Raw genomic sequence first — 68,394 nt, forward strand, 5'->3', positions numbered from 1 at the left:
TAATACGTTATCTTGGAGGCTAAAATTAGAATCCATAAAATTTCTTAGCTTTGCGATTATATCCGGAGAGGAATTCGGCGCTCTATAAATCCCTCCAATATACACAGTTTGCTCGCTGAACCCACACCTAATCCACAACATTTCTATGTCACAATTATCATCCAACACTGAAAACCTAATGTTGTCCTTAATAAGAAACGCAACACCACCACCTCTTCCTTGCCGGTCTTTTCTAACAATTATGTAACCTGTAGGTGTTACTTCGAAATCTGCTACATCCGTATGTAACCAAGTCTCTGTTACGACCATTATATCCGGTTCATGCTCCAGGATTGCGGCTTCAACTGCATCAGCTTTATTCAGCAAACTTCTGGCGTTTACATTAATAACCTTAACAGATGCTGTTGGTCTCGATTTGCGTCAGTCAGAGCTGGTGAGACCTGGGCTAGAATACTTTAATCGCTCGTTGGTAGCCTCATTCCAGCCATAGAGAACGTTGTTTACTTTCAGTTTATCGATGATTAGTTTAACCTTTGCTCCCTTTGCTCTTTCATCCGCTGATGAAATCCATAGTTGTTTTCTGATTTCAACTACTCGTTTAGAGTAATCTTCGCCGATATTGAATTGTGTCCCCTTGAGCTTGCGGCAGTTTTTCAGTATTTTGGTTTTGTCCCTGAAGTCTCCTACTTTCAAGATGACCGGATGGCTTCTTTCAGGTATTTTCTTTCCTAGACGGTGAATTCTCTCAATGGATCTACACTTTGAGCCAAGTAACTTGTCAAAGATATCGTCATTCACCTTACTTAAGAGTACTGCCTCATCCTCAGATTCTTCTTCTTCCACTCCGCGTACAATAAGGTTGTTGCGTCTAGAACGATTATCTAAGTCATCGATCTGCCTGGCAAGAGCCGTCAATTCACTGTCATGGCGACCAACACTTGATTCTATCATAGTAAGCCGGTTCTGTGTTTCACCCAACCCTTCAAGTTGTTTTTCAATAGTCTGGAGCCTAACATGCATGTCGGAAATGCTGGCATCCGTAGATGTCTGCTTGGCCTGAATTTCATTAACTTTTGCTAGTAGTTTACTCTGGTTACTTAATATTTCCTCCAGCATTTTTTCAACCTCGGGCCCAGGATTTTCCTCTACGTCACCGGACAACTTCAGTAACAGGCTTACAACTGAAACACAGTCATTTAAGCAACCAAGAACAGTGTGTGGACTCGGCAGCACAATCAGGCAGGTACAGTTACTACGAAAACCATACTTTCGATCACCAACCTGCACAAGTAGAGGCACGTAAGGCGACATCGTCACGGCGGTGCTGCCGTGTCCACTGAAGGTCGAGAGCATGGCCCTTGTTTTTATATGCTCCGGGCAGCTTGCTATCGGGGAGGCGGAGGACGTCATCGTGCTCCACGGGGGTGCGCAGTCGACAAAGTCCACGTGGCACAGCATCGTTGACGCCACTGGCGATGATCTAGTTGCGCAGTAGTTGAGTTCCTTTGAGGGCTGGTGCGCATTCTTTATCGGGGTCCATTGGTAGTGTTGTCCAGCGATAACATGGGCCGCTGCTGCGTCCGCGAAGAACCACGCCAAAACCTGCACAAGTAGAGGCACGTAAGGCTACATCGTCACGGCGGTGCTGCCGTGTCCACTGAAGGTCGAGACCATAGCCCTTGTTTTTATATGCTCCGGGCAGCTTGCTATCGGGGAGGCGGAGGACGTCATCGTGCTCCACCGGGGTGCGCAGTCGACAAAGTCCACGTGGCACAGCATCGTTGACGCCACTGGCGATGATCTAGTTGCGCAGTAGTTGAGTTCCTTCGAGGGCTGGTGCGCATTCTTTATCGGGGTCCATTGGTAGTGTTGTCCAGCGATAACATGGGCCGCTGCTGCGTCCGCGAAGAACCACGCCAAAACCTGCACAAGTAGAGGCACGTAAGGCGACATCGTCACGGCGGTGCTGCCGTGTCCACTGCAGAAGCCTTTCAAAATTCCCTGTTAACCATCACTGAACCATAATTTTTTTTCGTGTGACTTGCCATGCTAATTCTTGTGTAATGGTTTCTAGTGTCATCTTCCTAGTATATCGTGTATGTATATTTTGTGTACTTGGCAATGTTTTGCACCCTATAAGTGGTATATTTTGTCACTGTAAAATGTTTTTATCTAGAGTCCACAAACAAATGTACTTGTTACCCCCCCTTTTTTTCTTGTTTTGTTTGTTTCTGCCACTTCAGATGTGGCCTGAAATTTCTGTTTTATGTTTTGTTGCACATCCAACTTTGCCTTTACCCATGTCTTGTATGCCCACCCCTCATGTAATCTACCTTCTGTTAGGGACCCTTGAGGAAAATAAAATAAATAAATAAATTTGTTTTATCTGCTGTAGCTAAATATTTGCTACGAAAAATGACAGGAAAGAGGAAAAATACACAGACCTGTCCAGAGCAGAGAAGACTACAGGTGGTGCCTTATGCGCACCATGTTGGGCATGGCCTGAAAAAAGTTGCCTCCAGGTACAATGAGTCTGTGGTGTTTTCCGCGCCAAGGAAACTGAATGGCTTATGTGCACACATCGGCAAAAAAAAGAAGCCACAGTACGAAGTGAAGCAAGGGCAAATTTGTGTGAATTGTGTTGTTGGTGTGGTGTATGAAGTTCCACTGGCTTTCCGGATGGTGTACATAAGCCAAACAGGTGTTGTGTGAATTTTAGGGCATGGAAACATTTTATATTATTAGAGAAAGGAACAGGCTCCAAATTAGCCCTTCATTGTAAATAGTGCAAATGTAAGCCAATGCTGAACAAACTCAGGATTTTGGGCAGAAGCCATGAAAAAATGGCACATGAAATACAGTTGAATCTCATTAATTCGAATACGCTTAATTCAAACTTCTGGTCAGTTCGAACTCATGATAAGGTCTCTTCAAAGCTATGTGTATTCCTATGGACAAAAACACCCGATAATTCGAACGTGCCGACACTTGCGACGGTTATTTTGAACATATCATGCTCCGAAAATGCTCTCAGCACCCTGCCCAATCCCATGGCGGCACCTGCGACACCTAAGCGCTGCCCGCAAAGGAAATGAAAAGGCAAGAAAAGGCTATGGTGGAATGTTTGCTCACTCTCTAATGCCGATCTGCGACGTGCCCTTGTCACGGTTCTCCCTTTTCCGTCCCTGCCACATAAAGACCCTTCTCCTTCCAACGCCGCTTGCGAAGAGAGAGAGGAAAAAAAAGGCTGTTGCTGGGTTGAATGAATGTGTGGTTGAAGGAAAGGAAAAAGGCACTATCTTCTGCGGCCTTTGCCCCTTGCGGAAGCACGGCTCTGCGCCTTGAAGGAAGGAGGGGGGGTCTTTCACGCGCCCATGCCACGCGTCCCCCTTCTTTCCTGTCCCTGCCACATAACCCTTCTCCTTTCAACGACGCGCGCGAAAAGAGTGAAAAAAAAAGCTGCCGTGGAGTGATGGTTTTCTCTCAAATGCCGTCTGCTTCTCTCCGCCTGGACGGAGATGCTCCTCCTTTCTCGTCATGTGCTAGCCATGCTACGGCTGCGCAGCGGAGAGACTACGCAGCCGTTGTTGTCGTCGTCTTTAGAAAGTGTCGGTGCTGGACATTTCCGCGTGCAACTTCTCTTGCCAGGAGAATGCTGAAGCCGAAGTAGAAATGCTTTGCAAGCTGCGTGCGGAATTGATTGACTTGCTGCAAGGCAAACGCATGCAGACGCGCATCACCGAATACTTGAAATAATAATGGATGTCCTGTGATTTGTAAATAAATGTAAGTCTTCTGAAACTTCCCCCCCGTGTGTTAGCTCAATGCACATGCACCACTGCATGGAGAGCCCTCGGTTTATTTAGCTTTCATTAGTTTGAACTTCTTTTAATTTGAACAAATTTTCGGGCCCCTTCGAGTTCAAATTATCGAGATTCGACTGTACTTTAATCTTTTCACATTCCAAAGAATTCTTGGCGAAGCATCTTGTAGTGATAGCTGCATGGCGTTGCACAGGAAAGAAAAAACTTTCCTGGAATCTTTTTTGTAATCTTGAGTGATTAGTAGGACGAAGAAGGCATAGAGTGATTGGGCGTCAGTTTATTGTATTATGCGATTTCTGTTAGAAGCTTGTAGCATCACCACGGGACCACATGGGTACATATACTTGAGCCACGCGTACTTGAATAAACAGTTGGTAGTCGAGCTGCTTTCCTGTCTCCTGCTTCGTTTTCTGTGTTCATCATTTTATTGGCTGGAATCTTTTTTAAAGCAAAGCACCAACCAACTCATCAACGAGTGTTGTTAAAATATCCTTGTCAATCTCGTCCGGTCGAGATGTAATGACACTGCAGAAAAAAAGGACGCCAATCAAGAGGGTGTCGAAAATATAACAAAAAAGATGTTTGTACTTCCAGACGGTATCCTTGTTCATTATGCTGGGAGGCCGAAGCGTGAGATTTCGTCCAATTCTTGACTTCGTTTATCTACGCCAGGCGTATATGGCCAACCAAAGATTACCCAAGTCTCCCAGTTTATTTCGAACCTCTTTGTTCAAAGGTCACCTGAACTTCAACCTGTTCTGCAAAGGCCAAGGCTTGATTCTGAAGTCATTGTGCATGCTGAGACTGGTGCACATGGCTTTCGGACACCTGGTAGTATCGAAAGCTAAGTGGCAGTTACTTAAAACTTGAGTCATGAACTGCAGAGCAGTTCTGGACTTCCAGAATCAGCTCGCCTTCGCTCACCGTCACCTTAATTACAGCTCTCCTTTGCTCACCATTACCTTAAATACAAGTGCCCGTTTGTTTTCACCAGTATTGAGCTTTACGCAAACTGCAAGGCTCAGCTACAGTTATTTCTCTGTGAACACACGCATCAGAACAAACTGAATCACCTACAGCCTTGTCGTAAAAATAACACGTTATACCAAGCAAGGTTAGTGGTATGAAATTTGTCCTCGTAAGCTCCTAGTCAGCTCAAGATGAGTGTGCTCGAATTTGGACTGAACTTCAGCATGAGTGGCCCACTTGAACCAAAGAAACTGATATGCACCGTAGAGCATGCCATTGATCAGATGGATGACGCCGAACGAGACAAGGCCTGTACTTGTGCGATCAGAATTCTCACCAAGTTCGCGCATAAAAAGCACACTGCCCTATTGCCCGAACCGCACAACTCAACGAGGAATCTTCCCAAGAATTATGGTATAGTGATACTGGCAGCTGACAAAGGGCATATCACTGTTATTATGAACACAACTGACCACATCAGTAAGACGTCAGACATCGTCTGGGATAGCAGCCCCTATGCCGTCCTCGAACGTGATCCCACACTCAAGGTGAAATAGGAACTGCAGGATCTTCTGGTAGACTTTTTCTGATACGTGAATCCGGAACACAAGGATTTTCAGTTTTCGCTTCTTTGCCACAACGGCTCCGCGCCGGCACTGTACAGCTTTTTCGAAATTCATGTTTGGCACGCCAATACGGCCCATCGTGATTGTCACGCGTTCGCCTCTCTGCAGGCTTTCGAGCCACCTTCACTATGCATGCTCCGCTGCTCAAAAGTGGCCCCACAATCATCCGTGACTCGCAAGACATCATTGACAAAGTGCGTCATCTCACTGTGGACGATAATAAAATCATAATGACATTCGACGTCAATTCCATTTTTACCTGTGTTCCTGTGGCACTTGCTGTAAGTGCCTGTAAAGCTGCCCTGTAGGCTGATGAAAAACTGGGCAAACGCACCATGTTAAGACAATTGGATTTCTGTTTGAACAATACCTACTTTACTTTACGTGATGTGATTTACAGCAGCTGCATGGAGCCTTTCTGGGCGCCTCGATCTCAGTAACGGTGGCAAACCTGGCTATGGAGTCAGTGGAAAGCCAGGCTCTGGCTTCCTTCGACCCTTCTCTGAAAGTATTCTTCCGATATGTTGATGATCGCTTTTGCATCTTAAAAAGCACCCTGGCCGCATTCACGAGCCACTTGAATACCATTGAGAAAGCTATAAGAACCCCTTGAAAGAGAAGAGCTCTGGACGTCTACGTTTTTTAAAGTAGTGGTACAGCGGGACCAACAACGTCTGGTATTCAAAATTCCTAGGAAAGACACAAATAGTGGGCGTTATCTTCATTTCGCGTCAGTCAATCCTCTCAGCCACGAACAGTCTGTGGCCTTTTCTTTATTAATATAATAAAGAGGGCCCGAAGAATTCGCAGCAAGCCAGAAGGCTTCGACTGCGACTTAGCATGTATTCGATGCGAACTGGGCGCGTGCAAGTACTCCAGAAGTTTTCTTGCTTCCTCCGAGAAACGTTCAAGGCAGAGCGACTACCAGGGAAAAGCGTTGGTCTCGGGTTCGAACATCCAGGACGAATTTTTCAACACCTAACAGGCTTTTATTTCTGAGAAATCGTACGAATTTCTGTGTGGCTTCGTGCTGCAAAATGGTGGTTGTCTGTCCCTTTCTTGAACCTTTTGCCACATGTAGATTTCCACAGAACTGATTTACGATAGTTATGTCCTTGTGCTTCAAGTTTTCAATGACTTCGCCCTGGCCCTGTCAATTGCTAGTTTTCTGGTTACCTCAATTGGCAGAGGGACCGCCCCAAAAAAGTGTTGATTCTGGGTGCGAACCCGAAACTAGAACAAACTTTTGCTAAGAGGCTTTTCTTTCTGAGAAATCCGGCTCCATGCGATAAAAGGGCGGTTGTTTCCTTTACCCTTATTAGCATATGCTTTAATGCATAAATGGTGAATAGGAATGAGTGCAGCAACACGATAACATGATCTATGTGGTTCCTAGGAGCTTTTAAAACGTTTATGACACTTGAGGAGTCCTTTTATATAAAGATGTATCTGATAATTTCTATTCTTTGAAGTGTTTAATGGCTGCCAGAATCACACAAGTCTCTTCTATGAAGATGCCTGCATGTTCACAACACTACTACCTAAAAAGAATGGACCGAGAGTAGTGCGCAACATGCTAGTGTGTCACTATAAAGCATCAGTAAAAACAGTGATCATTGAAAATGTCAATGCCCAGCAGCTCTGCCACTGAAAATCTTGAATGCAGCACAGCGTGCACTTAAATCAGAAAAGATTGTTCAACACTTATCATTCAGCATGCTATCATCCCTTATATAATCATTAGTTCTATGAAGTCAAGCGAAATGGTCATAAAAATTGCATAGAAAACACATCTGCATAATTACTTTATAAACAGTAGCTTGTAAACTAAAGATAGCATCAAATAACATTTCTTGTAAATATTTTTGGCTTCTAATCTCTTGAGTAAGCCTAGGCTCCTAATTATAGATGCATGTCCCTCAGACCATACAGCGGTAAACAGATTCATATTTTCCCATGACTTGTTTACAATGTTACATGGCATAGAAACATCAACATGGCCTTATGCCTACTTATAAAATATGTGCTATTTTTCGCTAATGATTGAAAGCTTATCACAGTTGACAAGGTGGCAACTTGGGCCACAGTAGCTGAGGAAAACTCACCGAAAGCAAGTTGTAGTACAGGCCGAAAATCATGCGTGGCAGGAAGGCAAACAGTGCGCCTTGCAGGCACATCTGCACACATTCATATGTAGTGAGAAATTTACGCAAACCGAGACAGGTTTAGCCCACTTCCATGATTACAGCATGAGACGAAAGCAGAAAAAAGAGGGCACACAACACACCTGGAGCACCGAGTGACAACTGATTTGCTGAACATTTCGTGACAGGCGCTATAGCAGGAACATGAGAAAAAGAGGTGAGGAAAGAGACAGACAGGCACCAAACTACCAACTGCTTATTGCCGGTGAAGGCTGAAAAACGGGCAAATTTCCACCCACGTACACTGGAGTGAAATAGTTACCACAAACATCTCGTCACGTGAGCATTCGTATAAACAAGGACAACTCAGATTGATAGAATGAATGAAGACAACTCAGACTGAAGTAATGAGTGGGCACAAGCCCACTCATTACTTTAAGTATAATACTCCTCTAGCAGTTCCCTTACAGTCTGGTCCCTGCTTTTGCCGATAATCCTAGCTTACTCAAAACCTGGCACACACAAGCATGACAACTGATATTTTGACAGCAGCAAGCTTTTTTATACCACTGACGGCCAGAAGAAACATGCAAGAAACATGCTTGGATGTAACATAAGTGCTGGCAATAAACAGATATGCATCATATTTCACCGTGAAGGTATTTGATTTTGTGGGGGAGAGTGGGGGCAGTGATACTGTGGGTGAGCTTATACACATATCCGACAACTTCGATATCCCATGTGCCTCCCGTATATCTCCTGTTACAGCGTCACAATGTTAGGCCACACGGCTACAAGTGGCTGCGTGTGCCACATTGCGCAACAGTGAGCATACGCATGCGTCTGTGAAGCTTGTGAACCAATGTACTAAAATAGCAGTGAGACTGGCAAGCATCGTCAGCATACAGGAGGCTCAGGTGATAGCCAAGTTTCAGGATATGTGTGTAACGCCCCCTTAGTAGCATTGTCACAAAAGAAGTCTGATACCTTGACTGTGAAATTTAATGTGTGTCTGTTTTCTGCCAGTGTTAATGTACCAAGCAAGCACATTTCCTAATAATAATAATAATAATAATAATAATAATAATAATAATAATAATAATAATAATAATAATAATAATAATAATAATAATAATAATAATAATATCAATAATAATAATAATAATAATATAACATTATATTAATAATTGTAATAATAATAACATAGCAAATTTCACTAGGAAGGAATGCCAAGCTCGTGATGCGACAGGGTGCTAGCAAAAAGCGTCTAACAGCATGAAAAGGGCCAGCATGTCACACACAATACTATACAATCAAAACAGCAACGGACAAGAAATAACTGCAAAAAAAGGCCTGTAAACTTGGTGACAATTTTAAATAAGAAACGAAGTCCATTTAGATGACAAGACTGAAAATGGTAAAGGCAGAATCGCACTTACACTCAAACCTAGATCTCATTGCCCTGAATTTTGCTAAATATCGGTTATAACGAAGTAACTGAAGAATAGTCTTGCAATAGAAATCGTGTTAGGAATAGACCTTTACAACAAACTTCTGGATATAATGAAGTTACTTTAGTTTAAGAGGCCACTCTGTTAATTTGAGTGCATACATTATTACTTCAAGGCTATTTAGTTGCTTAGATTAACATATTAGTCTAAGCATGGAGAGCCTGTGGCTGCAAGTACATCAGCACTCGGTGGCCATTGTTTGCACGAGCGTATAGAAAGTTCCACGTGTGACTGCGTTGTGTAGTGTATGTTCTAGCATGTGGGGAGTGGCAAGCTTTTTAAAAACAGTCCGTCAATCAATCTGCGGTAGGCATGATATAATTTTATTAGAAGTATTTTGAACAATATTGGCAATGACGTTATTCCAAGATCTTCAAATATAGGCTTTGTAAGGGTGACGTATGGTTCATCGGAGATGATTATTACTTCTTTTAAATGCAAAGCATTTCTCTGGGAACTTTAGACACTAAGCATGTGTGTCTGTCGATATATTTAGCCGTTTTCATCTGGGTGCTCTCATTGTTCTTCCCCCTTAGCTTGGTGTGGATCCAAATTATGATGTTAGGGTGAGAGGGTTTGACAATTATGAAATATATGGTCAAAACAAAATAATGATAAAATTATGTCATGTACGATGTCAAACCCCTTCCTCCAGACCCATATGCTTACATCACGAGTCATGGTATGAGGGTATGCACCACAGGTGTTTGGCAGTTTATATCTACTGAGGAATGGCAAGAACAGACCTTGGCAATTTAAATGCAAGGGCGCTAAGAAAAAACTGACATTGGCACTACTGATGCGACGAATAAAAATAATATTTTTTACGGTCACAGCAGCAATGGAACCCATGGCGACCAAGAGTTCTACCACAGTATTCTAATAGAGAGGCAAGCAATAGCAGGTCGTGAAAAAAGACCCTATGCTGGCGTATTGTTTGTGAAACATCAATCGTGGTTGCACTGCTGCCCACCTAATTTTCAAAACATATACATATGGTCTCCAATCTTAATGGGGTCACGTCGGGCTTGTGTCAATTGAACTTAGGCACCAAACACCGAAGTTAGTCTACATAGCACTATGAAGGGCTACCATCCTCGCAAGCACAAGCGCTGCATTTTAGCTTACCGCTTCAGGTGTAGGTTATACACATGTCGCCCTTGGCATCAATATGCAACTGCAAACATGTAGTCATATAAAACATGTGCGAATGTTCAACATACATATCTGTGCATATAACAATTGTACGTATGCTTATCATCACTACATAATGTACAGTATAGCTCCGAGAATGACCACTGGCGGTATGGCAGTTGGGGCCTAAAAACGTTGGTTGGGGCAAAATGACGCCCCGGCTAGAACTCGCTTGCTCCACTGTTGAGTATCGTCTTCTTCTGCACCCGCTGTGTTCCCGCTCTTACGTAATACAGTCATAGAGAAATATTCTTTCATAAAGAGTGGCCACTTGAGCCTTTCCGCAACCGAGCAAGAAAGGGTCTGAACAGCCGCTAGATAGCGTACCCCTGCTCGTTCCTACTCTTTAGTCAACATTTGTAATAGTCGTCTCAGGAGGACCACAAAAACCTAAGTTTGACATTAAATTTAAAAATAAAAAAAGACGTCACACTTTTGTCACAAAGGTGAAGCAATGAATGCAATAGCAACAAATTGGAATATCCCACTGTGAATGACAAGCCAGCGCCCTCCCTATTTTTTTCAGGCCTGGGCAAACGCTTTCTTCAGGCCGTCCAGCACGCTTTCCCTCCACTCCCCGTTGCCACATGGAAGCGCTGCTCGAGTAAACTACGTACACGCCTTCCACCCGGTTTTAGGGTGATGTCAGCCGTTCAAAGCGTACATGCCGACGCCCCCAAGTTTTGATGGTCGCCGTTGTTGCCAACTTCTTTTGTTGCCATTTTGTTTTTCAACTCAACCGGTTCAACGTGGTCAACGTCAGTGTAGTCAATGTTCAGGTGGTTACAGGTTGTCTCCACGCACACGGTGTTAGTTATGTAGCACTGTGACGACCTTGGAAACAGTGGTTACACGTGCCCTACCTGTGCGTTTCAACAAGGTTTTATTTGAGTGGAACTTGATGCCGCAAATTCTACGTTCTTTGTGGTGCGCGTCAATGTTCGCTAGCACTGCATCAACGGTTGCTCACAGCGAACAAAGCATAACAGGCTGTTGTGTTCCACAATTTTCAAACAACACTCAGAACAGAGTGAGAATGCTTCGCTTTCTGTCAAGCTCAACGCGAAAGAAAAGTTGGCTGACCCAAATCAAGCGAGACTGGTTGGTGGTGACTCCATCGACACATGTATGCATGGTGAGTACTGTGTTTTGCAATGCTGTCTGTGCCACAGTTACATAGGGATGTGATTTGTACACTATACGATTGACGTACTGCAAGCTGCTGTGCATCAATCAAAGTAGATTACCATTAGACGGATAAAAAAACAAGGGCTGGAGGGGTTGGGGGGGCTGTCGCAAGCATGGGTGAACACGAATGTGGACTTTTGCGTGTGCAATCGTAACGTCGACTAGTTCCAACTCACCGGACCTACAATGCTATTTTGAAAGAAACTTTTACCTCTGTTCAACTCTAGTTTTCATGTTGGAATATGTTGTACCGTGAGGCCGACTCGCCGCACGGAACACACAGGGCACAACAGTCAAGCACCGGCCGACACGAGGTACGCTGCAGCCGGTAGCCAAACAGGAAATGATTTATTCTGTACAATGCCACACATATACACACAGGGTAGCACGCCCTGAGGGCGAAAACACTTCACATGAAACTGAATCTGGCAACTAAGAAATCAGAACTGAAACACCAAACCACCCCCCCAAGAAAGAACAGGAAATATGGCTCTAAGATCTTTATACAATGATTAACAAAACCTGAGTAACTTTTATAACCTTATACAATTTTAGGACAATGTATTGACACATAGAACTGTATTTAAAACCTCAACATCCCCCCTCCTTTTGTCCTAAAGTAACCAATTGAAAAACAGAGAAGCGGCATGAGAAGGAGAAAAAAACATAACTATGTACACAGTCCACCATAGCTGAACGCACTTACACAGTCAACATACAACAAAAAATCACGGCATAACAGCGTATCCCTTATAACTTTATACAATAAATAAATCTACAGCCAACACACAACGATGCACACGTATGGTAGAGATTCCAACATACGAGTAAGAGCGAATTTAGGACACGAAGTCCTTAAACCTGGACGGTTTCTTATGCGAACGCTTCGAACGCCGAAGCTGATTGCGCTCTGAAGTACTCCCTGGCCGAGCAGCAAGTTCGGTATGGGAGGATGAGCCTACTGGCTCGCTTATGCGCTGCTCAGGCACTTCTGAGAGCATTGACGAGTCTGATGATTCGCTTCAGCCTCCCTCAGCTGTAGCTATGGACGAAGAACCCTGATGCAAAACATGAGAACCTGAAGGTTCGGAAGCATGTCCATCAGTCTTAGGGAGGATACTGGCATGGGAACTAGGCTCGTCAGTCAAGTATTGATACGAAGCCTGCGAAGAGTCCGAGGATTCTGAAGCATGCTCGGTGTACGGTAAAACTTAATGGGGACTGGGCACCACAGCCGAATTTGAAATTGGTGCCTGAATACCCGAGGACTCTGAAGCGTGCTCAGTACACAATAAAATATGGTGGCTCGGCACCACAACCGGATTTGAAACCGGTGCCTGAATACCTGAGGGCTCTGAAGCGTGCTCAGTGCACGGTAAAATATGGTGGCTGGGCACCACAGCTGGATTTGAAACCGGTACCTGAATACCGTTTCTTCCAGGGACAGATGGTGATGCTGCAGGAATAGGTATAGAAACCAATGGTGGAATCGAAACAGAGTATTGCGACTGGTTCTGCAAAGGTGTTGAAGAGTGCAAGTGTAAAGATGGTTCCCGTTCGGAACGGACGATTACAAGTTTAGAAGCATTCCGAATCGATCCATCACTGAGCATAAATGACTGGGATCCCACTCCCGACGTAACGGTAAACGAACCTCTATATTGTGTTTTTTACCTGGAACACGTACTTTGACTCTTGGCCAACCTGAATGACTGGAGGTTTGGCTCCTCGCTTCTAATCCACACAGTTGTTTATGTACTCCCGTTTATGAAAATCTCGCATCCTTAAGATATTGTCCAAAACTGACTGCAAAGTAGAAGGCAACGGCAGATCAATCACATCAACCGCTGTGCGAGGTTGACGCTTATGAAGCAAGATTGCGGCAGACGATTCCGTAGTTACCTGAGCAGAAAAATGGTAAGCGTCTAAGTACTCTGTAATTGCCTTCTTTAGAGGATGTTGTTCTAGTTGGGCTAGTTGAATGTACTCTTTCAGGACCCTGTTGAACGGCACAACCTGCCCATTGGCTTAAAGATAGTACTTGGAAGAACAGATGTGTTGAATACCTCCTTCGCAAAGAAAGGTTTCAAACTGACGAGACCTAAACTGGGGACCGTTGTTTATTACTAAGTATGCTGGAAAGCCTTCACGGCAAAAGACTGAAGTCAAGAAGGTGATGACTGCATCAGACGTATCGTCTCGAACAAAACAAACCTCAGGCCATTTGGAATAATCGTCAAACTGACTGCAAAGAGACAATCTGAAGAAATATTTGAAAGAGGACCATTAATGTCCATGCCTAACTGCCTAAGGGTTTGTCAGGAAAAGAAATTGGTTGTAGGGGTGCAAAGACAGGTTTTGCCGATTCGTTGGCAGCCTAACAGATGCAACAGTTCCGAACCGCACTTTTTACTTGTTTGTCAAGGCACAGCCACCAATACCTGTCACGAAGCAGCTGCTTTGTACGAATTATGCCTGGATGATTCTCATAGGCTAACTGAATCAATTGCCCCCTGCAAGACTCTGGAACTGTAACATGTTCCCTGCAGAAAATGAGCCCATTAGCATAAGACAGTTCGCCTTTCACTGCAAAGTAAGGTACAAGTACTGAAGTCAAAGGCTTCTTTCGAGGCCAATCCTCAGCAATGTATTGAATAAGCTGCTGGAAAGTACCATCATTAGCAGTGGCTGCCTGTAACTCGTCCTTATTTAAGCATGCAGCAACTGAAGCAATTATCTCTTCTTCTGGCGCCTGTGCTGGCGAAAGGTGGGCTGGCAGCCGAGATAACGCGTCTGCTACAACATTATCGGCACCTTTGTAATATTGTACAGAAAAGTTTTAATATACCAGCCGGGCGCACCATCAAAAAACTCGCAAGGGGCGTCACCCCAACGCGCCAGCTGACAGCAAAGTAGTTAAAGCCTAGTGGACAGTTTGTAATCTACAATGCCGACCACAAAGATACACATGCCATTTTTTCACCGCAAACAAATAAGCAAGAGCTTCATGCTCTCCTGCTGAATACCGGCATTCCGCCGGGGACAATGTTTTAGATGCAAAAGCAACAGCTAGCAGCTGATCTCCTCTTTGTTGTTGGAGCACTGCTTTAATGCCGACATTGGTTGCATCGGTGGTAACCACCATTGAAAGATTGTTATCAAAAATATTTATGACCGGGCGGTCAGCAAGAGTTTTTTAACCTGGTTGAAACTGGCATTGGCCTCAGCGGACCAGTTAAAACTTAGACCTTGCCGGAGATGCGGCGCAGAGGCTCAATAGCGTCATCATAATGCGGTGGAAACTTTGCATAATATCCAACAAACCCAAGAGGGATTGGAGTGCTTTAACATCAGTGGGAGCAGGGACATCAAGTATGACAGCGACCTTAAACTCAACCGGCAATAACCCGTGAGCACTTATGTTATGACCTAAGAATGTAATTTCAGTAGTAGCAAATACACACTTGTCATTAGGCTTCATGCCACAGGAATCTACTTTAGACAAGACACCTTTCAAGTGCACATCATGCTCTTCCCAATTACGGCCCCAAACTATAATGTCCTTCAAGTAACAGACAACACCTGGGCACCCCTTCAGTACATCGCTCATAATTTTTTTGAAAAACCCTGGCGCAGATGCCAGCCCGAAGCACACTATGCGAAATCTGTAAAGCCCTTGATGTGTTACTAAAGCAGTAAGATAACAACTCTCCTCCGCTAACTCAACTTGGTGGTATGCGGACGCAAGATCAAGTTAGAAAAAAATTTTAGCACCTGTTAACTGTTGTAAATGTTCCTCGATGTGAGGTAGAGGGAACCAGTACACCACAATGGCCTAGTTCGGCTCACGGAGATCAGCTCACAGAGATCGACACAGAGTCGGATGTAATTGTCCTTGTTGCAGACACCGAGCAAGGGAGACACACATTCTGAAGCATTTACCCTCTCAATGATGCCAGTTGACTCTTGTCGTTACAGCTAGTCCAAAACTTGTTGCCTTAGCAAGAAGGAAAGACGACCCAGTTTGGCTGCCACTGGCTGCACACGAGGTCGACGTTACGCACGATGAACGTAATTCCGAACGGTGCCCATGTCCGACGAAAACAGGTGGTGATACTTCGGTGGCGCATTCGCCAGAACCGCCGAGGAGTCGACGAGAGAACAAGTGAGGTTCTCACCTCTGATGATTATTTTTAGAGCTCGGATGGCAACTAATCCCAGGAGCGAGTTTCTTTTGTCGGTGACAGAGAAGGGAATCGTGGCACAGTTGCCTTTGTGCGAGACTGTTGCCTTGAAATAGCCATGATTTTTTATAACTTGCTCCGAGTAATTCTGTAGAACGAGGTGCGAAGGTAGTAACTTGATATGTGAAAAGTTCGTCTTATAATCTTGGAGACTGAGCAATGACACAGCTGCCCCATTTGTTACTCTACGGCGAAAACGTAAAGTAAAAAAGTATCCAATTTTCTTAAGTGTACTCCTTTATTTCTTAATTATATGTGCACCTAACCCAAAAGAACTTCTTTTCGAATTAAATATATATATATATATATATATATATATATATATATATATATATATATATATATATATATATATATATATATTGTGATGAGGTTTATTATTCATTAACGAAACCGGCAACCGTCCAGCGGAGATGAACCGTCCAGCAGAGACCGGCACAGCAGCGAACCAAAGCACGGGCCGAGAGACTGGCGTTGGCGATGCTGCTCGCTGCAGGCACATCTTCTTCACAATCGCCCCCGCTGAAAAAGGAGCCATCCTGGCGACTTAAGAAGTTTCAGGCAGAGGCTCATAGTACGGTTTCAGTCAGGAAACATGAACGATGTCACGTGCATGCCGACGTATGTCGTTTGATCGGGAAACTGGTTCAATTAGAAAATTAACCGGAGAGGTTTTCTCCAAAACGGTGTAAGGCCCCTCGTGCCGGGGGACAAGTTTCGAGGAGAGTCCGGGAGTTTGGTATGGGATGGCAAGCCACACCAGAGACCCTGGGGCATAGTTGGGATGTGGAAGAGAGGTGCTACGCTTTTCTTTCTGGCGTTGTTGCTCTTCCGAGGTGAACGCACGGGCGAGCTGGCGGCACTCTTCGGCTTGTCGAGCAGCATCGGAGATAGGTGGACACTCGGAAGCATCAGGACGGTAGGGAAGTAGGGTATCAACTGTATGGGAAGGCTCGCGTCCGTAAAGAAGAAAGAAAGGTGAGAATCCCGTGATGGTTTGTATTGCGGTGTTATATGCAAATGTGACGTATGGCAGAAGATGGTCCCAATTGCTATGATCAAATGCCACGTACATTGAGAGCATATCACCCAGCGTGCTGTTGGACCGTTCCGTTAGCCCGTTAGTCTGCGGTGGTATGCTGTCGTTTTCCGATGAATGATGTGGCATTCCGAAATCAGAGTTTCGACGACCTCGGAGAGGAAAGCGTGGCCTCTGTCACTAAGGAGTTTTCGAAGTGCACCCTGTCGAAGGATAAAGTGTTGTAAAATGAAAGAGGCGACATTCTGAGCTGTAGCGCTCGGCAAAGCGGCTGTTTCGGCGTAGCGTGTCAGATGGTCAAGCGCCACTATAATCCACCGATTACCATCTTATGTCGATGAAAGGGGGCCGTAGAGGTCAACGCCGAAGCGATCAAATGGCTTGACAGGGCATGGAAGTGGCTGCAATGCGCCAGTCACACGTGGCGGTGTTGATTTGCGTCGCTGGCAGTCAGGACAGCACTGCAGGTATTTGCGAACAAAATTGTACATGCCGCGCCAGTAATAGCGATGGCGAAAGCGTTCATATGTTTTGAACACCCCGGCGTGACCACGTTGCGGATCCTCGTGAAGAGAGGCACATACTTGTGATCGTAAAGTGCATGGAATGACCAGTAGCCACCGGCGGCCATCGGGAGCGTAGTTGCGTCGATGAAGAAGTTGATCGCAGATGGCGAAATGGAAAACTGTCAAAGGGATCGAGATATTGGAAGGTTGGGCGTGCCATATAAATATTCGATAAGAGAGGCGATCCATGGGTCATGATGTTGTTTGGTGGCATTCGAGTCGAGATTTAGCGATGACAAGATCTGGAGGCAAGTGTTTCCGCACGTCGGATATGGTGGTAAAGGTGAGCGGGACAGGGCATTAGCATCAGAGTGTTTGCGTCCACAGCGGTATACACGACGCGAAAGTCGCACTCCTGGATGTGGATGCCCATCGCGCAAGGCGGTCAGAATGGTCTTTCAACGTAGAGAGCCAGCAAAGTGCGTGGTGGTCAGTTACTAGATCGAACGGGCGGCTGATAAGTACGGCTGGAACTTTCCAAGCGCCCACGCCAGAGCCAAACACTCTTTCTGTCACGCTGTAATTAGTTTCGGCATTCGTCAGAGTGCGGCTAGCGTAGGCTACAACGTATTCTGAATAGCCGGGCTTTCGTTTAGCGAGGACAGCGCCTAGCCTGACGCCACTGGCGTCGGTGTGCACTTCGGTAGGAGCTGTCGGGTCGAAGTGGCGAAGAATAGGTGGGGAGGTGAGCAGACGGCGCAGAGTTGTGAAGGCAGCCTCACATGCACGGGACCAGGAGGAGAGGTTCACGTCACCGCGAAGAAGCTCGGTTAACGGTGACATGATAGATGCAAAATTGCGAACAAAGGGCCAGAAATAGGAGCATAGGTCTACAAAACTGAGAAGTTTTTTCGTGGTCGTCGGCTTGGAAAATTCTCCGACTACTCGAAGTTTTGCTGGGTCAGGTAATACGCCGTGCTTGGACACGATGTAGCCTAGGATAACGAGCTCGCGTGCAGCAAAGCGGCATTTTTTCAGGTTAAGCTGCAGGCCAGCGTTGGTCAGACAAGTCAAAACGTATCTGAGGCGAAGGAGGTGGGTAGGAAAGTCATGGGAGAATACCACGACATCGTCGAGGTAACAGAGGCACATATTTCATTTGAGGCCACGTAGCGTATTATTCATAAGACGTTCAAACGTGGCAGGCGCGTTACAAAACCCTTAGGGCATGACGTTAAATTCGTATAGTTCGTCTAGTGTAATAAATGACGTTTTTTTGGCGATCAGCTTCAGCCATTGGGATCTGCCAGTAGCCAGACCGCAAATCTAGTGACGAGAAGAATTCCGCTCCGTGAAGGGTGTCAATGGCGTCATCGATGCGCAGCAAAAGATAGACGTCCTTGCGGGTTATCTTATTCAAACGACGACAGTCCACGCAAAATGAGATAGATCCGTCTTTCTTACGCACCAGGACGACTGGGGATGCCCAGGGACTGTGAGATAGTAGAATGACGTCTCCACAAAGCATATCTTCGACTTGATCATTAATCACGCGGGGCTTTTCAGCGGAGACACGGTATGGTCTTTGACGCAGTGGCTGGTGTAGGCCGGTGTCAACCTGATGTTTGACTTGTGACGTCCGGCCCAGTTAAGGTTGCGACACATCGAAAGAACTCCTGAACTCGTGCAGAAGATCCAGCAGGTCGGCATGTTCGGTGGGAGTGAGAGTGTCGGCGATGGCACTGGAAAATGTATCATTAGACGACTCCCCGATTGCGGACAGTGCTTTTGGGTGGTCGCAGTAGTTATCTGGGACATCAACCAAAGACGAAGGGTCAAGATCCTGCACGCAGCCGAGACATTCCCCCGCAAGCAAAGTGACAGGTGTGGAAAGCGGATTGCTTACGAAGATGTTGCTTCTTCCGGCGGCAAGCTCAATTGTTGCGAAAGGCAGCGGCAAAGCTCGACGACATTTGAAGATATCGGAAGGCATAAAAAGGACTGTAGCGTCAGCGAAGGCGTTGCATGAAACGGGAACAAGTGCAAAATTTTCAAACTGAATATCGGTATCTTAATGAACGAGCAACTTCGGCGGCTGATGAAGAGTGTCGAATAATGGGACATCACACAAGGGTGAAATCTGAACTTCGGCACGTGCGCAGTCTATGACGGCCTTAGAGTGAGACGTCCCCAGCTACGCCACCGATTACCGAAGAGAGGGAAGACCACTCGTCTTTCTTCTTTATTTATTTATTTATTTTACCCTCAGGACTTTACAGCATTGTAAAAGGGAGGGGCAAAAAGCAAAACATACACGTAATAAGTCAGCCAACGCACAAAAACTACAAAACATTCAATAATAAGAAAACGAGCAAAAGCGAAACGGGCAAAAGCGAAATGGGCAAAAAGCAAAACATACACGTAATAAGCTAGGCAACGCAAAAAAGATGCAAAAGATTCAATAATAAGAAAACGAGAAGAAAAAAAAGAGAGAATGCGGTGTGAAATACAAGTTACGAAAACGATGAGGAATTATCGCGTGCGCAACATGAAATTCAATTCGTCAATGAATTCAACATGTGAAGGCCTGACGGAACGCGTCAGGTTCAGTAATACTAGCGGTTGATGCTGACAGAAGATTCCAGTCGCGACATGTGTTAGGAAGGAAAGTTCGGGAAAAGGTGACGGTGTTACTTCCAGTAATATGCACTTTGTGGGGGTGATCTATGCGGGATGATATGAAAGATGCAGGCTGTATTAAGCGCGATTTTAGAACGTGATTGTGATAGTATATTTATTGAAACGCGCAAAGGCGAGCGATTTTTCTACGCATGACAAGCAGAGAGAGATTAAGCCTGACCTTCATGGCAGTTACACTAGATGTTCGATTATAGCTGCAAAGAATGAAACGTGACGACCGGTTTTGTATTGCCTCTGATTTGTTAACGAGTGTTATGTGGCCGGGATCCCATACACATGCGGCGTACTCCAGTAGAGGACGGATGTAAATGATGTACAGCTGTTTCTTTAAAAAAGTCGGCGCAACAGGAAAGTTTCGTTTTAAGTAACCGAGCATGCGATTAGACTTGGATGTGACGTGATTATTGTGGTCCATGATAGCGAGTTAGTAATGTGAACACCAAGATACTTATAGGACCGGACATATTCAAGAGGGGTTGCGTTCAGGCTGTAGGAATAGTTATCGATAGATGTGTGGTTACGTGAAACTCTCATTGCTTTACTTTTAGAAATGTTAAGTTCCATTTTCCAAAAGTTACACCAATGTAAAATGTTGTTTAGGTGTGCTTGTAAGGTTTCGTTGTCGTTATGGTCAGTAATTGTACGGTAAATGACACAATCGTCAGCGAAGAGGCAAATAGGGGAGAATATGTTATTAGGCAAGTCAATAATATAAATAAAAAATAGTAGTGGGTCTAAAACAGAACCTTGAGGTATGCCTGAACGTACGGGCACTTCAGAGGAATTAATATTGTTAGTGCAAACAAACTGTGTGTGGTTAGAAAGAAATTCTTTTATCCAGTCAAGTAATAAAGGGTCTATGCGCAAGCAATGTAATTTTAGTAGGAGCAGTTCATGGTTAACCTTGTCAAAAGCTTTGGCGAAATCTAGGAAAATACAATTAATAGTCGCACCTGATTCAAGTGCAGCGTGGAGATCATTAGTAAATAGTATTAGTTGTGTTTCGCAAGAGAAAAATTTGCGGAAACGATGCTGAGAGTTATGAAACAGGTTGTTTGATTCCAAATGTTCAACGAGGTTTGAGTAAATTATGTGCTCCATTAGTTTGCAAGGGACCGATGTGAGAGAAATAGGACGATATTACGGGGGTTATGTCTTTCACCAGACTTATGGAGTGGGATCACCTTAGCGGTTTTTCAGTCTTTAGGTAGACAGTTATCTTGGAGCAATTTAGTAAAGAGGCAGCCTAAGATATTGGATTGATTGATATGTGGGGTTTAACGTCCCAAAACCACTATATGATTATGAGAGACGCCGTAGTGGAGGGCTCCAGAAATTTAGACCAGCTGGGGTTCTTTAACGTGCCCCCAAATCTGAGTACACGGGCCTACAACACTTCCGCCTCCATCGGAAATGCAGCCGCCGCCGCCGGGATTCGAACCCGCGCCCTGCGGGTCAGCAGCCGAGTACCTTAGCCACTAGACCACCGCGGCGGGGCAGCCTAAGATAATTAAACTGTATTCCTTAGTATTCTTAAGAAATTTAGAGTTAATTGAGTCATCTCCACATGATGATGATCGCTTTAGCTTATCAATAAGTGTCGCAATGCCGGTTGTCTTAAAGGTAATGGGATCCATAGGAAGAACGTCTAGATTCTGCATGCATGGACGATTGTTAATGATGAAGTCGGAGAAAGATGAAGCGAACGTTTCATTCAGTAATGAAGCACAGTGGTCTTTTGGGACTCGATTACCGAGTTCATCAACACTCAACCCCTTTTTATCCGGTTCCCTCTTGGATACGTGTCTCAAACACTTGTCAAATACAGGGATTCATGCTGGGGCCTGGAAGTAAGAGACGTCACGATCTTTTCTTAATCATAGACGCATTTAATTGAATAACAAGTGCAAATGGCGTACACACATATTGTCCGTGAACGACATCTCTGTTACACGAAATGGTAACACATCAGCAAATACTCGCGACACGCAAAACAGGATACAGAAGCGAGTAACGGTGACAATACAACGGTGCCTCAATACGGAGTAAACATACGACGACACAAATGATAAAGTGATAAATTAATAAAACCACGCAATGTCTCAATATGCCGCATCCCTTGCCGCATCCCTTCCCGCAAAGCTCGTTTAAGTAAAGGAGGTGAAGTTCGTCTCACAGAATGTCCATGTAGTCGGAGCCTCGGAGTTGGCTGCTCGAGTCGGGGCCGAAGGTTGGTTCTTGGCGTCGAGGTCTGATCTGTCCAGTTCGTCAGCGTCTTCGTCGTCTTCGTCATCGTCGCCTACGTCGTGCCTCTCAGTGATTTCCATCCTAACTTCTCTACCATCTCAAGCTCATTGCATCGTCTCTCTGACCCTTCACATCGTATCTCGGACTCCCTTTTTATAGGACCCGACTCCGCCCTACCGGGGCACCAAACCAATCGCCACTATCCACGCGGCATAGTTCTCTGTCAGTCGGTGTGTGTCATCTCCGACGGCCGCTCCGGCGACCCGCACCAGTAGACAACCCTCTCCCAAACAAAGCCGAGCAAGTAACAATGTACAAACTCAAGCCTCAGGGAGAGTGATGGGCGAGCCGTCTTAAGACTCTTTAATTACGGGCGAACAATAATCCAGATGCTTCTGGTACTTGGTGAGCCGATGTCCAGACCAAGTCTCAACGTTTCCATGTAGCTCGCTGTCTCCCGCGAAATGCTCCGTAGCCGCCGCTTCTTCGTCATTCACCGCCGCGGGCGGCCATCCGCGCAGAACGTAGTAATGAGCCCTGGAGCCCCGGAGGCTGACGGAAAGTCAAACTGAACCCGGCACAAGCGCCGCGGCAACGTCGCATTCCCCGAACCAACAAAAGGTGCTCTGCTGCTCCCCCATGCCACAAATCTGAAGGGTGCGCGCTGATTATCTCCCATGTACACTGTCACACGGTCTGTAGACGACGAGGCGCCGCTCGGTCCTCGTGTTTGCGCCGGGGAGCCCGTGAGAATAATAGAAATAATCCTTCTGGTACTTCACTCCGGAATGCTCATTTGTTACACTGAAGGTTTTCTTTTCCTTTTTTTGCTTGGATTTGAGAAACGAACGAAAACATCTTGAAAGGAGCGGGGTTCAGTCCGTGTTTGCGGGGACGTCACAATCCCTTCATCTTGCAGAATAATTTTCCCAGCGGGCAAATTCAAACATGAGAATTCCGGGCGCATAACGCCTTCGGGTTGCGCAGCGAATTTGAGACATTGTGGCAGTCTTAAAAATACGATATGCGAACACAGCACACTTGTGATTCAGCCCTGGCGGTAGCGCGTCGCTGAGAGGAACCAATCTGTGATTTTCGCTGAATCATCACCCACCACGAAGCAGTTTGATTCCGTATTTCTACTGCGCACAACACGCTTGAAACCTTCAGAATCACTGCAGAAACTCGTGGATGACGAGTGAACAAAACGCACACTGCTCACAGCTGCTCGTCGGATGGTTTAGCACGCAGCGTTCAGTCATGAGTGCAAAAGGTTCACTACCATGCGAGCACAACACACACTTCGCCTGCACTGTCCACTCTCGGCACAAACAAGCAGAGTATACACACATTTCATTACGCTTTCATTCCACACATGCACAAAATTTTAAGATCTTATCGAACATTTCCAACCAAACGAAAAGCGGGATGGCGGGAGAACATAGATCATAAAGGCAGCAACACTGAATTACCCTCGCGTACCATCTCCTGCCTGGCCTCATTTCAAAACACAATCAACAATATAAAACAAGTGTACAAGCCAAAGCAAAACAGCATAAAAAAACTTAAACTTCGACAGAAAGTCCTTACTAAAGTAACATGCACAATGACCAAGTAGAAATTATAAAACATAAAAAGGCATATAACATTGCGGACTCTTATGACCCTAGCCGATCCCCGAGCGCTCAGCGTCTACCCGTATGCAGACCTCTTCCCCGACTCCGAGTACCGGACCCTCATTAGATGGCCCGAACTTCAACCTACTCAACTCAGTCGCGGACTGGGGCATATGCAAAGCTATCTTATAAAGCCACTGCTGCGCTTGCCCGGGTTTGGTGCGGTGTACATCGAGTGTGCTGCAGTTCCACTTTGGCCCCACAAAACCACCCCGTTTCGATCTAGGCAGTTCTCAATCTCATCTTCTCCCTCTAACGTTCGGTCTACCACCGTGTCGACCAAGACTCCAACAGCTGCATGCTCATGCTCAGAAAACCCATTCTCATCCAACTTCATATCTGCTACTCCTACTGGATATGCCTCATCGTCTCGTGGGACCTTCGTGGTAGAAACCGCAGCTAAACCGTCTGTATCCGCTCCAGCAACCTCAACAGGTTTTGTTTCACCCAGTGGCACCGGCGTGGGAGCGTTCCCCCCAAACACACACTCGCTCAATGGCGGAACATCCTCCTCGATCACGAAACTTACATTAACCACTTCCGCACACGGTGAACCGCGACTCATTTTTACGGAGCTTGTTTCCTCGCGAATATTTACGACTGCGATTTACCTCTGCGCGTCAACGTCATGAGGAGGAGTTGCGTCTAGGTTTCCAGATTCGGATTTTGTCACCATCTCCTTGTCTTTGTGAGTGCGGCTGCCACCCATCGAATTCCACTTTCGTCGCCGCTACCGATAGCATTCTCGCCAAAAGTGACCAACTCTGCCACAGTTATAGCACCTGCCGGAATAAGGAAGCTGCTTAGGGAATTCCTGCCAATTTTGTTTCACCTTATTGTGTACTGCCAAGCTCTCCACAAGCTTTTCGAGGCGGTCAAGGCGGCAATGCATCTCATGAATATCCATGTCCTCTTCTACACATCGAACGGGTAACGAAGGGCTCCAGGACACTTTCTCATTCTGTTCCTCCTTCGCCGCTATGGCAATGGCCTCGTCAAACATTTTCGGGTCCTGACTGAGAACAAATCTGCGGACCGGATCCCTCAGGCCTAATAAAAATTGGGAGAGCAATTGTTCATCTAGAATTTCGTGGCGCAGTGAAGCTTTCACCGGATCCTGACTATCGGAGCTCGCAAGGGTGGCGGTCCCGAGGATGCGCAAGCGACTTGCAAATGACCACCCTTCCTCATCTACCTTCTGCCTCGCGTTTAAAAACCTTTCCATTTTGAAGATAAGTCGCTCCATATCGAACCTCTCGAGGGCCAAATATTTGAACTCAGAAAAAGTTGTAGCCGCAGCGACGCCATCATCCCACCACGCAAAATCGTGCGCCGCGCCTACCATCTTGCATCGTGCTATGCAGAGCAGCTCACTATCCCGCCAACTACCCAAGCGACCAACCTGCTCCAAAATTTTGAAGACCCCAACATCCGGACCCGTATCACCTCCCGTAAACGACGGAATCATGTCCGCTAACATTAACGCACTCATTTCTAGTGGGTCGTCCCTGTCGGTCATCTTGGTAGCCTGCTCGTTCATTTTGCCGCCTCTCCTTCCCTTGTACGAGGGTGAAATCTCCCACCGTTGCCCCAGCAGTAATCCCACCGCTGCCACCACTTGAGACGTCCCCCGCTATGCCACGGATTACCAAAGAGAGGGAAGACCACTCAACCCCTTTTTATCCGGTTCCCTCTTGGATACGTGTCTCAAACACTTGTCACATACAGGGATTCGTGCTGGGGCCGGGAAGTAAGAGACATCACGATCTTTTCTTAATCATGGACGCATTTAGTTGAATAACAAGTGCAAATGGCGTACACACATGTTGTCCGTGAACGACATCTCTGTTACACGAAATGGTAACACATCAGCAAATACTCGCGACACGCAAAACAGGATACAGAAGCGAGTAACGGTGACAATACAACGGTGCCTCAATACAGAGTAAACATACGACGACACAAATGATAAAGTGGTAAATTATTAAAACCGCGCAATGTCTCAACATGCCGCATCTCTTCCCGCAAAGCTCGTTTAAATAAAGGAGGTGAAGTTCGTCTCACAGAATGTCCATGTAGTCGGAGCCTCGGAGTTGGCTGCTTGAGTCGGGGCCGAAGGTTGGTTCTTGGCGTCAAGGTCTGATCTGTCCAATTCGTCAGCGTCTTCGTCGTCTTCGTCATCGTCGCCTGCGTCGTGCCTCTCAGTGATTTCCATCCTAACTTCTCTACCATCTCGAGCTCATTGCATCGTCTCTCTGACCCTTCACATCGTATCTCGGACTCCCTTTTTGTAGGACCCGACTCCGCCCTACCGGGGCACCAAACCAATCGCCACTATCTACGCGGCATATTTCTCTGTCAGTCGGTGTGTGTCATCTTCGACGGCCGCTCCCGCGGCCCGCACCAGTAGAAAACCCTCTCCCAAACAAAGCCGAGCAAGTAACAATATACAAACTCAAGCATCAGGGACAGTGATGGGCCAGCCGTCCGAAGACACTTTAATTACGTGCGAACAATGGTCCCGATGCTTCCGGTACTTGGTGAGCCGATGTCCAGACCTATTCTCAACGTTTCCATGTAGCTCGATGTCTCCCGCGAAATTTTCCGTAGCCGCCGCTTCTTCGTCATTCACCGCCGCGGGCGGACATTCGCGCAGAACGCAGTAATGAGCCCTGGAGCCCCGGAAGCTGACGGAAAGTCATACTGGACCCGGCACAAGCGCCGCGGCAGCGTCGCATTCCCCGAACCAGCAAAAGGGGCTCTGCTGCTCCCCCATGCCACAAATCTGAAGGGTGCGCACCGATTATCTCCACCGTACACTGTCACACGGTATCTAGACGACAAGGCGCCGCCTGGTCCTCGTGTTTGCGCGGGGGAGCCCGTGAGAATAGTAGAAATAATCCTTCTGGTACTTCACTCCGGAATGCCCATTTGTTACACCGAAGGTTTTTTTCCTTTTTTTATGCGTGAGTTTGAGAAACGAACGAAAACATATTGAAAGGAGCGGGGTTTAGTCCGTGTTTGCGGGGACGTCACAATAGCGGAATAGGAAGTCCCACCCGAGGATGACGTCATGCGAACAGACAGCGAGAACAATAAACTTCCTGATGTAAAGAATGACTTCGATGGACACTCTTGCAGTGCCGGCTGCGAGAGGCGTTACTTGCTGCGTGCTTGCGGTGTGAAGCGACCAGCCCTAAAGTGGCGTCTTCATTTTGCGAATAAACGGCAGAGATTAGCGGCAATAACAGAAACAGCGGCACCGGTGTCCACAAGGGCGAAAGTACAATAACCTTCAACAGTTACTGCAACCGCGTTAGCAGGAGAGGAGCGAGGGCTCAGACAGTTCGAAAACGGCGCAGTTCTTGCCTCTTGAACTGCAGTGCTTAGTTTTCCTGATCGGAAGGTCCAGGCCGGCGACGCATCGGGGAGGGCGATCGCCGACGAGAAGAGGATGCGCGTTGCGGCTGGAAGTCAAGGTGGTCAGTAGGGGCATAGCGAGGTGACAAGACCGGCCCGTATCGGGCGAAGGGTTGGCTGCCGGGTCGTGACAACCGGGAATAGTTGCCGAACGTCTGAGGTCGACGGCGGCAGTAGGTGGCAACGTGTCCGGAATGAAGCAGGCGTAGCAAGTCGGTCGGTTATCGGGCGTCCTCCAAGGATTGGCGACTGGTGCGGCCGCCCAAGGTGCAGTATAAGCAGCCGGGTGTGCAGGCTGTGAGCGCGTGGTGTAGGGTGATATCGGGAGCCTACGTACAGCGTCTGCATATGAGAGCGGCATGGCTACGGGCTGCATCTCTTGCGAAAAGGCGACAGGAAGAGCCACAGGCTGCGCTGCATAGGTTAGGGGTGCGGCCACAAGCTGAACGGCTGGCGGATAGGTGACCGGAGCACCTACCGGTTGTGCGACACCCGGGCAGTGACCGCGGCTAGATAGAGGTGGCTCGTAGTGCACAAGGGGAACAGCTTGTGCAACCTCATCCGATATAGCGGTGCGAAGCGGGGCAGGTAGACGGGTGGTGGTCTCGTGAGTAAAGGGCACTAGGGAAAGTTGGCGGGCGACTTCCTCACGAACGAAGGCTCGGACTTGCTGAAGCAATGGTAGATTGTCAGGCATGGAGTCGAAACTGGACAGCGACTCACCACCAGGTTGAGGCTGCCGAGTCAGAGTGCGTTGCTTCTTCAACTCGTCGTAGCTCTGACACAAGCTGGTGGTTTCAGAAACTGTACTTGGATTCCTAGCCAAGAGCATTTGAAAAGCGCCATCGTCAATGTCCTTCAGGGTGTGTTTGACCTTGTTCGACTCGGGCATGGTGTCATTCGCGCCTCGACAAAGGTCGACGACATCCTCAATACAGCTGGTAAAATTTTCTCCAGTCTGCTGAGAGCGGACGCGCAAGCGCTGTTCTGCCCGCTGCTTGCGGACAGCCAGCCGACCGAACACTTCGGCACATGACGTCTTGAAGACGCTCCATGTGGGAATGTTGTGTTTGTGGTTGTTAAACCACAATTCTGCGACGCCAGTGAAATAAAAGATGACGTTGCCCAGCTTGTCGGCTTCATCCCACTTGTTATTGGTGCTCACCAGCTCGCAGTGCTCGAGCCAGTCTTTCACGTCGGTCCCATCCGCACTGCTGAAGAATTTCGAGTCCCGCAGCCTAGGATGGCCGGGAATGTTGAACTGGGGCGACGACACCGATGGGTTGGCGTTGTCAGTCATGACTGGCGGTAGCGTGCTGCTTCGCAGCTCCAGGGTGTAGCGACGGGGATAAACAGCACCCTCCACCAAATGTGATGAGGTTTATTAGTCATTAACGACAACGGCAAGACAGCGTGTTGAACCCTCCAGCACAGAGCAGCACAGAGCAGCACAGCAGCGAATCGAAGCACGAGCCGAGAGAGACTGGCGTTGGCGATGCTGCTCGCTGCAGGCACATCTTCTTCTTCACAATATATTATGTATATATATATATATATATATATATATATATATATATATATATATATATATATACACTCCGTCATACAGGCAGAGTAACATTTGTGGTTGACGAGAACATGTTTATAAAAAAAATCGTTTAAAGGAGTAGGGCACTGGCTTTCTATAACTGGGTTACTGGAACAATTATGAAATTATTGCTTGAATTGATGCTTTATCTGGTGTGCTCCCAGGTTCGATAATAGATCATTACGTTCGTTTTTTACGCCTTCATAATCTCCCATCGACGCACCTTCTACTTTGTCTGATAAAGATGTCATCATAATTCAGAGGGACATATATAACTGCAATTGCGTGAGCGTGCACCTTATTATTGTGTTCAATACACTCTTAGTCGAGAGCCTCCGCTGTATGCACATTTGCTATCTGAGTTGTACTTAGCTCTATACAAGTCAATTCAAGCTGAAACAATACCACCTAAGTTTTGGCATGGTACTTGAGGAGGTTTTAATTCACGCAAATTATACCAATTTGGTTTACATTAGCTCTTCTTGTCAAGTTTTTATTAAATTTTTCCACAAAAGATAAGTTGTTATCATCTAAAATAATTGTAAATTAAGCCAATTTATCAGTGTTTTAATTCCCCCAATTCCAATCAGAAAAGGCTGCAAAAATGCTTCCTCGAAGTATGCCAGATTTAAGCTCTTTTTGGACTGACCATTCCATGTGCAAACTAGAGTCTCATTTCACCATTGTAAAAAGGATGACCGTATACGGAGAATGCCTTATTTCTCCATCACCTTGAATTTCACTTTCTAAATAAATCAGATAGTTCACAAAGCTAACTATTTCGGAGGACTCTTAATAATAGGCAGTGTACTCATATTTAACTGCATAAGAGTTCTCATATAACAAAAGCTTGTTAATTCGACCCCCGCTATTTCGAAAAATATGATAATTCAGGCCTATTCTCTCACCCAGCCAGCTTATTTAAGGTACCGAAACCTGCATTGATTATGTGAAATTTGGCCACAACTCGGTTACTATGTTCCTCTTAGGGCACCAAGCATGATGCACTCGAAATGTACGACGCAAAGGTAGGAAAACGTCATTCGAGCACAGCCGAAATCAGTGCACACTTTCGGAGAGGCGCAGTCACCACCCACAATAGCGTTGTCGGTAAGTAACAAGGTATTGGATCAGATGACACTTTGGATTGACTCACGGAGATCGGGAGCCATATGCACATAGTGAACGATGTCCCAAATGACGAAAATTGAAGCTTTTGCGGTGTTCTTATGCAAGAAAAATAAAAGGTAGCCTTGTACTAGGGAGCAAAGCCTCAAAAAATTGCGAACTACAACCTTCCTTGCATCTTTTGTTCTCTAATTTTTTCTTTTTCTCCTTTTTTTTGCCGTTTTTCTGTACCTATTTTTATTTATTTCTTCTCCTCTTTATGTATTTCTCTTTCTTGCTCTCATTTTTCTTCCTACTTATAGCCTACCTCTTCTTTTCTGTTTCGCGCTTGCTTCCTTGTTTTCGCTGTTTTGATAATTCTTTGTGCCTGCGTTACTTTGAAAAGAAGACGGTCGAAGGAGATGAGCGAGGCAAGGGTGAGTAAGGCGTTTGAGACAAACATAAAGTACAACTCCATTTGGGAATACGAAAAATTCCAGGAATCATATTTTACTTTTTCATTTAAGGCCATGCGACGGCACTTCAAATAAGCTAAACTTCTGATTTCTTAAATTATACATCACATTTCAAGTTAGTTTTTGTAGCCACACGTACCAACTGAAAGTGATCTTAACAAACAAATAAAAGAAACACAGCTTCAAGAAGTTCCACTAAAAAATTCAAACTAAATATGCACAGCGGATATTCGAACCCGGGCCTTTAGTGGCCTGTCTACCTCTCCACTATTTCAATTGAGCCGTGCGTAACTCCTAAAACTATTACACAATGCAGTCTACCAGTCATGGCGCCTCAAGCGGCTTGGTCGTGTTTGGACTTGACGTTTTGTACAATAGTGCTGCGGCCGTTCCAAGCATTATTCTCCTGTTCAAGTACCCTCTAGCTTTGCTAAAAAAATCGCCGTGTTCCAAGCTTTGCACTGTGGAGAATACGGCTGTTCAGTCTTATCTGCTTACACGGCATTGCAATCTAGGATGAAGGATAATGTAGTGCAAGAAACTGAAGAAGCGTATCCCGTTTACAGAGCAGGTGATTCTCTCGTCGCGAGATCCACGGTCTCGCTACTTGCCACAGATTTGGACTTCTCGGAAGCGCGCCATCCAAATCATCTTTGGTTGCCCGTGTCTTTTTGCATTCATCTAACCCGGCATATCTATTTTAGTATGTTTCGGTTATCTTTTCAATAAATTCTGAGTTGATAGTTTGCGCCAATTTCACGTTAGTTCCTCATTTGTTGTTGTTTTGCACACCACCTCCCTTAGATGATATTTCCCTGATTGCAAATAATGTTTGCGTTCCGTAAAATCACCTGCATGATATGCGACATCGCAAATCTGTGAAAACTCATTGCGTTAAAATTATGTGTGCACAATAACCAGTGCATTGCTGAGGTAATATTTCTCGGCATTGACGGACAGTATCTCCTTTGGAGCATAATTTAAAAAAGATGACCGTTGGTCAGTTGGACGGCAGCTTCTATAACAGTAGGCAACATGAATTCATGTGCGTTTAATTAATATTTTCAGTAATATAACGATGCTGAGCCATTTATACGCTTCTACTGTTCTCTGTGAAATATTTGCAGATGGGGAGAAATAAACTTTATTAGAAAAGTTGGGAGCATTTGCAGGCGGGCACTCTTCTTAGTCCAAAAAAGTGTGTACTCTAGCCACCTCCCTGCTAAGGTCGATTGATCAAGTTGCGGGACAAGCCTCTAAGCTGGGCTTCCCTCTGTGCTCGAGTCAAATGCCTTACGTATCGTACTGTTGCAAACGACTGCGAGTGCAACAGTTATACATATTGTCACGAGGTCGTGACGTGCCGAAGACAGGAAACTTCGTGTTGTAATTTACCTGTTTATTTGGGCGAACCTGTGCCCGGTAAAGGGAAAGTCTAATTACAGCACCAGTCTTGCACAGATAGCAGTCTCGGACTGATAGCGGCGAACGCAGCGTCGGCCTTCGATCAACAACTGACAGGCGGCGAAGCGCGTCGGCATTTATACTCTTGCCGTTGAATGTTCTAGCGTTATCGCTGGCGGTGGCGTAGGTTCCAGAACAATCTGTACCGTTCGCACAGTGGGCGTGATCTTATCGAAATGATCTACTACAGTCCGGAACCTTCTAGAAAACTGCGGGCGCGGTTTGCGCTGAGAATCGTGTGGTGTTTAGGGATGATAACAAAAACTTGGGAAATGGAACGTGGCATTGCCCCCCTCTCAAAAAAAGGCATCGTCCCGATGCTTTAACTAAAGATGAAAGTACAATAATAATGCAAGAAAGTACAATGAATAAATTACGATACAACAATAATACAAAAAAACTGGTTCAGTTTGTTAACGCGCATGAAACGGCTTGAGGCGCGCGACATGGACGACTTCAGGTCGCGATCGGCGTCGTTGAGAGTTCGTGACGCCGTCGGAGACAACCTCGTAATCAAGTGGGCCGAGCCGTCGAACCACCCTGTACGGTCCGAAGTACCGTCGCAGAAGCTTTTCACTTAGTCCACGTCGGCGTATCGGCGTCCACACCCAAACACGTTCACCGGGCTGGTATTGCACGAAGCGTCGTCGAAGGTTGTAACGGTGGCTGTCGGTCGTCTGTTGATTCTTGATACGGAGACGCGCAAGTTGTCGGGCTTCTTCGGCGCGTTGAAGGTACTCGCTCACATCTAGGTTTTCTTCGTCGGTGACGTTGGGTAACATGGCATCGAGCGTCGTTGCCGGGCTCCTTCCGTAGACCAATTTGTATGGAGATATCTGCGTCGTCTCCTGCACCGCCGTGTTGTATGTGAAGGTCACATACGGAAGAATGGCGTCCCACGTCTTGTGTTCGACATCGACGTACATTGACAGCATGTCGGCGATCGTCTTGTTAAGGCGCTCGGTGAGGCCGTTGGTCTGTGGGTGGTACGCTGTCGTCCGGTGGTGGTTTGTTTGGCTGTATGCCAAGATCGCTTGAGTTAAGTCGGCAGTGAATGCCGTTCCTCTGTCGGTGATAAGGACCTCCGGGGCGCCGTGACGTAGGACGATATTTTCGACGGAGAACTTAGCTACCTCGTACGCACTGCCTTTTGGCAAGGCTTTTGTCTCGGCGTAGCGGGTGAGGTAGTTGTGGAGTTTCCAGTTGTGGAGTTTCTAGTTGTGGAGTTTCTACTTGCGGAGTCTCTAGTTGTGGAGCTTCAAGTTGTGGAGTCTAGTTGCGGAGACTCTAGTTGTGGAGTTTCTAGTTTAGGAGTTTCCAGTTGTGAAGTTTTTAGTTGTGGACTTTCTAGACATGAAATGTCTTGTAGCCGAGTCTCTATTTGTGGAGTTTGTAGTTGTGGAGTTTCTAGTTGTGGAGTCTCTAGTTGCAGAGTTTCTAGTTGTGGAGTTTCTAGTTGTGGAATTTCTAGTTGTGGAGTTTCTAGTTACGGAGTCTCTAGTTGTGGAGTTTCTGGTTGTGGAGTTTCTAGTTGCGGAGTCTCTAGTTGTGGAGTTTTCAGTTGTGGAGTTTTTAGTTGTGGAGTTTCTAGTTGTTGAGTTTCTAAATTATAAGTCTCTAGTTTTGCAGTTTTTAGTTGTGTAGTTTCTAGATATGGAATTTCTAGTTGCCGAGTCTGTATTTGTGGAGTTTGTAGTTGTGGAGTTTCTAGTTGTGAAGTTTCTAGTTGGTGAGTCTCTAGTTGCGGAGTTTCTAGTACTGGAGTTTCTAGTTGTGGAGATTTGAGTTGTGGAGTCTCTAGTTGTGGAGTTTCTAGTTGTGGAGTTTTCAGTTGTGGAGTTTCTAGTTGTGGAGTTTCTAGTTGTGGAGTTTCTAGTTGTGGAGTCTCTAGTTGTGTAGTTTCTAGCTGCCGAGTTTCTAGTTGTGGAGTTTCTAGTACTGGAGTTTCTAGTTGTGGAGATTTGAGTTGTGGAGTCTCTAGTTGTGGAGTTTCTAGTTGTGGAGTTTCCAGTTGTGGAGTATCTTGTTGTGGAGTTTCCAGTTGTGAAGTATCTAGTTGTAAAGTTTCCAGTTGTGGAGTATCTAGTTGTGGAGTTTCTATTTGCGGAGTTTCTAGTTGCGGAGTTTTTAATAGCAGAGTTTCTAGTTGTGAAGTTTCAAGTTGTGGAGTCTCAAGTTGTGGAGTTTTCAGTTGTGGAGTTTTTAGTTGTGGAGTTTCTAGTTGTGGAGTTTCTAAATTATAAGTCTCTAGTTTTGCAGTTTTTAGTTGTGTAGTTTCTAGATATGGAATTTCTAGTTGCCGAGTCTGTATTTGTGGAGTTTGTAGTTGTAGAGTTTCTAGTTGTGGAGTTTCTAGTTGGTGAGTCTCTAGTTGCGGAGTTTCTAGTTGCGGAGTTTCTAGTTGTGGAGTTTCTGATTGTGGAATTTGTAGTTGTGGAGTTTCTAGTGGTGGAGTCTCTAGTTGCGGAATCTCTAGTTGTGGAGGTTCTAGTTGTGGAGTTTCTAATTGTGGAGTTTATAGTTGTGGAGTTTCTAGCTGCGGAGTTTCTAGTTGCAGAGTCTCTAGTTTTGGAGTTTCTAGTTGCGAATTCTCTAGTTGAGGAGTCTCTAGTTGTAGAGTTTCTAGTTGTGGAGTTTCTCGTTGTGAAGTTTCGAGTTGTGGAGTTTCTAGTTGTGGCGTCTCAAGTTGTGGAGTTTCTAGTTGCGGAGTGTCTAGGTGTGGTGTTTCTAGCTCTGGAATTCCTTGTTGCGGAGTTTCTAGTTGCGGAGTTCTATAGTTGCAGAGTCTCTAGTTGTGGAGTTTCTAGTTGTGGAGTGTCTAGTTGTAGAGTTTCCAGTTGTGTAGTTTCTAGTAGAGTTTCGAATTTTGAAGTTTCTAGTTGTTGAGTTTCTAGTTTGAAGTCTCTAGTTGTAGATTCTCTAGTTGTGGAGTCTCTAGTTTTGGAGTTTCTAGTTGAAGAGTTTTAGTTGTGGAGTGTCTAGTTGGGGAGTTTCCAGTTGTGGAGTTTCGAGTTGTGGAGTTTCGAGTTTTGGAGTTTCTAGTTGTGGAGTTTTGAGTTGTGGAGTTTCTAGTTGTGGAGTTTCTAGTTGCGGAGTTTCTAGTTGTGGAGTCTCTAGTTGTGTAGTTTCTAGCTGCGGAGTTGCTAGTTGCGGAGTTTCTAGTTGCAGAGTCTCTGGTTGTGGAGTTTCTAGTTGCGGAGTTTCTAGTTGCGGAGTATCTAGTTGTGGAGTTTGCAGTTGTGGAGTTTCTAGTTGTGGAATTGCAGAGTCTCTGGTTGTGGAGTTTCTAGTTGTGGAGTTTATAGTTGTGGAGTCTCTAGTTGCGGAGTCTCTAGTTGTGAAGTTTCTAGTTGTGGAGTTTCTAGTTGTGGAGTTTCTAGTTTTGGAGTTTCTAGTTGTGGAGTTTCTAGTTGTATAGTCTTCTGTTGCGGAGTTTCTAGTTGCGGAGTCTCTAGTTGTGGAGTTTCTAGTTTTGGAGTTTCCAGTTGTGGAGTCTTAAGTTGTGGAGTTTAAACTTGTGGAGTTTCTAGTTGTGGAGTTGCGGAGTCTCTAGTTGTGAAGTTTCTAGTTGCAGAGTCTCTAGTTGTGGAGTTTCCACTTGTGGAGTCTCCAGTTGTGGAGTTCCTAGTTGTGGAGTATCTTGTTGGAGTTTAATGTTGTGGAGTTTCTAGTTGTGGAGTTGGGGCGTCTGTGGTTGTGGAGTTTCTAGTACTGGAGTTTCTAGTTGTTGAGATTCGAGTTGTGGAGTCTCTAGTTGTGGAGTTTCTAGTTGTGGAGTTTCCAGTTGTGAAGTATCTAGTTGTGGAGTTTCCAGTTGTGAAGTATCTAGTTGTAAAGTTTCCAGTTGTGGATTATCTAGTTGTGGAGTTTTAAGTTGTGGAGTTTCTAGTTGCGGAGTTTCTAGTTGCGGATTTTTTAATAGCGGAGTTTCTAGTTGTGAAGTTTCAAGTTGCGGAGTCTCAAGTTGTGGAGTTTTCAGTTGTGGAGTTTTTAGTTGTGGAGTTTCTAGTTGTTGAGTTTCTAGTTGAGAAGTCTCTAGTTTTGCAGTTTTTAGTTGTGGAGTTTTTAGATATGGAATTTCTAGTTGCCGAGTCTGTATTTGTGGAGTTTGTAGTTGTGGAGTTTCTAGTTGTGGAGTTTCTAGTTGTGGAGTTTCTGGTTGTGTAGTTTCTAGTAGAGTTTCGAATTTCGAAGTTTCTAGTTGTTGAGTTTTTAGTTTGAAGTCTCTAGTTGTAGATTCTCTAGTTGTGGAGTCTCTAGTTTTGGAGTTTCTAGTTGAAGAGTTTTTAGTTGTGGAGTGTCTAGTTGTGGAGTTTCCAGTTGTGGAGTTTCGAGTTGTGGAGTTTCGAGTTTTGGAGTTTCTAGTTGTGGAGTTTTGAGTTGTGGAGTTTCTAGTTGTGGAGTTTCTAGTTGCGGAGTTTCTAGTTGTGGAGTCTCTAGTTGTGTAGTTTCTAGCTGCGGAGTTTTTAGTTGCAGAGTTTCTAGTTGCAGAGTCTCTGGTTGTGGAGTTTCTAGTTGCGGAGTCTCTAGTTGTGGAGTTTCTAGTTGTGGAGTTTCTAGTTGTGGAGTTTCCAGTTGTGGAGTTTTTAGTTGTGGAGTTTCTAGTTGTGGAGTTTCTAGTTGTGGAGTTTCTAGTTGTGGAGTCTCTAGTTGTGTAGTTTCTAGCTGCGGAGTTTCTAGTTGCAGAGTCTCAGGTTGTGGAGTTTCTAGTTGCGGAGTCTCTAGTTGTGGAGTTTCTAGTTGTGGAGTTTCCAGTTGTGGAGTTTTTAGTTTTGGAGTTTCTAGTTGTGGATTTTCTGGTTGTGGAGTTTCTAATTGTGGAGTTTCTAGTTGCGGAGTCTCTAGTTGTGGAGTTTCTAGTTTTGGAGTTTCTAGTTGTGGAGTTTCCAGTTGTGGAGTTTTTAGTTGTGGAGTTTCTAGTTGTGGAGTTGCTAGTTGTGGAGTTTCTAGTTGTGGAGTCTCTAGTTGTGTAGTTTCTGGCTGCGGAGTTTCTAGTTGTGGAGTTTCTAGTTGTGGGGTTTATAGTTGTGGAGTCTCTAGTTGCGGAGTCTCTAGTTGTGAAGTTTCTAGTTGTGGAGTTGCTAGTTGTGGAGTTTCTAGTTTTGGAGTTTCTAGTTGTGGAGTTTCTAGTTGTAGAGTCTTCTGTTGCGGAGTTTCTAGTTGCGGAGTTTCTAGTTGTGGAGTTTCTGGTTGTGGAATTTCTAGTTGTGGAGTTTCTAATTGTGGAGTTTCTAGTTGTGGAGTTTCTAGCTGCGGAGTTTCTGGTTGCAGAGTCTCTAGGTTTGGAGTTTCTAGTTGCGAATTCTCTAGTTGAGGAGTCTCTAGTTGTAGATTTTCTAGTTGTGGAGTTTCTCGTTGTGAAGTTTCAAGTTGTGGAGTTTCTAGTTGCGGCGTCTCAAAGTGTGGAGTTTCTAGTTGCGGAGTGTCTAGTTGTGGTGTTTCTAGCTCTGGAATTTCTTGTTGCGGAGTTTCTAGTTGCGGAGTTCCATAGTTCCAGAGTCTCTAGTTGTGGATTTTCTAGTTGTGGAGTGTCTAGTTGTGGAGTTTCTAGTTGCGGCGTCTCAAATTGTGGAGTTTCTAGTTGCGGAGTGTCTAGTTGTGGTGTTTCTAGCACTGGAATTTCTTGTTGCGGAGTTTCTAGTTGCGGAGTTCCATAGTTCCAGTCTCTAGTTGTGGATTTTCTAGTTGTGTAGTGTCTAGTTGTGGAGTATCCAGTTGTGTAGTTTCCAGTAGAGTTTCGAATTTAGAAGCTTCTAGTTGTTGAGTTTCTAGTTTGAAGTCTCTAGTTGTAGATTCTCTAGTTGTGGAGTCTCTAGTTTTGGATTTTCTAGTTGAAGAGTTTTAGTTGTGGAGTGTCTAGTTGTGGAGTTTCCAGTTGTGGAGTTTTTAGTTGTAGAGTTTTGAGTTTCGGAGTTTCTAGTTGTGGAGTTTTGAGTTGTGGAGTTTCTAGTTGTGGAGTTTCTAGTTGCGGAATCTCTAGCTGTGGATTTTCTAGTCGCGTAACTTAAGGTTGTGAGGTTTCAAGTTGTGGAGTTTCTAGTTGTGGAGTTTCTAGTTGTGGAGTCTCTAGTTGTGTAGTTTCTAGCTGCAGAGTTTCGAGTTGCGGAGTTTCAAGTTGTGGAGTTTTTAGTTGTGAAGTTTCTAGTTGTGGAGTTTCTGGTTGTGGAGTTTCTAATTGTGGAGTTTCCAGTTGTGGAGTTTTGAGTTGTGGAGTTTCTAGTTGTGGAGTCTCAAGTTGTGGAGTTTAAAGCTGTGGAGTTTCAAGTTGTGGAGTCTCTTGTTGAGGAGTTTCTAGTTGCGGAGTATCTAGTTGTGGAGTTTCCAGTTGTGGAGTTTCTAGTTGTGGAGTTTCTAGTTGCGGAGTCTCTAGTTGTGGAGTTTCAAGTTGTGGAGTCTAGTTGCGGAGTCTCTAGTTGTGGAGTTTCTAGTTGTGGAGTTTCCAGTTGCGGAGTATCTAGTTGTGAAGTTTCCAGTTGCGGAGTCTCTAGTTGTGGAGTTTCAAGTTGTGGAGTCTAGTGATGGAGTTTCAAGCTGTGGAGTTTCCAGTTGTGGAGTATCTAGTTGTGGGGTTTCCAGTTGTGAAGTTTCAAGTTGCGGAGTCTCAAGTTGTGGAGTTTCCAGTTGTGGAGTTTTTAGTTGTGAAGTTTCTAGTTGTTGAGTTTCTAGTTGTGAAGTCTCTAGTTTTGCAGTTTGTAGTTGTGGAGTTTCTAGATATGGAATTTCTAGTTGCTGAGTCTGTATTTGTGGAGTTTGTAGTTGTGGAGTTTCTAGTTGCGGAGTTTCTAGATGTGGAGTCTCTCGTTGCGGAGTTTCTAGTTGTGGAGTTTCTAGTTGTGAAGTTTCTGGTTGTGGAGTTTCTAGTTGTGGAGTTTGAAGTTGTGGAGTTACCCGTTGTGGAGTCTCTAGTTGCGGAGTTTCTAGTTGTGAAGTTTCTAGTTGTGGAGTTTCTAGTTTTGGAGTTTCTAGTTGTGGAGTTTCTAGTTGTAGAGTCTCCTGTTGCGGAGTTTCTAGTTGCGGAGATTCTAGTTGGGGAGTTTCTAGTTGTGGAGTTTCTAGTTGTGGAGTCTTAAATTGTGGAGTTTAAACGTGTGGAGTTTCAAGCTGTTGAGTCTATAGTTGTGGAGTTTCTAGTTGGGGATTTTCTAGTTGTGGAGTATCTAGTTGTGGATTTTTCAGTTGTGGAGTTTATAGTTGTGGAGTTTCTAAATTATAAGTCTCTAGTTTTGCAGTTTTTAGTTGTGTAGTTTCTAGATATGGAATTTCTAGTTGCCGAGTCTGTATTTGTGGAGTTTGTAGTTGTGGAGTTTCTAGTTGTGAAGTTTCTAGTTGGTGAGTCTCTAGTTGCGGAGTTTCTAGTACTGGAGTTTCTAGTTGTGGAGATTTGAGTTGTGGAGTCTCTAGTTGTGGAGTTTCTAGTTGTGGAGTTTTCAGTTGTGGAGTTTCTAGTTGTGGAGTTTCTAGTTGTGGAGTTTCTAGTTGTGGAGTCTCTAGTTGTGTAGTTTCTAGCTGCCGAGTTTCTAGTTGTGGAGTTTCTAGTACTGGAGTTTCTAGTTGTGGAGATTTGAGTTGTGGAGTCTCTAGTTGTGGAGTTTCTAGTTGTGGAGTTTCCAGTTGTGGAGTATCTTGTTGTGGAGTTTCCAGTTGTGAAGTATCTAGTTGTAAAGTTTCCAGTTGTGGAGTATCTAGTTGTGGAGTTTCTATTTGCGGAGTTTCTAGTTGCGGAGTTTTTAATAGCAGAGTTTCTAGTTGTGAAGTTTCAAGTTGTGGAGTCTCAAGTTGTGGAGTTTTCAGTTGTGGAGTTTTTAGTTGTGGAGTTTCTAGTTGTGGAGTTTCTAAATTATAAGTCTCTAGTTTTGCAGTTTTTAGTTGTGTAGTTTCTAGATATGGAATTTCTAGTTGCCGAGTCTGTATTTGTGGAGTTTGTAGTTGTAGAGTTTCTAGTTGTGGAGTTTCTAGTTGGTGAGTCTCTAGTTGCGGAGTTTCTAGTTGCGGAGTTTCTAGTTGTGGAGTTTCTGATTGTGGAATTTGTAGTTGTGGAGTTTCTAGTGGTGGAGTCTCTAGTTGCGGAATCTCTAGTTGTGGAGGTTCTAGTTGTGGAGTTTCTAATTGTGGAGTTTATAGTTGTGGAGTTTCTAGCTGCGGAGTTTCTAGTTGCAGAGTCTCTAGTTTTGGAGTTTCTAGTTGCGAATTCTCTAGTTGAGGAGTCTCTAGTTGTAGAGTTTCTAGTTGTGGAGTTTCTCGTTGTGAAGTTTCGAGTTGTGGAGTTTCTAGTTGTGGCGTCTCAAGTTGTGGAGTTTCTAGTTGCGGAGTGTCTAGGTGTGGTGTTTCTAGCTCTGGAATTCCTTGTTGCGGAGTTTCTAGTTGCGGAGTTCTATAGTTGCAGAGTCTCTAGTTGTGGAGTTTCTAGTTGTGGAGTGTCTAGTTGTAGAGTTTCCAGTTGTGTAGTTTCTAGTAGAGTTTCGAATTTTGAAGTTTCTAGTTGTTGAGTTTCTAGTTTGAAGTCTCTAGTTGTAGATTCTCTAGTTGTGGAGTCTCTAGTTTTGGAGTTTCTAGTTGAAGAGTTTTTAGTTGTGGAGTGTCTAGTTGGGGAGTTTCCAGTTGTGGAGTTTCGAGTTGTGGAGTTTCGAGTTTTGGAGTTTCTAGTTGTGGAGTTTTGAGTTGTGGAGTTTCTAGTTGTGGAGTTTCTAGTTGCGGAGTTTCTAGTTGTGGAGTCTCTAGTTGTGTAGTTTCTAGCTGCGGAGTTGCTAGTTGCGGAGTTTCTAGTTGCAGAGTCTCTGGTTGTGGAGTTTCTAGTTGCGGAGTTTCTAGTTGCGGAGTATCTAGTTGTGGAGTTTGCAGTTGTGGAGTTTCTAGTTGTGGAATTGCAGAGTCTCTGGTTGTGGAGTTTCTAGTTGTGGAGTTTATAGTTGTGGAGTCTCTAGTTGCGGAGTCTCTAGTTGTGAAGTTTCTAGTTGTGGAGTTTCTAGTTGTGGAGTTTCTAGTTTTGGAGTTTCTAGTTGTGGAGTTTCTAGTTGTATAGTCTTCTGTTGCGGAGTTTCTAGTTGCGGAGTCTCTAGTTGTGGAGTTTCTAGTTTTGGAGTTTCCAGTTGTGGAGTCTTAAGTTGTGGAGTTTAAACTTGTGGAGTTTCTAGTTGTGGAGTTGCGGAGTCTCTAGTTGTGAAGTTTCTAGTTGCAGAGTCTCTAGTTGTGGAGTTTCCACTTGTGGAGTCTCCAGTTGTGGAGTTCCTAGTTGTGGAGTATCTTGTTGGAGTTTAATGTTGTGGAGTTTCTAGTTGTGGAGTTGGGGCGTCTGTGGTTGTGGAGTTTCTAGTACTGGAGTTTCTAGTTGTTGAGATTCGAGTTGTGGAGTCTCTAGTTGTGGAGTTTCTAGTTGTGGAGTTTCCAGTTGTGAAGTATCTAGTTGTGGAGTTTCCAGTTGTGAAGTATCTAGTTGTAAAGTTTCCAGTTGTGGATTATCTAGTTGTGGAGTTTTAAGTTGTGGAGTTTCTAGTTGCGGAGTTTCTAGTTGCGGATTTTTTAATAGCGGAGTTTCTAGTTGTGAAGTTTCAAGTTGCGGAGTCTCAAGTTGTGGAGTTTTCAGTTGTGGAGTTTTTAGTTGTGGAGTTTCTAGTTGTTGAGTTTCTAGTTGAGAAGTCTCTAGTTTTGCAGTTTTTAGTTGTGGAGTTTTTAGATATGGAATTTCTAGTTGCCGAGTCTGTATTTGTGGAGTTTGTAGTTGTGGAGTTTCTAGTTGTGGAGTTTCTAGTTGTGGAGTTTCTGGTTGTGTAGTTTCTAGTAGAGTTTCGAATTTCGAAGTTTCTAGTTGTTGAGTTTTTAGTTTGAAGTCTCTAGTTGTAGATTCTCTAGTTGTGGAGTCTCTAGTTTTGGAGTTTCTAGTTGAAGAGTTTTTAGTTGTGGAGTGTCTAGTTGTGGAGTTTCCAGTTGTGGAGTTTCGAGTTGTGGAGTTTCGAGTTTTGGAGTTTCTAGTTGTGGAGTTTTGAGTTGTGGAGTTTCTAGTTGTGGAGTTTCTAGTTGCGGAGTTTCTAGTTGTGGAGTCTCTAGTTGTGTAGTTTCTAGCTGCGGAGTTTTTAGTTGCAGAGTTTCTAGTTGCAGAGTCTCTGGTTGTGGAGTTTCTAGTTGCGGAGTCTCTAGTTGTGGAGTTTCTAGTTGTGGAGTTTCTAGTTGTGGAGTTTCCAGTTGTGGAGTTTTTAGTTGTGGAGTTTCTAGTTGTGGAGTTTCTAGTTGTGGAGTTTCTAGTTGTGGAGTCTCTAGTTGTGTAGTTTCTAGCTGCGGAGTTTCTAGTTGCAGAGTCTCAGGTTGTGGAGTTTCTAGTTGCGGAGTCTCTAGTTGTGGAGTTTCTAGTTGTGGAGTTTCCAGTTGTGGAGTTTTTAGTTTTGGAGTTTCTAGTTGTGGATTTTCTGGTTGTGGAGTTTCTAATTGTGGAGTTTCTAGTTGCGGAGTCTCTAGTTGTGGAGTTTCTAGTTTTGGAGTTTCTAGTTGTGGAGTTTCCAGTTGTGGAGTTTTTAGTTGTGGAGTTTCTAGTTGTGGAGTTGCTAGTTGTGGAGTTTCTAGTTGTGGAGTCTCTAGTTGTGTAGTTTCTGGCTGCGGAGTTTCTAGTTGTGGAGTTTCTAGTTGTGGGGTTTATAGTTGTGGAGTCTCTAGTTGCGGAGTCTCTAGTTGTGAAGTTTCTAGTTGTGGAGTTGCTAGTTGTGGAGTTTCTAGTTTTGGAGTTTCTAGTTGTGGAGTTTCTAGTTGTAGAGTCTTCTGTTGCGGAGTTTCTAGTTGCGGAGTTTCTAGTTGTGGAGTTTCTGGTTGTGGAATTTCTAGTTGTGGAGTTTCTAATTGTGGAGTTTCTAGTTGTGGAGTTTCTAGCTGCGGAGTTTCTGGTTGCAGAGTCTCTAGGTTTGGAGTTTCTAGTTGCGAATTCTCTAGTTGAGGAGTCTCTAGTTGTAGATTTTCTAGTTGTGGAGTTTCTCGTTGTGAAGTTTCAAGTTGTGGAGTTTCTAGTTGCGGCGTCTCAAAGTGTGGAGTTTCTAGTTGCGGAGTGTCTAGTTGTGGTGTTTCTAGCTCTGGAATTTCTTGTTGCGGAGTTTCTAGTTGCGGAGTTCCATAGTTCCAGAGTCTCTAGTTGTGGATTTTCTAGTTGTGGAGTGTCTAGTTGTGGAGTTTCTAGTTGCGGCGTCTCAAATTGTGGAGTTTCTAGTTGCGGAGTGTCTAGTTGTGGTGTTTCTAGCACTGGAATTTCTTGTTGCGGAGTTTCTAGTTGCGGAGTTCCATAGTTCCAGTCTCTAGTTGTGGATTTTCTAGTTGTGTAGTGTCTAGTTGTGGAGTATCCAGTTGTGTAGTTTCCAGTAGAGTTTCGAATTTAGAAGCTTCTAGTTGTTGAGTTTCTAGTTTGAAGTCTCTAGTTGTAGATTCTCTAGTTGTGGAGTCTCTAGTTTTGGATTTTCTAGTTGAAGAGTTTTAGTTGTGGAGTGTCTAGTTGTGGAGTTTCCAGTTGTGGAGTTTTTAGTTGTAGAGTTTTGAGTTTCGGAGTTTCTAGTTGTGGAGTTTTGAGTTGTGGAGTTTCTAGTTGTGGAGTTTCTAGTTGCGGAATCTCTAGCTGTGGATTTTCTAGTCGCGTAACTTAAGGTTGTGAGGTTTCAAGTTGTGGAGTTTCTAGTTGTGGAGTTTCTAGTTGTGGAGTCTCTAGTTGTGTAGTTTCTAGCTGCAGAGTTTCGAGTTGCGGAGTTTCAAGTTGTGGAGTTTTTAGTTGTGAAGTTTCTAGTTGTGGAGTTTCTGGTTGTGGAGTTTCTAATTGTGGAGTTTCCAGTTGTGGAGTTTTGAGTTGTGGAGTTTCTAGTTGTGGAGTCTCAAGTTGTGGAGTTTAAAGCTGTGGAGTTTCAAGTTGTGGAGTCTCTTGTTGAGGAGTTTCTAGTTGCGGAGTATCTAGTTGTGGAGTTTCCAGTTGTGGAGTTTCTAGTTGTGGAGTTTCTAGTTGCGGAGTCTCTAGTTGTGGAGTTTCAAGTTGTGGAGTCTAGTTGCGGAGTCTCTAGTTGTGGAGTTTCTAGTTGTGGAGTTTCCAGTTGCGGAGTATCTAGTTGTGAAGTTTCCAGTTGCGGAGTCTCTAGTTGTGGAGTTTCAAGTTGTGGAGTCTAGTGATGGAGTTTCAAGCTGTGGAGTTTCCAGTTGTGGAGTATCTAGTTGTGGGGTTTCCAGTTGTGAAGTTTCAAGTTGCGGAGTCTCAAGTTGTGGAGTTTCCAGTTGTGGAGTTTTTAGTTGTGAAGTTTCTAGTTGTTGAGTTTCTAGTTGTGAAGTCTCTAGTTTTGCAGTTTGTAGTTGTGGAGTTTCTAGATATGGAATTTCTAGTTGCTGAGTCTGTATTTGTGGAGTTTGTAGTTGTGGAGTTTCTAGTTGCGGAGTTTCTAGATGTGGAGTCTCTCGTTGCGGAGTTTCTAGTTGTGGAGTTTCTAGTTGTGAAGTTTCTGGTTGTGGAGTTTCTAGTTGTGGAGTTTGAAGTTGTGGAGTTGCCCGTTGTGGAGTCTCTAGTTGCGGAGTTTCTAGTTGTGAAGTTTCTAGTTGTGGAGTTTCTAGTTTTGGAGTTTCTAGTTGTGGAGTTTCTAGTTGTAGAGTCTCCTGTTGCGGAGTTTCTAGTTGCGGAGATTCTAGTTGGGGAGTTTCTAGTTGTGGAGTTTCTAGTTGTGGAGTCTTAAATTGTGGAGTTTAAACGTGTGGAGTTTCAAGCTGTTGAGTCTATAGTTGTGGAGTTTCTAGTTGGGGATTTTCTAGTTGTGGAGTATCTAGTTGTGGATTTTTCAGTTGTGGAGTTTATAGTTGTGGAGTTGCGGAGTCTCTAGTTGTGGAGTTTCTAGTTTCAGAGTCTCTAGTTGTGGAGTTTCAAGTTGTGGAGTCTCTAGATGTTGAGTTTCAAGTTCCGGAGTCTCATGCTGTGGAGTTTCTAGTTGTTGAGTTTTTAGTTGTGGAGTTTCTAGTTTTTGAGTTTCTAGTTTGAAGTCTCTAGTTGTAGATTCTCTAGTTGTGGAGTCTCTAGTTTAGGATTTTCTCGTGGAAGAGTTTTTAGTTGTGGAGTGTCTAGTTGTGGAGTTTCTAGTCGTGAAGTTTCTAGTTGTGGAGTCTCTAGTTGTGTAGTTTCTAGCTGCGGAGTTTCCAGTTGTGGAGTATCTAGTAGTGGAGTTTCGAGTTGTGGAGTTTCTAGTTGTGGAGTTTCTAGTTTCGGAGTTCCTAGTTGTGGAGTTTCTAGTTGCGGAGTTTCAAGGTGTGGAGTTTCAAGTTCCGGAGTCTCATGCTGTGGAGTTTCTAGTTGTTGAGTTTTTAGTTGTGGAGTTTCTAGTTGTTGAGTTTCTAGTTTGAAGTCTCTAGTTGTAGATTCTCTAGTTGTGGAGTCTCTAGTTTTGGATTTTCTTGTTGAAGAGTTTTAGTTGTGGAGTGTCTAGTTGTGGAGTTTCCAGTTGTGGAGTTTCTAGTTGTGGAGTTTCGAGTTTTGGAGTTTCTAGTTGTGGAGTTTTGAGTTGTGGAGTTTCTAGTTGTGGAGTTTCTAGTTGCGGAATCTCTAGCTGTGGATTTTCTAGTTGCGTAACTTAAGGTTGTGAGATTTCAAGTTGTGGAGTTTCTAGTTGTGGAGTCTCTAGTTGTGTAGTTTGTAGCTGCGGAGTTTCGAGTTGCGGAGTTTCAAGTTGTGGAGTTTTTAGTTGTGGAGTTTCTAGTTGTGGAGTTTCTGGTTGTGGAGTTTCTAATTGTGGAGTTTCCAGTTGTGGAGTTTTGAGTTGTGGAGTTTCTAGTTGTGGAGTCTCAAGTTGTGGAGTTTAAAGCTGTGGAGTTTCAAGTTGTGGAGTCTCTAGTTGTGGAGTTTCTAGTTGCGGAGTATCTAGTTGTGGAGTTTCCAGTTGTGGAGTTTCTAGTTGTGGAGTTTCTAGTTGCGGAGTCTCTAGTTGTGGAGTTTCAAGTTGTGGAGTCTAGTTGCGGAGTCCCTAGTTGTGGAGTTTCTAGTTGTGGAGTTTCCAGTTGTGCAGTTTTTAGTTGTGGACTTTCTAGACATGAAATTTCTTGTAGCCGATTCTCTATTTGTGGAGTTTGTAGTTGTGGAGTTTCTAGTTGTGGAGTTTCTAGTTGTGTAGTCTCTAGTTGCAGGGTTTCTAGTTGTGGAGTTTCTAGTTGTGGAGTCTCAAGTTGTGGAGTTTAAAATGGTGGAGTTTCTAGTTGTGGAGTTTTAAGTTGTGGACTTTCTAGTTGTGGAGTTTCTAGTTGCGGAGTTTTTAATAGCGGAGTTTCTAGTTGTGAAGTTTCAAGTTGCGGAGTCTCAAGTTGTGGAGTTTTCAGTTGTGGAGTTTTTAGTTGTGGAGTTTCTAGTTGTTGAGTTTCTAGTTGAGAAGTCTCTAGTTTTGCAGTTTTAGTTGTGGAGTTTCTAGATATGGAATTTCTAGTTGCCGAGTCTGTATTTGTGGAGTTTGTAGTTGTGGAGTTTGTAGTTGTGGAGTTTCTAGTTGGTGAGTCTCTAGTTGTGGAGTTTCTAGTTGTGGAGTTTCTAGTTGAGGAGTTTCTGGTTGTGGAGTTTCTAGTTGTGGAGTTTCTAGTGGTGGAGTCTCTAGTGGTGGAGTTTCTAGTTGTAGAGTCTCCTGTTGCGGAGTTTCTAGTTGCGGAGTTTCTAGTTGTGGAGTTTCCAGTTGTGGAGTTTCTAGTTGTGGAGTCTTAAGTTGTGGAGTTTAAACTTGTGGAGTTTCAAGTTGTTGAGTCTATAATTGTGGAGTTTCTAGTTGTGGATTTTCTAGTTGTGGAGTATCTAGTTGTGGATTTTTCAGTTGTGGAGTTTCTAGTTGTGGAGTTGCGGAGTCTCTAGTTGTGAAGTTTCTAGTTGCAGAGTCTCTAGTTGTGGAGTTTGCAGTTGTGGAGTCTCTATTTGTGGAGTTTCTAGTTGTGGAGTATCTAGTTGGAGTTTCATGTTGTGAAGTTTCTAGTTGTGGAGTTGGGGAGTCTCTGGTTGTGGAGTTTCTAGTACTGGAGTTTCTAGTTGTGGAGATTCGAGTTGTGGAGTCTCTAGTTGTGGAGTTTCTAGTTGTGGAGTTTCCAGTTGTGGAGTATCTAGTTGTGGAGTTTTAAGTTGTAGAGTTTCTAGTTGCGGAGTGTCTAGTTGTGGTGTTTCTAGCTCTGGAATTTCTTGTTGCGGAGTTTCTAGTTGCGGAGTTCCATAGTTCCAGAGTCTCTAGTTGTGGAGTTTCTAGTTGTGGAGTGTCTAGTTGAGGAGTTTCCAGTTGTGGAGTTTCTAGTAGAGTTTCGAATTTTGAAGCTTCTAGTTGTTGAGTTTCTAATTTGAAGTCTCTAGTTGTAGATTCTCTAGTTGTGGAGTCTCTAGTTTTGGATTTTCTAGTTGAAGAGTTTTTAGTTGTGGAGTGTCTAGTTGGAGTTTCCAGTTGTGGAGTTTCGAGTTGTGGAGTTTCGAGTTTTGGAGTTTCTAGTTGTGGAGTTTTGAGTTGTGGAGTTTCTAGTTGTGGAGTTTCTAGTTGCGGAATCTCTAGCTGTGGATTTTCTAGTTGCGTAACTTAAGGTTGTGTGGTTTCAAGTTGTGGAGTTTCTAGTTGTGGAGTTTCTAGTTGTGGAGTTTCTAGTTGTGGAGTCTCTAGTTGTGTAGTTTCTAGCTGCGGAGTTTCTAGTTGCGGAGTTTCTAGTTGCAGAGTCCCTGGTTGTGGAGTTTCTAGTTGCGGAGTCTCTAGTTGTGGAGTTTCTAGTTATGGAGTTTCTAGTTGTGGAGTTTCCAGTTGTGGAGTTTTTAGTTGTGCAGTTTCTAGTTGGTGAGTTTCTGGTTGTGGAGCTTCTAAATGTTTAGTTTCCAGTTGTGGAGTTTTGAGTTGTGGAGTTTCTAGTTGTGGAGTTTCAAGTTGTGGAGTCTCTAGTTGTGGAGTTTCTAGTTGCGGAGTATCTAGTTGCGAAGTTTCCAGTTGCGGAGTCTCTAGTTGTGGAGTTTCAAGTTTTGGAGTCTAGTTGTGGAGTTTCAAGCTGTGGAGTTTCCAGTTGTGGAGTATCTAGTTGTGGAGTTTCCAGTTGTGAAGTTTCAAGTTGCGGAGTCTCAAGTTGTGGAGTTTCCAGTTGTGGAGTTTTTAGTTGTGGAGTTTCTAGTTGTTGAGTTTCTAGTTGTGAAGTCTCTAGTTTTGCAGTTTCTAGTTGTGGAGTTTCTAGATATGGAATTTCTAGTTGCCGAGTCTGTATTTGTGGAGTTTGTAGTTGTGGAGTTTCTAGTTGTGGAGTTTCTAGATGTGGAGTCTCTCGTTGCGGAGTTTCTAGTTGTGGAGTTTCTAGTTGTGAAGTTTCTGGTTGTCGAGTTTCTAGTTGTGGAGTTTGAAGTTGTGGAGTTTCCAGTTGTGGAGTCTCTAGTTGCGGAGTTTCTAGTGTGAAGTTTCTAGTTGTGGAGTTTCTAGTTTTGGAGTTTCTAGTTGTGGAGTTTCAAGTTGTAGAGTCTCCTGTTGCGGAGTTTCTAGTTGCGGAGTTTCTAGTTGAGGAGTTTCTAGTTGTGGAGTTTCTAGTTGTGGAGTCTTAAATTGTGGAGTTTAAACGTGTGGAGTTTCAAGCTGTGGAGTCTATAGTTTTGGAGTTTCTAGTTGGGGATTTTCTAGTTGTGGAGTATCTAGTTGTGAATTTTTCAGTTGTGGAGTTTATAGTTGTGGAGTTGCGGAGTCTCTAGTTGTGGAGTTTATAGTTGCAGAGTCTCTAGTTGTGGAGTTTCAAGTTGTGGAGTCTCTAGATATGGAGTTTCAAGTTCCGGAGTCTCGTGCTGTGGAATTTCTAGTTGTTGAGTTTCCAGTTGTGAAGTTTCAAGTTGCGAATTCTCAAGTTGTGGAGTTTCCAGTTGTGGAGTTTTTAGTTGTGGAGTTTCTAGTTGTTGAGTTTCTAGTTGTGAAGTCTCTAGTTTTGCAGTTTCTAGTTGTGGAGTTTCTAGATATGGAATTTCTAGTTGCCGAGTCTGTATTTGTGGAGTTTGTAGTTGTGGAGTTTCTAGTTGTGGAGTTTCTAGTTGTGGAGTCTCTAGTTTAGGAGTTTCTAGTTGAAGACTTTTTAGTTGTGGAGTGTCTAGTTGTGGAGTTTCTAGTCATGAAGTTTCTAGTTGTGGAGTCTCTAGTTGTGTAGTTTCTAGCTGCGGAGTTTCCAGTTGTGGAGTATCTAGTAGTGGAGTTTCGAGTTTTGGAGTTTCTAGTTGTGGAGTTTCTAGTTGCGGAGTTCCTAGTTGTAGAGTTTCTAGTTGCGGAGTTTCTAGGTGTGGAGTTTCAAGTTCCGGAGTCTCATGATGTGTAGTTTCTAGTTGTTTGAGTTTTTAGTTGTGGAGTTTCTAGTTGTTGAGTTTCTAGTTGGAAGTCTCTAGTTGTAGATTCTCTAGTTGTGGAGTCTCTAGTTTAGGAGTTTCTAGTTGAAGAGTTTTTAGTTGTGGAGTGTCTAGTTGTGGAGTTTCTAGTCGTGAAGTTTCTAGTTGTGGAGTCTCTAGTTGTGTAGTTTCTAGCTGCGGAGTTTCTAGTTGCGGAGTTTCTAGTTGCAGAGTCTCTGGTTGTGGAGTTTCTAGTTGCGGAGTTTCTAGTTGCGGAGTATCTAGTTGTGGAGTTTGCTGTTGTAGAGTTTCTAGTTGTGGAATTGCAGAGTCTCTGGTTGTGGAGTTTCTAGTTGTGGAGTTTCTAGTTGTGGAGTCTCTAGTTGCGGAGTCTCTAGTTGTGAAGTTTTTAGTTGTGGAGTTTCTAGTTGTGGAGTTTCTAGTTTTGGAGTTTCTAGTTGTGGAGTTTCTAGTTGTATAGTCTTCTGTTGCGGAGTTTCTAGTGGCGGAGTTTCTAGTTGTGGAGTTTCCAGTTGTGGAGTTTCTAGTTGTGGAGTCTTAAGTTGTGGAGTTTAAACTTGTGGAGTTTCAAGTTGTTGAGTCTATAGTTGTGGAGTTTCTAGTTGTGGATTTTCTAGTTGTGGAGTATCAAGTTGTGGATTTTTCAAGTGTGGAGTTTCTAGTTGTGTAGTTGCGGAGTCTCTAGTTGTGAAGTTTCTAGTTGCAGAGTCTCTAGTTGTGGAGTTTCCAGTTGTGGAGTCTCTATTTGTGGAGTTTCTAGTTGTGGAGTATCTAGTTGGAGTTTCATGTTTTGAAGTTTCTAGTTGTGGAGTTGGGGAGTCTCTGGTTGTGGAGTTTCTAGTAATGGAGTTTCTAGTTGTGGAGATTCGAGTTGTGGAGTCTCTAGTTCTGGAGTTTCTAGTTGTGGAGTTTCCAGTTGTGGAGTTTCTAGTTGCGGAGTTTCTAGTTGCGGAGTTTTTAATAGCGGAGTTTCTAGTTGTGAAGTTTCAAGTTGCGGAGTCTCAAGTTGTGGAGTTCTCAGTTGTGGAGTTTTTAGTTGTGGAGTTTCTAGTTGTTGAGTTTCTAAATGATAAGTCTCTAGTTTTGCAGTTTTTAGTTGTGGAGTTTCTAGATATAGAATTTCTAGTTGCCGAGTCTGTATTTGTGGAGTTCGTAGTTGTGGAGTTTCTAGTTGTGGAGTTTCTAGTTGGTGAGTCTCTAGTTGCGGAGTTTCTAGTTGCGGAGTTTCTAGTTGTGGAGTTTCTGGTTGTGGAATTTGTAGTTGTTGAGTTTCGAGTGGTGGTGTCTCTAATTGCGGAATCTCTAGTTGTGGAGGTTCTAGTAGCGGAGTGTCTAGTTGTGATGTTTCTAGCTCTGGAATTTCTTGTTGCGGAGTTTCTAGTTGCGGAGTTCCATAGTTGCAGAGTCTCTAGTTGTGGAGTTTCTAGTTGTGGAGTGTCTAGTTTTGGAGTTTCCAGTTGTGTAGTTTCTAGTAGAGTTTCGAATTTTGAAGTTTCTAGTTGTTGAGTTTTTAGGTCTCTAGTTGTAGATTCTCTAGTTGTGGAGTCTCTAGTTTTGGAGTTTCTAGTTGAACAGTTTTTACTTGTGGAGTGTCTAGTTGTGGAGTTTCCAGTTGTGGAGTTTCGAGTTGTGGAGTTTCGAGTTTTGGAGTTTGTAGTTTTGGAGTTTTGAGTTGTGGAGTTTCTAGTTGTGGAGTTTCTAGTTGCGGAGTTTCTAGTTGTGGAGTCTCTAGTTGTGTAGTTTCTAGCTGCGGAGTTTCTAGTTGCGGAGTTTCTAGTTGCAGAGTCTCTATTTGTGGAGTTTCTAGTTGCGGAGTTTCTAGTTGCAGAGTATCTAGTTGTGGAGTTTGCTGTTGTGGAGTTTCTAGTTGTGGAATTGCAGAGTCTCTGGTTGTGGAGTTTCTAGTTGTGGAGTTTATAGTTGTGGAGTCTCTAGTTGCGGAGTCTCTAGTTGTGAAGTTTCTAGTTGTGGAGTTTCTAGTTGTGGAGTTTCTAGTTTTGGAGTTTCTAGTTGTGGAGTTTCTAGTTGTATAGTCTTCTGTTGCGGAGTTTCTAGTGGCGGAGTTTCTAGTTGTGGAGTTTCCAGTTGTGGAGTTTCTAGTTGTGGAGTCTTAAGTTGTGGAGTATAAACTTGTGGAGTTTCAAGTTGTTGAGTCTATAGTTGTGGAGTTTCTTGTTGTGGATTTTCTAGTTGTGGAGTATCTAGTTGTGGATTTTTCAGTTGTGGAGTTTCTAGTTGCGGAGTTTCTAGTTGCGGAGTATCTAGTTGTGGAGTTTGCAGTTGTGGAGTTTCTAGTTGTGGAATTGCAGAGTCTCTGGTTGTGGAGTTTCTAGTTGAGGAGTTTATAGTTGTGGAGTCTCTAGTTGTGGAGTTTCTAGTTGAGGAGTTTCTGGTTGTAGAGTTTCTAGTTGTGGAGTTTCTAGTGGTGGAGTCTCTAGTGGTGGAGTTTCTAGTTGTAGAGTCTCCTGTTGCGGAGTTTCTAGTTGCGGAGTTTCTAGTTGTGGAGTTTCCAGTTGTGGAGTTTCTAGTTGTGGAGTCTTAAGTTGTGGAGTTTAAACTTGTGGAGTTTCAAGTTGTTGAGTCTATAATTGTGGAGTTTCTAGTTGTGGATTTTCTAGTTGTGGAGTATCTAGTTGTGGATTTTTCAGTTGTGGAGTTTCTAGTTGTGGAGTTGCGGAGTCTCTAGTTGTGAAGTTTCTAGTTGTGGAGTTTCCAGTTGTGGAGTCTCTATTTGTGGAGTTTCTAGTTGTGGAGTATCTAGTTGGAGTTTCATGTTGTGAAGTTTCTAGTTGTGGAGTTGGGGAGTCTCTGGTTGTGGAGTTTCTAGTACTGGAGTTTCTAGTTGTGGAGATTCGAGTTGTGGAGTCTCTAGTTGTGGAGTTTCTAGTTGTGGAGTTTCCAGTTGTGGAGTATCTAGTTGTGGAGTTTTAATTTGTAGAGTTTCTAGTTGCGGAGTGTCTAGTTGTGGTGTTTCTAGCTCTGGAATTTCTTGTTGCGGAGTTTCTAGTTGCGGAGTTCCATAGTTCCAGAGTCTCTAGTTGTGGAGTTTCTAGTTGTGGAGTGTCTAGTTGAGGAGTTTCCAGTTGTGGAGTTTCTAGTATAGTTTCGAATTTTGAAGCTTGTAGTTGTTGAGTTTCTAATTTGAAGTCTCTAGTTGTAGATTCTCTAGTTGTGGAGTCTCTAGTTTTGGATTTTCTAGTTGAAGAGTTTTTAGTTGTGGAGTGTCTAGTTGGAGTTTCCAGTTGTGGAGTTTCGAGTTGTGGAGTTTCGAGTTTTGGAGTTTCTAGTTGTGGAGTTTTGAGTTGTGGAGTTTCTAGTTGTGGAGTTTCTAGTTGCGGAATCTCTAGCTGTGGATTTTCTAGTTGCGTAACTTAAGGTTGTGTGGTTTCTAGCTGCGGAGTTTCTAGTTGCGGAGTTTCTAGTTGCAGAGTCCCTGGTTGTGGAGTTTCTAGTTGCGGAGGCTCTAGTTGTGGAGTTTCTAGTTATGGAGTTTCTAGTTGTGGAGTTTCCAGTTGTGGAGTTTTTAGTTGTGCAGTTTCTAGTTGGGGAGTTTCTGGTTGTGGAGTTTCTAATTGTGGAGTTTCCAGTTGTGGAGTTTTGAGTTGTGGAGTTTCTAGTTGTGGAGTTTCAAGTTGTGGAGTCTCTAGTTGTGGAGTTTCTAGTTGCGGAGTATCTAGTTGCGAAGTTTCCAGTTGCGGAGTCTCTAGTTGTGGAGTTTCAAGTTTTGGAGTCTAGTTGTGGAGTTTCAAGCTGTGGAGTTTTCAGTTGTGGAGTATCTAGTTGTGGAGTTTCCAGTTGTGAAGTTTCAAGTTGCGGAGTCTCAAGTTGTGGAGTTTCCAGTTGTGGAGTTTTTAGTTGTGGAGTTTCTAGTTGTTGAGTTTCTAGTTGTGAAGTCTCTAGTTTTGCAGTTTCTAGTTGTGGAGTTTCTAGATATGGAATTTCTAGTTGCCGAGTCTGTATTTGTGGAGTTTGTAGTTGTGGAGTTTCTAGTTGTGGAGTTTCTAGATGTGGAGTCTCTCGTTGCGGAGTTTCTAGTTGTGGAGTTTCTAGTTGTGAAGTTTCTGGTTGTCGAGTTTCTAGTTGTGGAGTATCTAGTTGTGGATTTTTCAGTTGTGGAGTTTCTAGTTGCGGAGTTTCTAGTTGCGGAGTATCTAGTTGTGGAGTTTGCAGTTGTGGAGTTTCTAGTTGTGGAATTGCAGAGTCTCTGGTTGTGGAGTTTCTAGTTGAGGAGTTTATAGTTGTGGAGTCTCTAGTTGTGGAGTTTCTAGTTGAGGAGTTTCTGGTTGTGGAGTTTCTAGTTGTGGAGTTTCTAGTGGTGGAGTCTCTAGTGGTGGAGTTTCTAGTTGTAGAGTCTCCTGTTGCGGAGTTTCTAGTTGCGGAGTTTCTAGTTGTGGAGTTTCCAGTTGTGGAGTTTCTAGTTGTGGAGTCTTAAGTTGTGGAGTTTAAACTTGTGGAGTTTCAAGTTGTTGAGTCTATAATTGTGGAGTTTCTAGTTGTGGATTTTCTAGTTGTGGAGTATCTAGTTGTGGATTTTTCAGTTGTGGAGTTTCTAGTTGTGGAGTTGCGGAGTCTCTAGTTGTGAAGTTTCTAGTTGCAGAGTCTCTAGTTGTGGAGTTTCCAGTTGTGGAGTCTCTATTTGTGGAGTTTCTAGTTGTGGAGTATCTAGTTGGAGTTTCATGTTGTGAAGTTTCTAGTTGTGGAGTTGGGGAGTCTCTGGTTGTGGAGTTTCTAGTACTGGAGTTTCTAGTTGTGGAGATTCGAGTTGTGGAGTCTCTAGTTGTGGAGTTTCTAGTTGTGGAGTTTCCAGTTGTGGAGTATCTAGTTGTGGAGTTTTAAGTTGTAGAGTTTCTAGTTGCGGAGTGTCTAGTTGTGGTGTTTCTAGCTCTGGAATTTCTTGTTGCGGAGTTTCTAGTTGCGGAGTTCCATAGTTCCAGAGTCTCTAGTTGTGGAGTTTCTAGTTGTGGAGTGTCTAGTTGAGGAGTTTCCAGTTGTGGAGTTTCTAGTATAGTTTCGAATTTTGAAGCTTCTAGTTGTTGAGTTTCTAATTTGAAGTCTCTAGTTGTAGATTCTCTAGTTGTGGAGTCTCTAGTTTTGGATTTTCTAGTTGAAGAGTTTTTAGTTGTGGAGTGTCTAGTTGGAGTTTCCAGTTGTGGAGTTTCGAGTTGTGGAGTTTCGAGTTTTGGAGTTTCTAGTTGTGGAGTTTTGAGTTGTGGAGTTTCTAGTTGTGGAGTTTCTAGTTGCGGAATCTCTAGCTGTGGATTTTCTAGTTGCGTAACTTAAGGTTGTGTGGTTTCTAGCTGCGGAGTTTCTAGTTGCGGAGTTTCTAGTTGCAGAGTCCCTGGTTGTGGAGTTTCTAGTTGCGGAGTCTCTAGTTGTGGAGTTTCTAGTTATGGAGTTTCTAGTTGTGGAGTTTCCAGTTGTGGAGTTTTTAGTTGTGCAGTTTCTAGTTGGGGAGTTTCTGGTTGTGGAGTTTCTAATTGTGGAGTTTCCAGTTGTGGAGTTTTGAGTTGTGGAGTTTCTAGTTGTGGAGTTTCAAGTTGTGGAGTCTCTAGTTGTGGAGTTTCTAGTTGCGGAGTATCTAGTTGCGAAGTTTCCAGTTGCGGAGTCTCTAGTTGTGGAGTTTCAAGTTTTGGAGTCTAGTTGTGGAGTTTCAAGCTGTGGAGTTTTCAGTTGTGGAGTATCTAGTTGTGGAGTTTCCAGTTGTGAAGTTTCAAGTTGCGGAGTCTCAAGTTGTGGAGTTTCCAGTTGTGGAGTTTTTAGTTGTGGAGTTTCTAGTTGTTGAGTTTCTAGTTGTGAAGTCTCTAGTTTTGCAGTTTCTAGTTGTGGAGTTTCTAGATATGGAATTTCTAGTTGCCGAGTCTGTATTTGTGGAGTTTGTAGTTGTGGAGTTTCTAGTTGTGGAGTTTCTAGATGTGGAGTCTCTCGTTGCGGAGTTTCTAGTTGTGGAGTTTCTAGTTGTGAAGTTTCTGGTTGTCGAGTTTCTAGTTGTGGAGTATCTAGTTGTGGATTTTTCAGTTGTGGAGTTTCTAGTTGCGGAGTTTCTAGTTGCGGAGTATCTAGTTGTGGAGTTTGCAGTTGTGGAGTTTCTAGTTGTGGAATTGCAGAGTCTCTGGTTGTGGAGTTTCTAGTTGAGGAGTTTATAGTTGTGGAGTCTCTAGTTGTGGAGTTTCTAGTTGAGGAGTTTCTGGTTGTGGAGTTTCTAGTTGTGGAGTTTCTAGTGGTGGAGTCTCTAGTGGTGGAGTTTCTAGTTGTAGAGTCTCCTGTTGCGGAGTTTCTAGTTGCGGAGTTTCTAGTTGTGGAGTTTCCAGTTGTGGAGTTTCTAGTTGTGGAGTCTTAAGTTGTGGAGTTTAAACTTGTGGAGTTTCAAGTTGTTGAGTCTATAATTGTGGAGTTTCTAGTTGTGGATTTTCTAGTTGTGGAGTATCTAGTTGTGGATTTTTCAGTTGTGGAGTTTCTAGTTGTGGAGTTGCGGAGTCTCTAGTTGTGAAGTTTCTAGTTGCAGAGTCTCTAGTTGTGGAGTTTCCAGTTGTGGAGTCTCTATTTGTGGAGTTTCTAGTTGTGGAGTATCTAGTTGGAGTTTCATGTTGTGAAGTTTCTAGTTGTGGAGTTGGGGAGTCTCTGGTTGTGGAGTTTCTAGTACTGGAGTTTCTAGTTGTGGAGATTCGAGTTGTGGAGTCTCTAGTTGTGGAGTTTCTAGTTGTGGAGTTTCCAGTTGTGGAGTATCTAGTTGTGGAGTTTTAAGTTGTAGAGTTTCTAGTTGCGGAGTGTCTAGTTGTGGTGTTTCTAGCTCTGGAATTTCTTGTTGCGGAGTTTCTAGTTGCGGAGTTCCATAGTTCCAGAGTCTCTAGTTGTGGAGTTTCTAGTTGTGGAGTGTCTAGTTGAGGAGTTTCCAGTTGTGGAGTTTCTAGTATAGTTTCGAATTTTGAAGCTTCTAGTTGTTGAGTTTCTAATTTGAAGTCTCTAGTTGTAGATTCTCTAGTTGTGGAGTCTCTAGTTTTGGATTTTCTAGTTGAAGAGTTTTTAGTTGTGGAGTGTCTAGTTGGAGTTTCCAGTTGTGGAGTTTCGAGTTGTGGAGTTTCGAGTTTTGGAGTTTCTAGTTGTGGAGTTTTGAGTTGTGGAGTTTCTAGTTGTGGAGTTTCTAGTTGCGGAATCTCTAGCTGTGGATTTTCTAGTTGCGTAACTTAAGGTTGTGTGGTTTCTAGCTGCGGAGTTTCTAGTTGCGGAGTTTCTAGTTGCAGAGTCCCTGGTTGTGGAGTTTCTAGTTGCGGAGTCTCTAGTTGTGGAGTTTCTAGTTATGGAGTTTCTAGTTGTGGAGTTTCCAGTTGTGGAGTTTTTAGTTGTGCAGTTTCTAGTTGGGGAGTTTCTGGTTGTGGAGTTTCTAATTGTGGAGTTTCCAGTTGTGGAGTTTTGAGTTGTGGAGTTTCTAGTTGTGGAGTTTCAAGTTGTGGAGTCTCTAGTTGTGGAGTTTCTAGTTGCGGAGTATCTAGTTGCGAAGTTTCCAGTTGCGGAGTCTCTAGTTGTGGAGTTTCAAGTTTTGGAGTCTAGTTGTGGAGTTTCAAGCTGTGGAGTTTTCAGTTGTGGAGTATCTAGTTGTGGAGTTTCCAGTTGTGAAGTTTCAAGTTGCGGAGTCTCAAGTTGTGGAGTTTCCAGTTGTGGAGTTTTTAGTTGTGGAGTTTCTAGTTGTTGAGTTTCTAGTTGTGAAGTCTCTAGTTTTGCAGTTTCTAGTTGTGGAGTTTCTAGATATGGAATTTCTAGTTGCCGAGTCTGTATTTGTGGAGTTTGTAGTTGTGGAGTTTCTAGTTGTGGAGTTTCTAGATGTGGAGTCTCTCGTTGCGGAGTTTCTAGTTGTGGAGTTTCTAGTTGTGAAGTTTCTGGTTGTCGAGTTTCTAGTTGTGGAGTTTGAAGTTGTGGAGTTTCCAGTTGTGGAGTCTCTAGTTGCGGAGTTTCAAGTGTGAAGTTTCTAGTTGTGGAGTTTCTAGTTTTGGAGTTTCTAGTTGTGGAGTTTCTAGTTGTAGAGTCTCCTGTTGCGGAGTTTCTAGTTGCGGAGTTTCTAGTTGAGGAGTTTCTAGTTGTGGAGTTTCTAGTTGTGGAGTCTTAAATTGTGGAGTTTAAACGTGTGGAGTTTCAAGCTGTGGAGTCTATAGTTGTGGAGTTTCTAGTTGGGGATTTTCTAGTTGTGGAGTATCTAGTTGTGGATTTTTCAGTTGTGGAGTTTATAGTTGTGGAGTTGCGGAGTCTCTAGTTGTGGAGTTTATAGTTGCAGAGTCTCTAGTTCTGGAGTTTCAAGTTTTGGAGTCTCTAGATGTGGAGTTTCAAGTTCCGGAGTCTCGTGCTGTGGAATTTCTAGTTGTTGAGTTTTTAGTTGTGGAGTTTCTAGTTGTTGAGTTTCTAGTTTGAAGTCTCTAGTTGTAGATTTTCTAGTTGTGGAGTCTCTAGTTTAGGAGTTTCTAGTTGAAGAGTTTTAGTTGTGGAGTGTCTAGTTGTAGAGTTTCTAGTCATGAAGTTTCTAGTTGTGGAGTCTCTAGTTGTGTAGTTTCTAGCTGCGGAGTTTCCAGTTGTGGAGTATCTAGTAGTGGAGTTTCGAGTTTTGGAGTTTCTAGTTGTGGAGTTTCTAGTTGCGGAGTTCCTAGTTGTAGAGTTTCTAGTTGCGGAGTTTCTAGGTGTGGAGTTTCAAGTTCCGGAGTCTCATGCTGTGTAGTTTCTAGTTGTTTGAGTTTTTAGTTGTGGAGTTTCTAGTTGTTGAGTTTCTAGTTGGAAGTCTCTAGTTGTAGATTCTCTAGTTGTGGAGTCTCTAGTTTAGGAGTTTCTAGTTGAAGAGTTTTTAGTTGTGGAGTGTCTAGTTGTGGAGTTTCTAGTCGTGAAGTTTCTAGTTGTGGAGTCTCTAGTTGTGTAGTTTCTAGCTGCGGAGTTTCTAGTTGCGGAGTTTCTAGTTGCAGAGTCTCTGGTTGTGGAGTTTCTAGTTGCGGAGTTTCTAGTTGCGGAGTATCTAGTTGCGGAGTCTCTAGTTGTGAAGTTTCTAGTTGTGGAGTTTCTAGTTGTGGAGTTTCTAGTTTTGGAGTTTCTAGTTGTGGAGTTTCTAGTTGTATAGTCTTCTGTTGCGGAGTTTCTAGTGGCGGAGTTTCTAGTTGTGGAGTTTCCAGTTGTGGAGTTTCTAGTTGTGGAGTCTTAAGTTGTGGAGTTTAAACTTGTGGAGTTTCAAGTTGTTGAGTCTATAGTTGTGGAGTTTCTAGTTGTGGATTTTCTAGTTGTGGAGTATCTAGTTGTGGATTTTTCAAGTGTGGAGTTTCTAGTTGTGTAGTTGCGGTGTCTCTAGTTGTGAAGTTTCTAGTTGCAGAGTCTCTAGTTGTGGAGTTTCCAGTTGTGGAGTTTCTAGTTGTGGAGATTCGAGTTGTGGAGTCTCTAGTTGTGGAGTTTCTAGTTGTGGAGTTTCCAGTTGTGGAGTATCTAGTTGTGGAGTTTCCAGTTGTGGAGTATCTAGTTGTGGAGTTTTAAGTTGTGGAGTTTCTAGTTGCGGAGTTTCTAGTTGCGGAGTTTTTAATAGCGGAGTTTCTAGTTGTGAAGTTTCAAGTTGCGGAGTCTCAAGTTGTGGAGTTCTCAGTTGTGGAGTTTTTAGTTGTGGAGTTTCTAGTTGTTGAGTTTCTAAATGATAAGTCTCTAGTTTTGCAGTTTTTAGTTGTGGAGTTTCTAGATATAGAATTTCTAGTTGCCGAGTCTGTATTTGTGGAGTTTGTAGTTGTGGAGTTTCTAGTTGTGGAGTTTCTAGTTGGTGAGTCTCTAGTTGCGGAGTTTCTAGTTGCGGAGTTTCTAGTTGTGGAGTTTCTGGTTGTGGAATTTGTAGTTGTGGAGTTTCGAGTGGTGGAGTCTCTAATTGCGGAATCTCTAGTTGTGGAGGTTCTAGTAGCGGAGTGTCTAGTTGTGATGTTTCTAGCTCTGGAATTTCTTGTTGCGGAGTTTCTAGTTGCGTAGTTCCATAGTTGCAGAGTCTCTAGTTGTGGAGTTTCTAGTTGTGGAGTGTCTAGTTGTGGAGTTTCCAGTTGTGTAGTTTCTAGTAGAGTTTCGAATTTTGAAGTTTCTAGTTGTTGAGTTTTTAGGTCTCTAGTTGTAGATTCTCTAGTTGTGGAGTCTCTAGTTTTGGAGTTTCTAGTTGAAGAGTTTTTACTTGTGGAGTGTCTAGTTGTGGAGTTTCCAGTTGTGGAGTTTCGAGTTGTGGAGTTTCGAGTTTTGGAGTTTGTAGTTGTGGAGTTTTGAGTTGTGGAGTTTCTAGTTGTGGAGTTTCTAGTTGCGGAGTTTCTACTTGTGGAGTCTCTAGTTGTGTAGTTTCTAGCTGCGGAGTTTCTAGTTGCGGAGTTTCTAGTTGCAGAGTCTCTATTTGTGGAGTTTCTAGTTGCGGAGTTTCTAGTTGCAGAGTATCTAGTTGTGGAGTTTGCTGTTGTGGAGTTTCTAGTTGTGGAATTGCAGAGTCTCTGGTTGTGGAGTTTCTAGTTGTGGAGTTTATAGTTGTGGAGTCTCTAGTTGCGGAGTCTCTAGTTGTGAAGTTTCTAGTTGTGGAGTTTCTAGTTGTGGAGTTTCTAGTTTTGGAGTTTCTAGTTGTGGAGTTTCTAGTTGTATAGTCTTCTGTTGCGGAGTTTCTAGTGGCGGAGTTTCTAGTTGTGGAGTTTCCAGTTGTGGAGTTTCTAGTTGTGGAGTCTTAAGTTGTGGAGTTTAAACTTGTGGAGTTTCAAGTTGTTGAGTCTATAGTTGTGGAGTTTCTTGTTGTGGATTTTCTAGTTGTGGAGTATCTAGTTGTGGATTTTTCAGTTGTGGAGTTTCTAGTTGTGGAGTTGCGGAGTCTCTAGTTGTGAAGTTTCTAGTTGCAGAGTCTCTAGTTGTGGAGTTTCCAGTTGTGGAGTCTCTATTTGTGGAGTTTCTAGTTGTGGAGTATCTAGTTGGAGTTTCATGTTTTGAAGTTTCTAGTTGTGGATTTGGGGAGTCTCTGGTTGTGGAGTTTCTAGTACTGGAGTTTCTAGTTGTGGAGATTCGAGTTGTGGAGTCTCTAGGTGTGGAGTTTCTAGTTGTGGAGTTTCCAGTTGTGGAGTATCTAGTTGTGGAGTTTCCAGTTGTGGAGTATCTAGTTGTGGAGTTTTAAGTTGTGGAGTTTCTAGTTGCGGAGTTTCTAGTTGCGGAGTTTTTAATAGCGGAGTTTCTAGTTGTGAAGTTTCAAGTTGTGGAGTCTCAAGTTGTGGAGTTTTCAGTTGTGGAGTTTTTAGTTGTGGAGTTTCTAGTTGTTGAGTTTCTAAATGATAAGTCTCTAGTTTTGCAGTTTTTAGTTGTGGAGTTTCTAGATATGGAATTTCTAGTTGCCGAGTCTGTATTTGTGGAGTTTGTAGTTGTGGAGTTTCTAGTTGTGGAGTTTATAGTTGGTGAGTCTCTAGTTGCGGAGTTTCTAGTTGCGGAGTTTCTAGTTGTGGAGTTTCTGGTTGTGGAATTTGTTGTTGTGGAGTTTCGAGTGGTGGAGTCTCTAGTTGCGGAATCTCTAGTTGTGGAGGTTCTAGTTGTGGAGTTTCTAATTGTGGAGTTTCTAGTTGTGGAGTTTCTAGCTGCGGAGTTTCTAGTTGCAGAGTCTCTAGTTTTGGAGTTTCTAGTTGCGAATTCTCTAGTTGAGGAGTCTCTAGTTGTAGAGTTTCTAGTTGTGGAGTTTCTCGTTGTGAAGTTTCAAGTTGTGGAGTTTCTAGTTGCGGCGTCTCAATTTGTGGAGTTTCTAGTAGCGGAGTGTCTAGTTGTGATGTTTCTAGCTCTGCAATTTCTTGTTGCGGAGTTTCTAGTTGCGGAGTTCCATAGTTGAAGAGTCTCTAGTTGTGGAGTTTCTAGTTGTGGAGTGTCTAGTTGTGGAGTTTCCAGTTGTGTAGTTTCTAGTAGAGTTTCGAATTTTGAAGTTCCTAGTTGTTGAGTTTTTAGGTCTCTAGTTGTAGATTCTCTAGTTGTGGAGTCTCTAGTTTTTGAGTTTCTAGTTGAAGAGTTTTTAGTTGTGGAGTGTCTAGTTGTGGAGTTTCCAGTTGTGGAGTTTCGAGTTGTGGAGTTTCGAGTTTTGGAGTTTGTAGTTGTGGAGTTTTGAGTTGTGGAGTTTCTAGTTGTGGAGTTTCTAGTTGCGGAGTTTCTAGTAGTGGAGTCTCTAGTTGTGTAGTTTCTAGCTGCGGAGTTTCTAGTTGCGGAGTTTCTAGTTGCAGAGTCTCTATTTGTGGAGTTTCTAGTTGTGGAGTTTCTAGTTGTGGAGTCTCTAGTTGTTTGGAGACTAGCAAAGTTTCAATAAACTGTCAGTTGCTAGTCTGCGCTTGTGTGTGTGCCTTCTCTGTTTCTTGTCGATTTTTCGCGCAGTTTTGTAGTGGTGAGTCTCTAGTTGTGTAGTTTCTAGCTGCGGAGTTTCTAGTTGCGGAGTTTCTAGTTGCAGAGTCCCTGGTTGTGGAGTTTCTATTTGCGGAGTCTCTAGTTGTGTAGTTTCTAGCTGCGGAGTTTCTATTTGCGGAGTTTCTAGTTGCAGAGTCTCTGGATCTGGAGTTTCTAGTTGCGGAGTCTCTAGTTGTGGAGTTTCTAGTTGTGGAGTTTCTAGTTGTGGAGTTTCAAGTTGCGGAGTCTCAAGTTGTGGAGTTTTCAGTTGTCGAGTTTTTTTTGTTGTGGAGTTTCTAGTTGTTGAGTTTCTAGTTGAGAAGTCTCTATATTTGCAGTTTTAGTTGTGGAGTTTCTAGATATGGAATTTCTAGTTGCCGAGTCTGTATTTGTGGAGTTTGTAGTTGTGGAGTTTCTAGTTGTGGAGTTTCTAGTTGGTGAGTCTCTAGTTGTGGATTTTCTAGTTGTGGAGTTTCTAGTTGTGGAGTTTCTGGTTGTGGAGTTTCTAGTTGTAGAATTTCTAGTGGTGGAGTCTCTAGTGGCGGAGTTTCTAGTTGTGAAGTTTCGAGTTGTGGAGTTTCTAGTCTTGGAGTTTCTAGTTGTGGAGTTTCTAGTTGTAGAGTCTCCTTCTGCGGAGTTTCTAGTTGCGGAGTTTCTAGTTGTGGAGTTTCCAGTTGTGGAGTTTCTAGTTGTGGAGTTGCGGAGTCTCTAGTTGTGAAGTTTCTAGTTGCAGAGTCTCTAGTTGTGGAGTTTCCAGTTGTGGAGTCTCTATTTGTGGAGTTTCTAGTTGTGGAGTATCTAGTAGGAGTATCATGTTGTGAAGTTTCTAGTTGTGAAGTTGGGGAGTCTCTGGTTGTGGAGTTTCTAGTACTGGAGTTTCTAGTTGTGGAGATTCGAGTTGTGGAGTCTCTAGTTGTGGAGTTTCTAGTTGTGGAGTTTACAGCTGTGGAGTATCTAGTTGTGGAGTTTCCAGTTGTGAAGTATCTAGTTGTAAAGTTTCCAGTTGTGGAGTATCTAGTTGTGGAGTTTTAAGTTGCGGAGTTTCTAGTTGCGGAGTTTCTAGTTGCCGAGATTTAATAGCGGAGTTTCTAGTTGTGAAGTTTCAAGTTGCGGAGTCTCAAGTTGTGGAGTTTTCAGTTGTGGAGTTTTTAGTTGTGGAGTTTCTAGTTGTTGAGTTTCTAGTTGAGAAGTCTCTAGTTTTGCAGTTTTTAGTTGTGGAGTTTTTAGATATGGAATTTCTAGTTGCCAAGTCTGTATTTGTGGAGTTTGTAGTTGTGGAGTTTCTAGTTGTGGAGTTTCTAGTTGGTGAGTCTCTAGTTGCGGAGTTTCTAGTTGCGGAATATCTAGTTGGGGAGTTTCTAGTGGTGAAGTCTCTAGTTGCGGAATCTCTAGTTGTGGAGGTTCTAGTTGTGGTGTTTCTAATTGTGGAGTTTCTAGTTGTGGAGTTTTTAGCTGCGGAGTTTCTAGTTGCAGAGTCTCTAGTTTTGGAGTTTCTAGTTGCGAATTCTCTAGTTGAGGAGTCTCTAGTTGTAGAGTTTCTAGTTGTGGAGTTTCTCGTTGTGGAGTTTCCAGTTGTGGAGTATCTAGTTGTGGAGTTTTAAGTTGTAGAGTTTCTAGTTGCGGAGTGTCTAGTTGTGGTGTTTCTAGCTCTGGAATTTCTTGTTGCGGAGTTTCTAGTTGCGGAGTTCCATAGTTCCAGAGTCTCTAGTTGTGGAGTTTCTAGTTGTGGAGTGTCTAGTTGAGGAGTTTCCAGTTGTGGAGTTTCTAGTAGAGTTTCGAATTTTGAAGCTTCTAGTTGTTGAGTTTCTAATTTGAAGTCTCTAGTTGTAGATTCTCTAGTTTTGGAGTCTCTAGTTTTGGATTTTCTAGTTGAAGAGTTTTTAGTTGTGGAGTGTCTAGTTGTGGAGTTTCCAGTTGTGGAGTTTCGAGTTGTGGAGTTTCGAGTTTTGGCGTTTCTAGTTGTGGAGTTTTGAGTTGTGGAGTTTCTAGTTGTGGAGTTTCTAGTTGCGGAGTTTCTAGTTGTGGAGTCTCTAGTTGTGTAGTTTCTAGCTGCAGAGTTTCTAGTTGCGGAGTTTCTAGTTGCAGAGTCTCTGGTTGTGGAGTTTCTAGTTGCGGAGTTTCTAGTTGCGGAGTATCTAGTTGTGGAGTTTGCAGTTGTGGAGTTTCTAGTTGTGGAATTGCAGAGTCTCTGGTTGTGGAGTTTCTAGTTGTGGAGTTTATAGTTGTGGAGTCTCTAGTTGCGGAGTCTCTAGTTGTGAAGTTTCTAGTTGTGGAGTTTCTAGTTGTGGAGTTTCTTGTTTTGGAGTTTCTAGTTGTGGAGTTTCTAGTTGTATAGTCTTCTGTTGCGGAGTTTCTAGTTGCGGAGTCTCTACTTGTGGAGTTTCTAGTTTTGGAGTTTCCAGTTGTGGAGTCTTAAGTTGTGGAGTTTAAACTTGTGGAGTTTCAAGTTGTTGAGTCTATAGTTGTGGAGTTTCTAGTTGTGGATTTTCTAGTTGTGGAGTATCTAGTTGTGGATTTTTCAGTTGTGGAGTTTCTAGTTGTGGAGTTGCGGAGTCTCTAGTTGTGAAGTTTCTAGTTGCAGAGTCTCTAGTTGTGGAGTTTCCACTTGTGGAGTCTCCAGTTGTGGAGTTCCTAGTTGTGGAGTATCTTGTTGGAGTTTAATGTTGTGGAGTTTCTAGTTGTGGAGTTGGGGCGTCTGTGGTTGTGGAGTTTCTAGTACTGGAGTTTCTAGTTGTTGAGATTCGAGTTGTGGAGTCTCTAGTTGTGGAGTTTCTAGTTGTGGAGTTTCCAGTTGTGAAGTATCTAGTTGTGGAGTTTCCAGTTTTGAAGTATCTAGTTGCAAAGTTTCCAGTTGTGGAGTATCTAGTTGTGGAGTTTCTAGTTGTGGAGTTTCCAGTTGTTGAGTTTCTAGTTTGAAGTCTCTAGTTGTAGATTCTCTAGTTGTGGAGTCTCTAGTTTAGGAGTTTCTAGTTGAAGAGTTTTTAGTTGTGGAGTGTCTAGTTGTGGAGTTTCTAGTCGTGAAGTTTCTAGTTGTGGAGTCTCGAGTTGTGTAGTTTCTAACTTCGGAGTTTCTAGTTGCGGAGTTTCTAGTTGCAGAGTCTCTGGTTGTGGAGTTTCTAGTTGCGGAGTTTCTAGTTGCGGAGTATCTAGTTGAGGAGTTTGCAGTTGTGGAGTTTCTAGTTGTGGAATTGCAGAGTCTCTGGTTGTGGAGTTTCTAGTTGTGGAGTTTATAGTTGTGGAGTCTCTAGTTGCGGAGTCTCTAGCTGTGAAGTTTCTAGTTGCGGAGTTTCTAGTTGCGGAGTTTCTAGGTGTGGAGTTTCCAGTTGTGGAGTTTCTAGTTGTGGAGTCTTAAGTTGTGGAGTTTAAACTTGTGGAGTTTCAAGTTGTTGAGTCTATAGTTGTGGAGTTTCTAGTTGTGGATTTTCTAGTTGTGGAGTATCTAGTTGTGGATTTTTCAGTTGTGGAGTTGCGGAGTCTCTAGTTGTGAAGTTTCTAGTTGCAGAGTCTCTAGTTGTGGAGTTTCCACTTGTGGAGTCTCCAGTTGTGGAGTTTCTAGTTGTGGAGTATCTAATTGGAGTTTAATGTTGTGGAGTTTCTAGTTGTGGAGTTGGGGTGTCTGTGGTTGTGGAGTTTCTAGTACTAGAGTTTCTAGTTGTTGAGATTCGAGTTGTGGAGTCTCCAGTTGTGGAGTTTCTAGTTGTGGAGTTTCCAGTTGTGAAGTATCTAGTTGTGGAGTTTCCAGTTGTGAAGTATCTAGTTGTAAAGTTTCCAGTTGTGGAGTATCTAGTTGTGGAGTTTCTAGTTGTGGAGTTTCTAATTGTGGAGTTTGTAGTTGTGAAGTTTCTTGCTGCGGAGTTTCTAGTTGCAGAGTCTCTAGTTTTGGAGTTTCTAGTTGCGAATTCTCTAGTTGAGGAGTCTCTAGTTGTAGAGTTTCTAGTTGTGAAGTTTCTCGTTGTGAAGTTTCAAGTTGTGGAGTTTCTAGTTGCGGCGTCTCAAGTTGTGGAGTTTCTAGTGTCGGAGTGTCTAGTTGTGATGTTTCTAGCTCGGGAATTTCTTGTTGCGGAGTTTCTAGTTGCGGAGTTCCATAGTTGCAGAGTCTCTAGTTGTGGAGTTTCTAGTTGTGGAGTTTCATGTTGCGGAGTCTCTAGTTGTGGAGTTTCTGGTTGTGGAGTTTCTAGTTGCAGAGTCTCTACTTGTGGAGTTTCCAGTTGTGGAGTTTTCAGTTGTGGAGTTTCTAGTTGTGGAGTTTTCAGTTGTGGAGTTTCTAGTTGTGGAGTTTCTAGTTGTGGAGTTTCTAGTTGTGGAGTCTCTAGTTGTGTAGTTTCTAGCTGCCGAGTTTCTAGTTGCGGAGTTTCTAGTTGCAGAGTCTCTGGTTGTGGAGTTTCTAGTTGCGGAGTCTCTAGTTGTGGAGTTTCTAGTTGTGGAGTTTCTAGTTGTGGAGTTTCCAGTTGGGGAGTTTTTAGTTGTGGAGTTTCTAGCTGTGGAGTTTCTGGTTGTGGAGTTTCTAAATGTGAAGTTTCCAGTTGTGGAGTTTAAAGTTGTGGAGTTTCAAGTTGTGGAGTCTCTAGTTGTGGAGTTTCTAGTTGCGGAGTATCTAGTTGTTTCCAGTTGTGGAGTTTCTAGTTGTAGAGTTTCTACTTGCGGAGTCTCTAGTTGTGGAGCTTCAAGTTGTGGAGTCTAGTTGCGGAGTCTCTAGTTGTGGAGTTTCTAGTTTTGGAGTTTCCAGTTGTGAAGTTTTTAGTTGTGGACTTTCTAGACATGAAATTTCTTGTAGCCGAGTCTCTATTTGTGGAGTTTGTAGTTGTGGAGTTTCTAGTTTTGGGGTCTCTAGTTGCAGAGTTTCTAGTTGTGGAGTTTCTAGTTGTGGAGTCTCAAGTTGTGGAGTTTAAAGTTGTGGAGTATCTAGTTGTGGAGTTTTAAGTTGTGGAGTTTCTACTTGTGGAGTTTCTAGTTGCGGAGTTTTTAATAGCGGAGTTTCTAGTTGTGAAGTTACAAGTTGCGGAGTCTCAGGTTGTGGAGTTTTCAGTTGTCGAGTTTCTAGTTGTGGAGTTTCTAGTTGTTGAGTTTCTAGTTGAGAAGTCTCTAGTTTTGCAGTTTTAGTTGTGGAGTTTCTAGATATGAAATTTCTAGTTGCCGAGTCTGTATTTGTGGAGTTTGTAGTTGTGGAATTTCTAGTTGTGGAGTTTCTAGTTGGTGAGTCTCTAGTTGCGGAGTTTCTAGTTGTGGAGTTTCTAGTTGTGGAGTTTCTAGTTGTGGAGTTTCTGGTTGTGGAGTTTCTAGTTGTGGAGTTTCTAGTGGTGGAGTTTTAGTTGTGGAGTCTCTAGTTGTGTAGTTTCTAGCTGCGGAGTTTCTAGTTGCGGAGTTTATAGTTGCAGAGTCTCTATTTTTGGAGTTTCTAGTTGCGGAGTCTCTAGTTGTGGAGTTTCTAGTTGTGGAGTTTCTAGTTGTGGAGTTTCCAGTTGTGGAGTTTTTAGTTGTGGAGTTTCTAGTTGTGGAGTTTCTAGTTGTGGAGTTTCTAGTTGTGGAGTCTCTAGTTGTGTAGTTTCTAGCTGCGGAGTTTCTAGTTGCGGAGTTTCTAGTTGCAGAGTCTCTGGATGTGGAGTTTCTAGTTGTGGAGTTTCTAGTTGGTGAGTCTCTAGTTGCGGAGTTTCTAGTTGCGGAATATCTAGTTGGGGAGTTTCTAGTGGTGAAGTCTCTAGTTGCGGAATCTCTAGTTGTGGAGGTTCTAGTTGTGGTGTTTCTAATTGTGGAGTTTCTAGTTGTGGAGTTTTTAGCTGCGGAGTTTCTAGTTGCAGAGTCTCTAGTTTTGGAGTTTCTAGTTGCGAATTCTCTAGTTGAGGAGTCTCTAGTTGTAGAGTTTCTAGTTGTGGAGTTTCTCGTTGTGGAGTTTCCAGTTGTGGAGTATCTAGTTGTGGAGTTTTAAGTTGTAGAGTTTCTAGTTGCGGAGTGTCTAGTTGTGGTGTTTCTAGCTCTGGAATTTCTTGTTGCGGAGTTTCTAGTTGCGGAGTTCCATAGTTCCAGAGTCTCTAGTTGTGGAGTTTCTAGTTGTGGAGTGTCTAGTTGAGGAGTTTCCAGTTGTGGAGTTTCTAGTAGAGTTTCGAATTTTGAAGCTTCTAGTTGTTGAGTTTCTAATTTGAAGTCTCTAGTTGTAGATTCTCTAGTTTTGGAGTCTCTAGTTTTGGATTTTCTAGTTGAAGAGTTTTTAGTTGTGGAGTGTCTAGTTGTGGAGTTTCCAGTTGTGGAGTTTCGAGTTGTGGAGTTTCGAGTTTTGGCGTTTCTAGTTGTGGAGTTTTGAGTTGTGGAGTTTCTAGTTGTGGAGTTTCTAGTTGCGGAGTTTCTAGTTGTGGAGTCTCTAGTTGTGTAGTTTCTAGCTGCAGAGTTTCTAGTTGCGGAGTTTCTAGTTGCAGAGTCTCTGGTTGTGGAGTTTCTAGTTGCGGAGTTTCTAGTTGCGGAGTATCTAGTTGTGGAGTTTGCAGTTGTGGAGTTTCTAGTTGTGGAATTGCAGAGTCTCTGGTTGTGGAGTTTCTAGTTGTGGAGTTTATAGTTGTGGAGTCTCTAGTTGCGGAGTCTCTAGTTGTGAAGTTTCTAGTTGTGGAGTTTCTAGTTGTGGAGTTTCTTGTTTTGGAGTTTCTAGTTGTGGAGTTTCTAGTTGTATAGTCTTCTGTTGCGGAGTTTCTAGTTGCGGAGTCTCTACTTGTGGAGTTTCTAGTTTTGGAGTTTCCAGTTGTGGAGTCTTAAGTTGTGGAGTTTAAACTTGTGGAGTTTCAAGTTGTTGAGTCTATAGTTGTGGAGTTTCTAGTTGTGGATTTTCTAGTTGTGGAGTATCT

At 43.7% G+C, this 68,394-nt stretch overlaps 1 protein-coding gene across 1 annotated transcript; it reads right to left on the reverse strand.

The window, feature by feature from the left end:
• Positions 1-420: 420 nt before the first annotated feature.
• On the reverse strand, positions 421-28,588 carry LOC142786948 (uncharacterized). The gene is made up of 3 exons (XM_075884608.1): positions 28,454-28,588; positions 7,525-7,596; positions 421-1,602 (listed from the first exon to the last, which is right to left on the reverse strand). The coding sequence occupies exons 1-3, from the start codon at positions 28,586-28,588 to the stop codon at positions 421-423; spliced, it is 1,389 nt and encodes a 462-aa protein (XP_075740723.1).
• Between the last annotated feature and the right edge of the window lie 39,806 nt (positions 28,589-68,394).

This window comes from Rhipicephalus microplus, unplaced genomic scaffold (assembly GCF_043290135.1).
Source record: "Rhipicephalus microplus isolate Deutch F79 unplaced genomic scaffold, USDA_Rmic scaffold_40, whole genome shotgun sequence".
NCBI lineage: Eukaryota > Metazoa > Arthropoda > Arachnida > Ixodida > Ixodidae > Rhipicephalus > Rhipicephalus microplus.

What these genes read in the sequence shown, in the direction of transcription:
- LOC142786948 (XM_075884608.1), bottom strand. Translation starts at nt 28,588, where the DNA reads ATGACTGACAACGCCAACCCATCGGTGTCGTCGCCCCAGTTCAACATT. An exon ending in GGCTCGAGCACTGCGAGCTG is followed by an intron (nt 7,597 to 28,453) that starts GTGAGCACCAAT and finishes GAATGTGTGCAG; the next exon opens with ATGTGCCTGCAAGGCGCACT. An exon ending in TGTACTACAACTTGCTTTCG is followed by an intron (nt 1,603 to 7,524) that starts GTGAGTTTTCCT and finishes CTACTTGTGCAG; the next exon opens with GTTTTGGCGTGGTTCTTCGC.